The sequence below is a fragment of the Salvelinus sp. IW2-2015 genome, linkage group LG20 (assembly GCF_002910315.2).
Source record: "Salvelinus sp. IW2-2015 linkage group LG20, ASM291031v2, whole genome shotgun sequence".
Classification (NCBI taxonomy): domain Eukaryota; kingdom Metazoa; phylum Chordata; class Actinopteri; order Salmoniformes; family Salmonidae; genus Salvelinus; species Salvelinus sp. IW2-2015.
The window spans coordinates 20,855,464-20,909,630 of NC_036860.1; the positions used below are offsets into that span (position 1 = coordinate 20,855,464).

The 54,167-nt window shown below is 42.1% G+C and overlaps 2 protein-coding genes across 2 annotated transcripts; both read right to left on the bottom strand.

The window, feature by feature from the left end:
* Positions 1-9,544: 9,544 nt before the first annotated feature.
* On the bottom strand, positions 9,545-13,811 carry LOC111981565 (H/ACA ribonucleoprotein complex subunit 2-like protein). Its single transcript, XM_024012891.2, has 4 exons — positions 13,525-13,811; positions 13,189-13,258; positions 12,982-13,087; positions 9,545-10,167 (listed from the first exon to the last, which is right to left on the bottom strand). Exons 1-4 carry the CDS (start codon positions 13,703-13,705, stop codon positions 10,042-10,044), a joined length of 483 nt encoding a protein of 160 aa, XP_023868659.1. The 5' UTR covers positions 13,706-13,811; the 3' UTR covers positions 9,545-10,041.
* Positions 13,812-27,846: 14,035 nt separating this feature from the next.
* Positions 27,847-35,325, bottom strand: LOC111981402 (grpE protein homolog 2, mitochondrial). The gene is made up of 4 exons (XM_024012638.2): positions 35,142-35,325; positions 29,064-29,223; positions 28,833-28,914; positions 27,847-28,471 (listed from the first exon to the last, which is right to left on the bottom strand). Exons 1-4 carry the CDS (start codon positions 35,222-35,224, stop codon positions 28,146-28,148), a joined length of 651 nt encoding a protein of 216 aa, XP_023868406.1. The 5' UTR covers positions 35,225-35,325; the 3' UTR covers positions 27,847-28,145.
* Between the last annotated feature and the right edge of the window lie 18,842 nt (positions 35,326-54,167).

Sequence of the window (54,167 nt, forward strand, 5' to 3'; positions counted from 1 at the left end):
TTAACAGTTTTGAAAACTTTAGAGTGTTTTCTATCCAATAGTACCAAAGCATATCCTAGCTGCTGGGCCTGAGTATCAGGCAGTTTACTTTGGGCACGCTTTTCATCTGGACGTCAAAATACTGCCCCCTACCCTAGAAATGTTAATGCATTTGAGCTAATCGGTTGTGATGTGACAAGGTAGGGTTGGTATACAGAAGATAGCCCTATTTGGTAAAAGACCAAGTCCATATTATAGCAAGAACAGCTCAAATAAGAAAACAAAAACAATTGTCTATCATTACTTTAAGACATGAAGGTCAGTCAATACAGAAAATTTCAAGAACTATTAACGTTTCTTCAAGTGCAGTCACAAAAACCATCAAGTGCTATGATGAAACTGGCTCTCATGAGGTCTGCCACAGGAAAGGAAGACCCAGAGCTCATTAGATTTACCAGCTTCAGAAATTGCAGCCCAAATAAATGGTTCACAGAGTTCAMGTAACAGACACATCTCAACATCAACTGTTCAGAGAAGACTGCGTGAATCAGGCCTTTATGGTCGAATTGCTGCAAAGAAACCACTACTAAAGGACACCAATAAGAGGAAGAGACTTGCTTGGGCCAAGAAACACGAGTAATGGACATTAGACCAGTGGAAATCTGTCCTTTGGTCTGATGAGTCCAAATTTGAGATTTTTGGTTCCAAACGTCGTGTCTTTGTGAGATGCAGAGTAGGTGAACGGATGATCTCCTCATGTGTAGTTCCCACTGTGAAGCATGGAGGAAGTGTGATGGTGTGGGGGTGCTTTGCTGGTGACACTGTCAGTGATTTATTTAGAATTCAAGGCACACTTAACCTTTCTGGCGCAGGCGTTCCACTAGCGACCCATCTCGACAACATCCTGTGAAATTGCAGAGCGCCAAATTCAAAATACAGAAATAGTCATAATAAACATTCATAAAAAATACAAGTGTTATACATTGGCTTAAAGATWATTTTCTTGTTAATTTACAAAAGCATACAAACATTTTACAACCAAGTAARGGAATACACCCCCTGAAATGGACAAAAATTAATGGGAACATATTGGCACTGTACGAAACATATACACGGTGTCCAATACCACTCAAATGGACGGCATTTCATTCAAAGCTTATTGAAAATGTCATATGGCAAATGCCAAGTGTCACACGGCAAAAATCCAATAGATGGCGAGCGCATTCCACAGTAAATTTTCATATTGCAAATGCACATCAAGTCAAGACCCAAGGGTCAAATGTCGAAAATTTGATTTTCTTCCCAAAAACGTATCACCCCCTTAACTTCCCACACTGAAAGGAGGGAAAAGGGCTACCTAAGTATGGTTCCCAATCAGAGACAACGATAGACAGCTGTCCTTGATTGAGAACCATACCCGGCCAAAACATAGAAATACAAAATCATAGAAAAACAAAACATAGAAGGCCCACCCCAAATCACACCCTGACCAAACCAAATAGAGACATAAAAAGGCTCTCTAAGGTCAAGGCGTGACACAAGCTTTATCTTCCTGACTGATGTCTTGAGATGTTGCTTCAATATAACCACATAATGTTCCTCCCTTATGATGCCATCTATTTTGTGAAGTGCACCAGTCCCTCCTGCAGCAAAGCACCCCCAACACATGATGCTGCCACCCCTGTGCTTCACGGTTGGGATGGTGTTCTTCGGGTTGCAAGCCTCCCTTTTTCCTCCAAATATAATGATGGTCATTATGGCCAAACAGTTCTGTTTTTGTTTCATCAGACCAGAGAACATTTCTCCAAAAAGTACGATCTTTGTCCCCATGTGCAGTTACAAACCGTAGTCTGGCTTTTTTATGGTGGTTTTGGAGCAGTGGCTTCTTCCTTGCTGAGCGGCCTTTCAGGTTATGTCAATATAGGACTCGTTTTACTGTGGATATTGTCACGACTTCCGCCGAAGTTGGCTCCCCTGCCTGTTCGGGCGGTGCTCGGCGGTCGTCGTCACCGTCCTACTAGCCGCCACGATCCCTTTTTCGTTTGTCTGTTTGTTTTGTCTTATTAGTTTCACCTGTGTTTCTGTTTGGTTTAATGAGCTTCCCTATTTTTAGTAGGTGGACCCGCCCTTGTTTTGTGCAGGATTGCCTTTATGTTATGTGTGTGCGTTTTAGGTAGAGGTGGATTTATTTTCTTAAACTTGGCACCCTGTGTTTTTTTAGGTTGTCACGTTGTTGTCCGCGCCCTGTATTGTTGAGCTTATCATTTTGTGTGCCGAAGTAAAGAGCACTTTTCTCCAGTGGAACTCTCTGCGTCTGATTCCTTCACCCACCTAGTCCCGCGTGACAGATATAGATACTTTTGCACCTGTTTCCTCCAGCATCTTCACAAGGTCCTTTGCTGTTGTTCTGGGATTGATTTGCACTTTTCGCACAAGGGTACGTTCATCTCTAGGAGACAGAACACGTCTCCTTCCTGAGCGGTCTGACGGCTGCATGGTCCCATGGTGTTTATACTTGCGTATTGTTTGTATAGATGAACGTGGTACCTTCAGGCGTTTGGAAATTGCTCTAAGGATGAACCAGACTTGTGGAGGTCTACAATAAAAAAAATCTGAGGTCTTGGCTGATTTCTTTTGATTTTCCCATGATGTCAAGCAAAGAGRCAGTGAGTTTGAATGTARGCTTTGAAATACATCCACAGGTACACCTCCAATTGACTCAAATGATGTCAATTAGCCTATCAGAAGCTTCTAAAGCCATGACAAAATTTTCTGGATTTTTCCAAGCTGTTTAAAGGCACAGTCAACTTAGTGTATGTAAACTTCTGACCCACTGGAATTGCGATACAGTGAATTATAAGTGATTTTTAAACAATTGTTGAAAAAATTACTTGTGTCATGCAAAAAGTAGATGTCCTAACCTACTTGCCAAAACTATAGTTTGTTAACAAGAACTTTGTGGAGTGGTTGAAAAATTWGTTTTAATGACTCCAACCTAAGTGTATGTAAACTTCCGACTTCAATTGTATGTGGTAGTGGTGGAGTAGGGCCCTGAGGGCACACAGTGTGTTGTGAAATCTGTGAATGTTTAGTAATGTTTTAAAATTGTATAAACTGCCTTAATTCTGCTGGACCCCATCTGCTTTGGCAGCAGCTAATCTGGATCCATAATAAATACAAATATAAAATTCWAAAATTACAGAGTGTGTTTGGGAATAGTACTAAGTGAAGTAAGATATGAAAGTTGTGTGAGTGTGGAAAAGATTTGGATAATAAGCTGATTGAAATTTGGATAATAAGAGTATTGAAATKTAGCTATTAAGTACTGAGTGAATGAGAGCTGTCAGGGGACTAGCTAYGGTGTGAAAGAGGTCTGAATGAATACCTCAACCATTTCTGTGTGAGCTGAGTTTTCCAGTTCTGTATGAGCTGAGTTTTTCGATCTATAACGTTATTTACGGTTCTGTTATCTAGGGGTTCCATCCACCACCGTCCATCGTGGTAACTACTAGCACAAGTGTTATTGAGCAAGGKKKKTTTTATATGTATAGGAAGTAGCGGCAAGAGAACCAATGAAGATACATATGGTGCATAGGATGTAACGATAGAAAAGTATACATGGTCTGAACCACTGATAATAGCATGAGGTGTTATTGTTATTGTAGGCATTTAAGAATTGTTGAAGATGCACATGGGGTGGTGTGGGTGTAAATACCTAAGTCCACCACTGCCCATTGGATCTACAGGTATAGGATAACATGTCTCAGGATCTCAATCGAGGGTAACATGTCTCAGAGGATAACATGTCTCATTAGTAATGAGAATAACATGATAACACGTCTCCTTAGTAATGAGGATAACATGTCTCAGAGGGTAACATGACTCATTAGAGATRACATGACTCATCAGTGGAGTTTGATGTAGAACGTTATTATGTATGTGGAGATATGAAAGGAGAAAGTACTATTTCCGAATATGCTGTTACTAGAGATAAAGTAACATATGAGAAGTATAATGGGTTACGACAGATAAAGTAACATATGAAGAGTATAATGGGTTACTAGAGATTTGATGAAGTAACAATAGAAAAATGTATTATATACAACTTGCACACCCACATGTAGACGTACGTAAGTGGTGTAAAAAGTATAAAGAGAAATTAATAGTATAATGGGTTACTATGTTTTATAAAGTAACAATATAGCAATGTATAATGGGTTACTAGAGTTGAACCTCTCTGGGATATGTGGGACGGTAGCGTCCCACCTGGCCAACATCCAGTGAAAATGCAGAGCGCCAAATTCAAATAAATTACTATAAAAATTAAAGCTCGTAAAAGGTAAGGCATGAATTATATCTTTATTTCTGAGTTTTGTGTCGCACCTGGAGGGTTGAAATAGGATTGTCTGTGTTTGTTTACTGGGGTGATGTCCTGAGATAATAGCATTGTTTGCTTTCGCCGTAAAGCCTTTTGGAAATATGACATGTTGGCTGGATTCACAACAAGTGTAGCTTTAATTTGGTGTATTGCATGTGTGATTTCATGAAAGTCATGAAAGACAAAAAAGTATTGACTTTTTTGTCAAGTTCTTTAAATGTGCTGAGAATGTTCCAAAGCCAAATCTATCCTGCATCATTACCAGAAAGTTGTGGGAAGGTTGAATGCAAAATAACCATAGGACAACTACGCTCTAACCACGCTGTAATAAACATATGGTTCTCAGAACGTTATGTGCTAGCTCGGATGCCTGCCCATCACCCTTCAGTCATATGGGTGCCAGCGGTTGGAGGGCATGCCTGTGTGGTGATACTGATGATTTGTTTACATAGCAGGTTAGAATAATTAACGAGGCAGGTTAGGTGAATTAACATGGCAGGTTAGGAGAACTAATGCAGCAGGTTAGGTGAATTAATGTAACAGGTTAAGAGAATGAGGTTAATGTTAGGAAAAGAGTTAGGGTTAGGCTTAGCTACAATGCTACATTTGTCAACAACTGTTGTCCCTGACGCAATCACTAGATGGAGCTGTAGGCCTACGAGATCTAGCCACGACAATATAAACTTAAACAACCCAGCTGTGGAGACAAATCATCAGTATCATAACACCTGCCTCACGCCCGGGGCTGGGAATTATTGCTCAACAGAATGTGATTAAAATCAATACATCTCCCACTATACCTGCTCCATCACTCAGTGCAGACATCCACACACCTGTCTGATAAACTGACTGTACTGCAGAGAGGGAGGGAGGGAGAGGGAAAGAGAGAGAGAGAGAAAGTGAGAGAGAGAGAAGAGAGGGGAGAGAGAGGGGGGGGGAGGAGGGAGGGAGGGGGAGGGAGGGGAGGGGGGGGGGGGGGGAGAGAGAGAGAGGGGGAAGAGAGGGGGAGAGAGAGAGGGGGAGAGAGAAAGAGAAAGAGAGAGACAGAGAAGAGAGAGGGGGAGAGAGACAGAGAGACAGAGAAGAGAGGGGGAGGAAAACAGGTGTCAGCTTGAGTGGGGTGGTGAACATGTTGGTTGTTGTTGGTGTGCCCAGCAGTGTGACCTGGGGCAGCGTTGTACTCTCAGTAAGTGAGGAGATTAGGGGAAACGGCACGTGTTAGGTTATGGCGCGTGCTACGGTGAATTAGGGAGGAGGAGGCAGGCAGCAGGTGCACTGTTGAAACAATAAACATCCACACGGACAGAGCCAAACTCCAAATAATTCATCCAGCTCGCAGCACAGAGGAGAGGGAGAGGGCCAGGGGGATGACACAGCTGTATGGGTTTCGTAAGTCATGCCACAGGAGGAGGAGGCCTTTGGTGCCGCTGTCTGCCTGCCTGCCTTCTTTCTCTGTTTTTCCATCTCTGCTGCTCATCCATGGATCTCCCTTTGACAGCCCGCTTAGATGTTGAACATGTCAATATAGCACTGTCAGATAGAAGATGACAGAGAGGAACACGGCGAGAAAATAGGATCAGATGAAGCGAGATAAGAAATGACACATCAAGACAGCATCCAAATGACATGGTCACTGTCAAATGCTCTATTAGTCTTTGTCCAGAAGACACGCAGGTCCAATCAAAAACGCATATTTTGAACAATGGGCAAAAATATATTACTTKTGTATATACTCCTCTAGGAAAACCAATGGTCCAAACCTCATGTCTATATCATAATCCATTCCATTCACAATCCATAATCCAGGCTCAACGTTGAACTCTTCATCTTTCTTCTCGAATCCAGAGGACATAAAACAATATAGAGGTAAGATAGACATCAATTTTGAGACATGAGATGTAGTATTTTCATATTTTAGGATAATACGCTTTGATATTAATGAGAAATTCCTGTTCTTTTTTGAAGATTTCTCACAAAAAAAGCATATCTATGTGAAATGTCAACGGAGCACTGAGCATTCCTCAAACTTTCTATTTTCAAAGCCTTATACATGTAATTCAGCTCGTGTCATGCTAATTTAGCTTTTTGYGACCTGTGGAAACAGCTTAACAGATGACTACAACAACATGTAAAATCCTCAAAAGTCACAGAGAAAGCGGCCCCACTCTGTCAACAGAGCTTGTTGCTTATAGAGTACMACAGTATGAGTCATWATACCCATAAAACCTAGTGGTCAAACAAAGTAATGGCTCCAATTGTTTTTCCACCATTCATCTTTCCCAAATGGGATTTTAGAATAACTTAAAATAAGGGCTGTGTTTCGTGTAGGCTTACACTGTCGTGATGTTTTAATAACCATGTAAATCTCTCTCGGACAAGGTGACTTTTATCAATATATTTTCCTGTATTTAACCCTTAAAAATGAATTGCTAATTAGCTGCTAATGTGGCTATCATACAGAACTACAAATGCCATGATGATCTGGATGAGACTGCCGAATCAAGGCAAAGGTAAGAATCTCTGGATTAACGATCTAATGTTAGATAATGTAGTAATTAATACATTGGCTAAATTTCCTTAGATTGACAATTCTGTGAACTGTCTTGGGCAAGTTTTACATTTACACAATTTACACAATTTCTGAGAGTAAATAGAGCCGAATATATTGATAAAAGTCACCTTGTCCGATAGAGATTTACAGTTATCAAAATGTCACACCAGGGCAAGAGGAAGTCTACACAAAACACAGCCCTTACTTTAAGTGTTTCTAAAATTCCCTATGGGAAAAATGAATGGTGGAAAACTATTGGAACCATTTCCCTGCTAGTTTTCTATTATCAGATATATTAGATTACAAAATCCCAAAACTTTTTGGATATAATGTTAATATGTTAGAGAAATACCCCCCTGAAAGATGCAGAACATGAAGAATCCTATTTGTCTTGGTAAAATGTATTTTATAACATAAGGAAGTAACATTTCATCACCAAAGCGTGTTTTCACTCACTCTTGGCAGTTGTAAAGTTGTAAACTCAACTACGGCTGTAACATCTGCCACAGAGGKTCAGCTAGGCTGCACTTAACAGGGAATTGAGGTCTATGAGGAATGTTTGGAGGACAGAAAAAACACTTTATGGATTTCTTAACACACACACATTCTGAAGAAGAGATCAGGTTATGTAAGAGAGCAGACCTCATCCTAAACCTGAAGGCCCAGCTCGATCCACCCACCATGCTGTTTACTAAAACAGAGCTGACCTATGAGGTTTGTTTGGTAAACGGAGAGAGAGCACCACGCAGTTCTGTTCCTGTCACCCTGCTCCTGGACACAGGCCACCCGTCTCCTACTCCTCTGACGCCGAGGTGTTCTGTTGTGCAAACAGGGCCACTAACAGCCAGGGATGTTTCACACAGGAAGGACATCCACACGTCCTTGGTTGGTCATAACCTCCATCTCTCCAACTGCACAAAGTTGTTCTGTTCTCCAACTACTGTRCGTCATCCAATGGCAAATTAAACTATCTAAAGTACTTTTCTAGTCTCTGAAGTCTTGACAACAAATTTTCCTTAAGTTCCTAAATAAACGCTGGGGGAAATAAGTGTATCCGAAAACCAAATGACCCCTCAAAAACAGCATACGTTTCAGGCACTAAAGTGAGAGTACACTTCTCTTTAATGAAACAGCCGAGATAAGGCCCTTACAACCAAATCTGTTAGTATGATAGAAATAAACCCTGACTAGTACTGAGAGCACGTTAAATCTTAACTAAGAATTGTTTTTGTATATTGGCAAAAATATCTAATGAACTCTCTGTCCTTGAAGTTYTTTGTTCAGACACCTCCCAATTTAGGTGGTCTCAAATAAAATATATAAATTCAAAGCTAAATAATATCCATAGATATCCACCAGATTGGGGAAGAGAGCAGACAAAATGGAAAGGATTATCTCCATCTTTGTCATGCCATAATTTCCAAGAAATACATCTGGAAAGTAGTAGATGTTATCTTCAGCTCAAGTTCCTTCTTGGATGTGGTGCCCTGATGGACTGAAATCTCTGCTTTTATACATGTGGAAAATAATTCAACTGTCGAAACAGATAAAACAAGCAACATAAAGCTTGGCCCGGTGGGGACTGAGCAGAGGTGATGTGATCCCTTTCAACAGCCCACACATGCAATGTTTCCTCACCAAATACAGAGCAGCACTACCCTGATTCACCCCATTCAGTTCACACAATGGTTTACTGTGTGAGGGAAAGTGGACATAACATTGTGAAATATTTTGAAGCTCAGAACCCAACGACCATCACATTATGAAAGCCATACTTTAAATGGAAAGTTAACGAATTAATGGATTTTAAACTGAAAGACCGAATAACAGCAGGTGAAACCCGACTAAGCTGACACCTAAAGGAATGTCTACATTGAAACATGACTACTGCCACCTTGTGGTTGTTGTAATTGCATCCTTGACAGTGATGGGAGTATGGTATCACTCAGTATCATAGGATAATTTTGCCCACAACCTACTCCAATACCAAGGGTGATACATGCAAAAATATGTAATTATTGAGCTATATTCAGCTCAATGTTTACAGATAAGAGGGCATTTGTTTAGAAGTTTAAGACAAAAAAACATCTGAAAATGTGATTGGTAGCAGGGAACAGCAGACAAACAAACATGCCCTACTAGCTTAATGTTCCAACCATATTGGTCTTTCAATAATGGCAATCTCAAACGCCCACTTAKGCTTTTGTCAAACATTTACATCATTCATTTTCTCAGTCACCATCATTGGATTCATGATGCAAACGTATTCCCCCTCAAAAGTAAAGCAGACKTTGCATCGAGATTTACAAAAGAAACAAGTATTTATTGCATCAATACAGCATTGCATCACATACCAATTTACCTTCCTCAAAACAGAATCAAAATAACCTTTATGCAAAGGAAAATGTCCATATGCCTGTAAAAAACACATCTAAAACAAACAATGAATCAAACTTTACCTACCAAATTAGGAGTTATGATACAGTAGTTTACAACTGCAATGAGAACGGGATCGCAATAAATGATTTCATGTTTAACTGAGCAGGCATCCTGTAGTCCCATATGGCCACTCAATTAGAACTGGCTGTTCAAGCGAACAAAAAAGTACACACAAGATAATCTCAGCATATTATCTGTAACCTAATCTTGACCATTCAAATACAAAGAGGCCGGTCACGATATAGTATTGTAGAATCAAGCCGGTGCAGACTTTTCATATTTAAATGACAAATGTATGTTTTAAAGCAATGCAAGCCATAGTAGCGGTGACATTTAAATCACACACCAGTAACACACTAGAATATTCAAAATGTCCTTGGCCGTAGACAATGCATGGATCCCACAGAATGAGGAAAATACAGTTATGTCCAGCTACAGTTAAGACAGCACATACTTAACACCCAAATATGGGGGTGTCATCTACCTTATGCCTTGTTGACATTTTATGGGGATCACTGCTAGTGTATGATATTCCCGGTTCAATGTACACAGCGAGATATACTACAACACCCTGTAGCTTGGCACAAGTGTGAAAGTCCATTTCACTCCCTCGTTAATTCTGCCTACAGCCAGACATTCTCAGATACCATAGGGGTTTGCCTGTCCATCTGAGTCCACCAGCCAGTGACATGTATCAGAGGGGTTTAGGCAGGGAAGAAACCTCATCGAAACACTCATCATAKGCCTCCTTATAGTCCTCGTGAGATTTGATCATGATGACGCAGGTGGGCCGCTTTGAGCCAGCAGACGAACCAAGGTCCTGAGGAGACAAATAGCAGGGTTATAAGGCAATCATTCACATCACCATATGTTTAGTTGGACTAGACATGAAACCCCTGAACAAATGGGACGGTATGTGATTTACTGCTGGAAAACTAACAYAGGTCAGCAATTCATAATAAGCTATAGGTATCTGTCAATATAAAGTATATAATATAATGGAAACACTTGAGTAAATGAGGGATACAAAGTATTTAGAAAGCAGGTGCGTCCACACAGGTGTGGTTCCTGAGTTAATGAAGCAACTAACATCCAAATAATACTTAAAGGTAATGTATAAAAATGCCCAGGTGTCCATTGCTTTGGCTACCATGGCTAGAAGAGATCCGACTTTGAAAGAGGGRTCTCAAAGGAGCATAGGGGGTTTAAAGTAGAGGTCGACCGATTAAGATTTTTAACGCCGATACCGATTATTGGAGGACCAGAATAAAGATAGAAGATATATTTGTAATAATGACAATTACAACAATACTGAATGAAAAATGAACACACATTTTAASTTAATATAATACAYAAATAAAATATATTTAGTGTCAAATAAATAATGAAACATGTTCAATTGGTTTAAATAATGCAAAAACAGTGTTGGAGAAGTAAAAGTGCAATATGTGCCATGTAAAAAAGCTAATGTTTAACTTCCTTGCTCAGAACATATGAAAGCTGATGGTTCAATATACCCAGTTCTTCAATATTCCCAGTTAAGAAGTTTTAGGTTGTAGTTATTGTAGGAGTCATGACGCGTCGACTATTTCTCTCTATACCATTTGTATTTCAAATACCTTTGACWWTTGGATGTTCTTATAGGCACTTTAGTATTGCCAGCCTAATCTCAGGAGTTGATAGGCTTGAAGTCATAAACAGCGMTGTGAGTCAAGCATTGCTAAGAGCTGYTGACAAACACAGTAAAGTTTGAATGAATGCTTACGAGCCTGCTGCTGCCTACCACCACCCAATCAAATATCAAATCATAGACTTAATTATAATAAACACAGAAATACGAGCCTTTGGTTATTAATATGGTCAAATCCAGAAACAATCATTTCGAAAACAAAACGTTTATTCTTTCAGTAAAATACGGAACCGTTCCGTATTTTATCGAACGGGTGGCAACCCTAAGTCTAAATATTGCCATTACATTACACAACCATCAATGTTATAATTATGTAAAAATCTTGCAAATTAGTTCGCAACGAGCCAGACGGCMCAAACKGTTGCATATACCCTGACTCTGCGWGCAATGAACGCAAAAGACGTGACACATTTTCCCTATTTAATATTGCCTGCTAACATGATTTTATTTTAACTAAATATGCAGGTATAAAAAATATATACTTCTGTGTATTGATTTTAAGAAAGGCATTGATGTTTATGGTTAGGTACATTCGTGCAACGATGGTGCTTTTTTCCCGCAAATGCGCTTTTGTTAAAACGAAGTAGGCTGTGATTTTGATGATAAATTAACYGGCACCGCAGTGATTATTTGCAACGCAGGACAAGCTAGTTAACCTAGTAATATCATCAACCATGTGTAGTTAACAAGTGATTATCTTAAGATTGATTTTTATAAGATAAGTTTAATGCTAGCTAGCAACTTACCCTGGCTCCTTGCTGCACTCGCGTAACAGGTGGTCAGCCTGCCACGCAGTTTTCTCGTGGAATGCAACGTAATTGGCCATAATCAGCATCCAAAAATGATGATTATCGATTGTTATGAAAACTTGAAATCTGCCCTAATTAACCAGCCATGCAGATTCTGGATCAGCACCTGACAGGGCGTTTTCCACCCCCATCAAGAAAACACCAAATAATGGCGTTGCATCTCCAATAGTTCTAGACACTTGTAGAATCTATGCCAAGATGCAGTTCTGACAGCTTGTGGTGGCCCAACACCCTATTAAGACACTATGCTGGTATTTCCTTTATTTCGGCAATTACCTGTAACGTAAAATCACCCCATTTCGCACAAATGTGCGCCACCGCAACATTCAAACGAGGCTACAAAGAAAACTAATGGGACTCTAGCGACTGTGTTGACTTCAAAATCGRGGGTATGAACTAGGTTTCTATTCAAGCATTGATTGACATGGTACTGGCTCTATAGTATTGGAGAAAAGTTGAAAAAACAGACCCTCCGTTACATGTCATGTCGTAACAYACAGCAACTATTTCTGTCTTACAATCTCTCTCCACCAGGTGTTGCACTTCTTTCATCATTTAAAAACAAGAAATGGACAGTGACGGGGGTAAGGGGGGATACCTAGTCAYTTTTTGCGTCATCATTGCATGCGATCATCATTCTCAAAGCCGCTGTTTACTTCTAAGATCACYTTAGCACCGCCCTAAAAACCCGATTCAAATTCGACACAAACCTTCAAATAGGTATGTAATGACACATTATATAAACTCTTTATAGGTGTTTTATTTACATTTTAGAGGTGATAAGGTGATAAGTTGGACAGATCAAGTGAAAAAAAGCATTTTCCCCACACAACATCTCCTTCTCACTTTCACGCATTAGTTTCGCTTCCCCACCCGCCATTTTTAAAAAGACCTGACGGGGCTCATTGCCTGCTTGAATTATGCAGAAACGGGCAGCATTTAGGTCATGTAATTGATAATGTTGGAAAGGGGAGAAATTGTGCTTTACAATGGTATTGACATTACAGTTTATCTGTTAGTATTRCGTTTTTGGGACGCTAAAATATGGGCAATTGTACGGACSAAGGCGATGTACGAGTTTACATTATATGGTTTACATTTTCCTCCAAGATGTATAGGTAAAATGGTTACTCACCACTTTTGAGGGAATGTAGGCATATGGCAAACTCCTGTCCTCACACATGACTGGTAGATGGCAGTAAACATCGATTGGAAGAGTATCCCCAGCCAACACCACAATGCTGCAAAATAAGTTTGAATATATTAGTTATCTGGCTGATACACCCGAACAGGGGATAATGCACCACGCAGCTAACATTAGCACACTGAGAACAAAGCTTACCCAGTTTCTCCTTTGTTGATAAACTTCTGGACTTCTTTCACTCCTCTGCGAATTTGTTTGAGCTTGGATGCTGAAAAGGGACAGAAGAGCGTTGGAAATAAGAAACCTGCTAGTCTTGTTGGTTGACTGTGTGGCAACAAACATTTCAGTTGCCAAATCGCTAGCTAGGACAGTGCTAACGTAGCATGTTAGATAACTTTCACTATTTACCTATTTACCAAGTTACACCACTTGGCTAGTTAACTTACCTGACTGTATATTGCTAGCAAATCCATGTAATATCTTAGCATGTTTCTGGCAGTAGGTACATGAAGCTAATAAGACTGGTTAAATTACCCTTTTTTACACATTTGTAAAGCTTCTTGCTTAGCTTCTTGGTGGCCAGTGGATTCGCGATTGGGTTGATGTTTGCGATCAACTCTTGATACGATTTCTCTGTCACTCCAGTCTCCGTCCCTCCGGTCTCCGTCGCTCCAGCCTCCTCCTTGATGCCCTTTTCCTTCTTTACCTTTGTCATGTTTTTGATTAAACAAATAATATTTAACAAAACGTGTGCTTGCTGTTTGCAGCGTGCTTTACAAGGGAAAAAAAGCTACACACGTGCTGCCTAAAAGGGTTTCCGGTAGTTGCGACGTGTTTCCGACACGCATGTATTTTTTTGGGCCGACTACACCCACAAAGTTGTATTGCCGCCACCTACTGTGCGGGAGGAAAACAAAAAGATCCCACAAAACGGGAACATTGTGTAGGTGGGGGAAAAAATACTGTATATTCAGACTACCAACAACAATAAAAACATCCTATTTATTTATTTAAAAACAAAAAAGTCAAGTGGGGGATGGGATATCTTCTAATGCCAGTACCCCATGTAGGTTCTCTTTCAAGTATTCGTTTTGSTATTTCACTTATGGGATATGCCCCTAATGTATTAGTCAGAAGCCTTTATTACACTACGCAAGCCATAATTGTCTGGATGTCGAGACGTGTGCGTCGGGGAAGGGTGTCCCTCCAACCCTATAAAAGGTTTGACGCAGCATCTCTGAGTCATTCAAACACGTCTTCTCGCTTTTCATCAGAAAGCTTACCTCAACACAACTGCATTTTACAGAAGTAGCTAAACTGTCCAAAGGCGTGAGCTTACAACTCGCTCGCTGTGGGCTATTCTCAGGACTGTGTGGAGGTGGATATTTTCATTTTCCTTCACCTTTGTTAGAGGAAAATTATTTGAGGGAGGCAAGGTGTACAGCTGTAACACATTCACAACCAAGTTAGCTGTATCCAAACWGTGACTAGTCGTTAGCAAGCTAGCCACCACACTAGCTTGCTTTTGTGAGTTTTACTTCGACAAGAGACGTTTTTACTAGCTACACCAAGCTATCTTTTCTAATCTGTATTTTCGGGAAACGGTATCCGGCCATCAAACAAGTTCCACCGTTGGAGATAACCCACTAATCACTAGCTATGTGACTAGCCAACTAAGATAGTTTTCTTCTGACAGCTAAAAACATAGCATCCCAGCTATGGCGACAAAAGCATTCCCACCCCAAACGAGGAGAACGAATATGCTCCTGTGGAAGCAAGATATCGGCCAAGGACACCCACTTGGTGTGCTCCGCTTGCCTTGGGCTGCAACATGTCCAGGAAGCATTAGCTTCCCCCGGCTCCTGTCCACACTGTGACCTTTTCACTGTAAAGAGCCTCCGTCACAGGCTAGCCTGAGTCAACAGGAACCTAAAAAGGGGCCATGGACTCTGATGACTCATCAGAGTCCATGGATATCCCCACGGGGAATCCTGGAGCGACCAGCTCGGTGCCATTGCCCCGCTGTTGTAGGACTCCAGTAACAACCTCGCAACCTCCCTGCCTGGCTTCCTGACTGGAGACAACGACCCCATAGGATTTTCTGAACGCCACCTTTCAGAATCATCTGATGGAGATGAAGACTCCTTCATCCCCTCAGGCCAGGCCACCAATCCTCCTGCCGAGGATTCTGAAACCGGACACGCAGGTGGTGCGCCACCCCCACCAGCTCTCTGTGTGAACCTGCAGAACGTGTGCAAATGCGCTGCGGATAAACAGGTGATTCCCTGGCCCAATGCAGTAGCATAGACCACCAAGTCCCGCTATGAGGGTAAGAGGCTACCCAAAGCCAAACGGGTGGCCAGGCAATTACTACCAGTCATTCCAGAATGCCTGGAGGTGGTTACCCATACCTGGAGTACACTTTTCTCCTCCAAGAACCCTGTCCAAGGTGGGTCAGTGTTGGACTGCGTTGACATGGAAGGGATTGGGGTTGCCCACATGCCCCCCCCCCCAAATCAAATCACTGGTGGTTTCCCCATCTACACCCCAGCCAGAAGTCCTACATGACCTCGACTGGACCCACCTTACCAACCAAGTACGAGGGCTTACAGTCCTCCGCGACAGAGAAGGTCTACAGGTCGGTCGCCACAGCTGGGAGGGCTCTCAGCACCACCTCCATGGTCTCGGCATACCAAGCTGAGCTACAGGAGGAGATAGCGGTCACACTGGAGCCGGGTTTATGGGACGAGATCTGCATTGCCACAGACCTCAACCYGCGTCTGCTTWAAACCGCCGTCCAGGCGTCAGGAAGAGCGATAGGGTTCATGATATCCCAGGAGAGGGCGCRGTGGCTCAATCTATCCACGGTGTCTGCTAGTGAGAAGCTGAAGATCCTGGATGCTCCAGTAGACCCTAAAGGCCTTTTCGGTCCCACCGCCGAAAAGAAGCCTCCGTTCCCACCCATGGCACTGTGAGAGAAATGTTATGTTTATGTATCAAATCAATGCTACTTTCTAATTACTAATTAGATGGGTTCATGCAGGTGATTGACTGATCGTGTATGGAGGAATCCTCACTATCACTGATCCACAACTTGGCAGTACGCCCAGAATATTGACATGGGAACAATCGAGGTATCTCAGTTTCAAGGTCTCAACTTGGAGAGAGAGAGAGCCTCGTGAGGTATTGGTCAGTCATACATGCGAGCCACCGCTAGTGATGAATTAACTATGCTAAATCATGCAAATATAACTTGTCTGTGTATAGCCGTATATAAGACAAATGCTGGGACAGCTCCAGGAGAGCTCCTGATTGACATGTGTACTATGGTGCATTAAGTTTGTTGGAACCTCTCCAGCTTGCTGAAAGTAAAGAGTGATTCATTTTAAGATTGGCTTAAGGTGTCCCTGGTGTTGAATTTACACCACAGCACAAAGGAGCCGGCCGGCCACTAACCCCACCCAGGGGGTAAGAAGGAAGAAGTGGATGGCCTAGCGGTGTCCCCATCACCAGAGAGTCGAGAACGGCCTCCCCTAAGCGCGGTTCTATCTCCTCCGCCAATCCTGAGCTTGTTCCAGGGTGCAAGTTCCCAGGCACCTCAGTGTTCTTTCCGGCATGCTAGGCCCAAGACGGTGGCAACAGAACACAGCTCAAAGAGGAGAAGAGACAATGTTCAGGTGGATGCACCTACAAGGCCACCCTCTTGTCTCATAAACACTCCACAATGTCAGTTCACATTAAAAATGTTTACACTAGCGCAACCAGGCTTCAGGCCAAGGACACCGTCAGACMGGATGTTTCTCATAAAATCAAAACAAACAGGGTGCCTCCCTATAACGCCACCTGAGGGAGCTATCGCTCCTTCTGTGATGATAGGCCACATAAGAGCTCTCCCGGTGCGGGCCAGCCGAGCATGTGCAGTGCGTCATGGACTGTTGTACACCCTCCCCCCAACGGAGGGTGCTGCTGCTTCGTCTGTGGGGGGAATTCCCATCAGCCCTCTCTCGGAKAGAGAACTGGCGGGCATGCGCAGTTTCAAACTGGGTACAGGGCACGATAGACAAGGGATACAGACTACAATTCGCTGTCACCTCGCCTTGATTCAAGGGAATCACACACACTCAGSCTCAGGGAATCATACACACTCAGGCTCAGGGGGAATCAGCGCGTGTCCTCAAGGAGGAAATCACATCGCTAAATGGGAAAAGGGCAATAAGAATTGTTCCTCCTCAGCAATGGCACAGCGGTTTTTACTCAAGATATTTCCTAGTTCCCAAAAAAGGCGGACGGCATASGCCCGATCCTAGATCTACGTGCTTTGAACAGGCACATGAGAAAGTACACGTTCAGAATGTTGACACACACTGCTCTGCTACATTCTGTGCGCCCAGAAGATTGATGTTCGTGTCCGTCAACCTGAAGGACACTTACTTTCACATCTCAATATATCCTCCTCAGAGGAAATTTCTCAGATTTGCTTTTCTAGGCGTTATCTCAGAATTTCTGGTCCTCCCTTTCGGCCTCTCATTGTCACCTCTGGTTTTTACGAAGTGTACCGAGGCAGCCATAGCCCCACTCAGAGAAAGGGGCATTCAGCTGATGACATACATAGAAGGTTGGATGCTGTGCGCTCAATCGAGACAAGATGTCTTAGAACACAGTCAGCTCCTCTTGGAACACCTGACATTTTGAGGTTTCAGAATAAACACAGTAAAGAGCGTTCTGATTCCCACGCAGACAATCTCTTTCCTAGGCTTAAACCCTAGAKTCGGTATCATTCAAAGTTCGCCTTTCAGTGAAAGAATTGCCTAGCACTATTTCGCAGAGGGAACCTGGTCTCTTTCAAAACATGCCTGAGGCTGYTAGGTTTGATGGCAGCGGCTTTAGTAGTCATCCCAGGTTAGTAGTCATCCCCTCTTCTCTAGGTCTGAGCCCATTACGTCACAAACATCACGTGTACAGGTCTCCATAGACTACACAGTAGCACTGCACTCCTGGRGAAACCAGACGTTTCTGTCACAGGGTGCCCAGATAGGCACTGTTTTATCCAGAAAAGTAGTCACGACGGACGCATCTCTCTAGGGTTAGGGTGCGACTCACGAGGGAAGATTGGTCAACAAAGTGTGGGGGCCCCATCTCCGTTCTACTCACATAAACTACCTGGAACTCCTTGCTGTGTCTCTGGCATTAAAATCGTTTTTCCMATTTCTGGAGGGTTGTGTACTGGGAGTACTAAATCTGGGGGCAGATTTACTCTCCAGGGGGAACCCCCTATATGGGGAGTGGAAGCTCTACCCAGAGGGAGCCAATTCAGGTTGGCGATGCACTTCGGCATTCCAGCAGGGATCTTTTGCATCAAGGGAGAAACCCAGTCTCCCGTGTTCTTTTCTGAGGATTGGGATGCCCCGATGGGAGTGGACACGTTGGCGCACGAGTGGACACGCGTCTTTCTGTATGCTTTCCCCACACTGTCCCTGATTTCTCCCACCCTATCCAGGGTGCTGGAGAAGGGTATATCTCTCATACTAAGAGCACCACATTGGCCAGAGAACACTGACTAGCGGGGAGATCACGCAACTACTTTGCAGTCAACTGTGGCCCTCCCTCTGTGCGGGGACATACTGTGCAGGGAGATTTTCCATCTCACCAAACGGTTGGCACTCTGGGCCTGGCCCGTGAACGGTTAAATTTGAACACTGCCGGGCTTCCAAAATGTAATTTTGACTATTCAGAGTGCTAGAGCCTCATCCATCAGGTCACTTTAAGATTGTAAATGGCGTGTTTGAGAATGGTGCACTAAATCACAGATAGTGCATTAACTGTGCTCTGTCATTTCTACAGGCATTATTATACAAAGGAAAGCCTTTTTCTACTATTAAGGTATATCTGGCAGCTATTTTGGCTTGTCATGTGGGATTTAGGAGCACGACAGTGGGGCAACACCCGCTTGTCGCCCGTTTTATGAAGGTTGCACGTCATTTGCGGTCAGTGTCCAAACAGCTTGCCCCGTCGCAGGACTTATCAGTTGTTTTGGATGCACTATGCCAACAGCCTTTTGAGCCCCTGGATCAGGTGGATCTGAAGATGCTTTCATTTAAGACAGCGCTATTACTAGAACTGGAACATCAACGGTGGCATGTGTTGTGCCCAGTAAGCGCTCTRCGCATCTACATGGACAGGACTAAAGGGTTTACAAAATGTGATCAGCTGTTTGTTTCCTCTGCAAAACCTTACATGGGTAAAGCGCTCACTAGTGGGAGAGTAAAGGTCTTCCGTCTCCTGCTGGCTACAGGCTCATTCTACTAGAGGAATGGCTACGTCCTGGGMTTTATTTAAGGACATATCTAWCCAAGATATTTGTTCAGCAGCGAGTTGGGCTTCACCTCATACATTTGCAAAGTTTTATAGACTCGATGTCACTGCACCAACTCTGGCACATACTGTTTTACGTGTAGGATCTTCTGAGGGGAAAGGCCCATTTGTGTGATATATCGCACAGGGCAGTCGGTCGTCAGGATGAGCTTGTCTGGCAATACGGGAGTCAATATATCCCATGAGGGAAATACCGAAACGAATACTTGAAAAATAACTTTAGGTTACGACCGTAACCCCGGTTCTCTGATAGTATGACTGAGGTATTTCACCAGACCACCCTCCTTGAGCGAAGAAGAGGTGTTKCTTATTTTTGAATGACTCAGACACACTGCGTCTGACCTTTTATAGGGTAGGAGGGACACCCTTCCCCAATGCACACGTCTCGATGTCCAGCCAATAATGGCTGGCGTAGTGTAATAAAGGCTTCTGACGAATACGCTAGGGGCGTATCCCATAAGTGAAATACCCCACTCATACTATCAGAGAACCGGGGTTACGATTGCAACCTAAAGTCTTCCTGCTGCAGGCCCAGAAATGTTTTTGCTGGTGCCACAAATATGCCCAGTTTCTTTGATTTCTTCGTCACTTGTACTGTACAGTTATTAACTGTGGCAATGAACGCCACAAAATCCAACTGGCAACAAACATTCTCAATGGATTGTGGAGCCTCCACTACCATTTCTTCTACTATAGTGCATTCAGGAAAGTATTCCGAACTCTTGACTTTTTCCACATTTTATTACACTACAGCCTTATTCTAAAATGTATGAACGATTTTCCCCCCTTCATCAATCTACACACAATACCCCATAATGACAAAGCGTTAACAGTTTAAAAAAATATTTTAGCAAATTTATTACTAATAAAAACAGAAATACCTTATTTACATAAGTATTCATACCCTTTGCTATGAGACTCGTAATTGAGCTCAGGTGTATCCTGTTTCCATTGATCATCCTTGAGATGTTTCTACAACTTGATTGGAGTCCACCTGTGGTGAATTCAATTGATTGGACATGATTTGGAAAGGCACGCACCTGTCTATATAAGATCCCACAGTTGACAGTACATGTCAGAGCAAAAAAAACAAGCCATGAGGTCGAAGGAATTGTCCATAGAGCTCCGAGACAGGATTGTGTCGAGGCACAGATCCGGGGAAGATGTCTGCAGCATTGAAGGTCCCCAAGACAATAGTGGCCTCCATCATTCTTAAAAGGAAGAAGATTGGAACCACCAAGACTCTTCCTAGAGCTGGCTGCCTGGCCAAACTGAGTAATCRGGGGAGAAGGGCCTTGGTCAGGGAGGTGACCAAGAACCCGATTGTCACGCCCTGGCCATAGAGAGGCTTTTATTCTCTATTTTGGGTAGGCCAGGGTGTGACTAGGGTGGGCATTCTAGTTTMGTTATTTCTATGTTTTCTGTTTCTATGTTTTGTCCGGGTATGGTTCTCAATCAGGGACAGCTGTCTATCGTTGTCTCTGATTGGCAATCATACTTAGGCAGCCTTTTTCCCACCTGTGTTTTGTGGGTAGTTGTTTTCTGTATAGTTTATGCACCTTACAGAACTGTTTCGGTTTCTTCACGTTGTTATTTTGTTCAAGTGTTTTGGTTAATAAATAATCATGAACACTTACCACGCTGCGCTTTGGTCCGATCATCATTACGACGAGAGCCGTGACACCGATGGTCACTCTGACAGAGCTCAAGAGTTCCTCTGTGGAGATAGGATTTTCTAGAAGGACAACCATCTCTGCAGCACTCCACCAATCAGGCCTTTATGGTAGATTGGCCAGAAGGAAGCCATTCCTCAGTAAAAGGCACATGACAGCCCGCTTGGAGTTTTCCAAAAGGMACCTAAAGGACTCCCACACCATGAGAAACAAGATTCTCTGGTCTGATGAAACCAAGATTGAACTCTTTGACCTGAATGCCGAGCGGCACATCTGGAGGAAACCTGGCACCATCCCTACGGTGAAGCATGGTGGTGGCAGCATCATGCTGTGGGGATGTTTTTCAGCGGCAGGGACTGAGGGAAAGATGAACGGAGCAAAGTACAGAGAGATCCTTGATGAAAACCTGCTCCAGAGCACTCAGGATCTCAGACTGGGGTGAAGATTCACCTTTCAACAGGACAACGACCCTAAGCACACAGCCAAGACAACGCAGGAGTGGCTTCAGGACAAGTCTCTGAATGTCCTTGAATGAACATCTCTGGAGAGACCTTAAAATAGCTGTGCAGCGACGCTCCCCATCCAACCTGACAGAGCTTGAGAGGATCTGCAGAGAAGAATGGGAGAAACTCCCCAAATGCAGGTGTGCCAAGCTTGTAGCGTCATACTTAAGAAGACTTGAGGCTGTAATCGCTACCAAAGGTGCTTCAAAAAAATACTGAGTAAAGGGTCTGAATACTTATGTAAATGTGATATTTCAGTTCTTTATTTTTTAAACATTTGCTAATATTTCTGAAAACCTGTTTTTGCTTTGTCATTATGGGATATTGTGTGTAGATTAATAACAAAAAAATTAAATGTAATACATTTTTAGAATAAGGCTGTTAAAATGWGGAACTAGTCAAAGGGTCTGAATACTTTCCGAATGCACTGTACATCATCACATCTTTCAACTCGATGAATCGCCTCCGCATAGGTATTCCCGATGTACCGTCATGACTTTTGCCAATTCCATCTCCTTTACCCTTACAGGGCACTCCATGAATTCAGGATCATGATCCCCACCACAGTTACAACACCCTATATGCCGATCTTCAGTGTACTCCATCCTTCTACAAACATTTGCAACATGGCCAAAACCTTTGGAGTTGTTGCCCTGTAGTGGTTTGGAGACAAAAGATCTTACCTTACATAGCCTAGATCAACAAGGACAATAACCACCCGAGCCACTGCCTGTTCACCCCACTTCCATCCAGAAGGTGAGGTCAGTACAGGTGCATCAAAGCTGGGACAGAGCGATTTGAAAAACAGCTTCTATCTCAAGGCCATCAGATTGTTAAACAGCCATCACAAGCACAGAGAGACGGCTGCCTACCTACGGACTTGATATCATTGGCCACTAATAAATGTAACACTAGTCACTTTAATAATGCCACTTTAAGAATGTTTACATATCTCGCATTACTTATCTCATATGTATATACTGTATACGGTATCCTACACTATCTATTGCATCTTAGCTGCTCTGTCACTGCTCATCCATATATTTTATATTTATATATTCTCATCCCATTCCTTGACTAGATTGTGTGTATTAGGTTTTGTTGTGGAATTTGTTAGATATTAGGTTTTGTTGTGGAATTGTTAGACATTACCTGTTAGATACTGCTGCACTGTCGGATCTAGAAGCATAATCACTTCACTACACTCTCAATAACATCTGCYAACCATGTGTATATGACCAACAAAATGTGATTTAATTTGTGTAGGGAGGTGCTCTTTATCAAAAAACAATTGAACCAAAAGATTTTCTCATTTTTTTCCCCGCCGATCACCATTCGGGTCAGGCGACGGGCACCAACCACACTTTGGATTCTTGAGGTATTCAACTTCTACTTCCATAGACACCCCGGAGATGGCTACTTTAACAGGGGCACCATTGCGAAGTTCAACTGATGTTACTTCGGAATTCGCGATTCTTGCAATTCCCTTATTTTAATCAGAAATACAATTAATCAGAACAAAGCCCACTTCTGGTCACTCTGATTCACTCCACTTTTCACAGTGCATGCTACACCTTCTTTGAGACCTCAAAACAGATCTTGAATATCATTGCTTATTCAAAAAACAAAGTCATCMTTATTCGACATAGGCCTACTATCATCATCCAGTCCAATTTTATACAGATTTATTCTTGCGCCATTCTTTGATACTACTGTTTTCCATTCATAATCAACTTTATTAGACACGCTTCTTGATTCATACTTGACATCCACTTCGTCATGATTCTCCGTCAAGCAAGTGTGGCTTCTTCGTGTGGCTTTCCGGCAGACTAGATGCTATGTTGCGTATTGTTGCCTTTCACAGTTTGGAAAGTGCATAGCACATTTGTTCACAAGAAAATGGGGAAAAAAGGAAATTGCACCTCCGTGTAAAGAGTTGGTCCCATGTTTCATGAGCTGAAATAAAATATCCAAGCAATTTTCCATACGCACAAAGCTTATTTCTCTCAAATGTTGTGCACAAATGTGTTTACATCCCTGTTAGAGAGCATTTCTCCTTTGCCAAGATAATCCATCTATCTGACAGGTGTTGCATATCAATAAGCTGATTAAACAACATGATCGTTACACAGGTGCACCTTGTGCTGGGGACAATAAAAGGCCACTTTAAAATGTGCAGTTTTGTCACACAATACAATAACACAGATGTCTCAAGTTTTGAGGGAGTGTGCGATTGGCATGCTGACTGCAGGAATGTCAACCATAAGCTGCCTCCGTAGTTTTAGATAATTTGGCAGTACGTCCTACCGGCCTTACAACCGCAGAGTATGTGTAACCACACCAGCCCAGGACCTCCACATCCTGCTTCTTCACCTGCGGGATMTTCTGAGACCAGCCACCTGGACAGCTGATGAAACTGTGGGTTTGCACAACYGAAGAATTTCTGCACAAACTGTCAGAAACTGTCTCAGGGAAGCTCATCTGCATGCTTGTCGTCCTCACAGGGGTCTTGACCTGACTACAGTCCGGTGTAAATGCTCACCTTTGATGGCCACTGGCACACTGGAGAAGAGTGCTCCTCACAGATGAATCCCGGTTTCAACAGTACAGGGCAGATAGGGAAGATGTTAGACAAYGTGTATGGAGTTGTGTGGGCGAGCGCTTTGTTGATCAACTTTGTGAACAGAGTGCCCCATGAAGGCGGTGGGCAGGCATAAGCTACGGTCAATGAACACAATTGCATTTTATCCATTGCAATTTGAATGCACAGAGATACCGTGATCAGATCCTGAGGCCCATTGTCACGCCAAYCATCCACCGCCATCACCTCATGTTTCAGCATAATGTCACAAGGATCGGTACACAATGCCTGGAAGCTGAAAATGTCCCAGTTCTTCCATAGCCTGCATACTCACCAGACATGTCACCCRTTAAACATGTTWGGGATGCTCTGGATCGAMATGTACGACAGTGTGTTCCAGCTCCCCACAATATCCAGCATCTTCACATATCCATTGAAGAGGAGTGGGACAACATTTCACAGGCCACAATCAACAGCCTGATCAACTGTATGCGAAGATGTGTCATGCTGCATGAGGCAAATGGTGGTCACGCCAGACACTGACTGGTTTTCTGATCTACGCSCCTACCTTTTTCTAAGGTATCTGTGACCAACAGATGCATATATGTATTCCCAGTCATGTGAAATCCATAGATTAGKGCCTAATGAATATATTTCAATTGACTGATTTCCTTTTATGAACTGTAACTCAGTCAAATCTTTGAAATTGTTGCATGTTGTGTTTATATTTTTTTGTTCAGTGTATATACCAGTATCACCAACACACCTCACCACCCCTTCCCACTACCTTGGTCCCAACAGAACTTACTCCAGCCCATCGGCCTGGGAGGCTGGTACCCCTTCTCTCAAAACCCCTGTAGTTCTCATGCACTAAAATCTCTGATATACAAAAATGTCTCTGCTGCTGCTACCATCAATTCAGTCTTCTGGGATTTCCTTTCCATCTGTGTGGTACAATTAATAACCATACCAATATCGCCAAGAAGCCACCTTTACTAAAGCACAAACTGTTCRGGTCACTCTGTACTGGCCTAATACTCACAGGGATCAYCTCCCTCACCCTTTGCCCACCATCGTCTACTTTCCTCAYTGCCTCAGCATGACACTTTCTGMACTGCTCTCACCCTGGAAATGTCAATCCGTCTCACTCGCACAGGACATTTCTGATCCCCAGATGTCTCCCAATTCCGTGGTATCCAATTGGTAATTACAGTTGAAACACKCCACCTTTTCCACCGAAACTACACTCGTTCGTCCCATGCCCTCCTGCACACAGCGAAATAATTTATATTTGTCAAATGGCAGTCAAGCATTGATTATCATGTCACCAGAATAAGACCCTCAATATTTATTGGAAAGGTACATTAAACTCATCACTGTGCACTTTAGCTACCCTGTGAAGTTCATCATAACTTATGTAAACATCAGCCTAATAGTACCACATACCATATTATCATGTCACTTCAAGTTTACTTCGATATGATGGTTATTATATAAATATTTGCACACAAAGGTGTTTCCACCGACATTTCTCACATAATTAGACAGACAAAAAGATCCCACCATGTCAAACAAACAMCATCTGTCGGCCTTTATAAAATTGTACCATAACTTTGTTTCCATCACAGCTGTCATTTAAAAAAAATATATACGGTATGACTTTACTTGCATAAAAACTGTGGATGGTTAATGACAAAGTCCACTTCACAAATAATGTTAGATACTCAGGCTGCGGAGTAGGACTACCGATCTTCACTACCACCGGCCCTTCAGAAAAACTCAATCTTTCTACCCTTTTCGACGAGCAAGTAACTTCATGTTCCTGGTGTTCTATTCTTCCAACTTTAGGACTAGCTTCAAACTTTCTTTTTCCAAATCTAAAAACTGATCACCTTGCAGAACCCACCTCCACATTTCAAATTATTAAACTGAAGTGACAAACAATTTTCCGATACATTTATTAAGGCAATAATGTGGTAATAATAATAATACTGTGGTAGTCTGAAAGCAAAATAGTTTGTTAGAGAACACCATAACTTCTCAACCACACGTGTGGTGCTTCATTTATAGGCAAAATGACTTGATAGAAAATGTTATCCATACAATCTATATGTTTTAAAAGGCTCTAAGATCCTTCTTAAAAGTGCCTTTAACTGAACCCATTTCCTAGMTGCATCACACACCATACTTTTTGGGTAATGCTAAACAAACATTTGTCTATATAAATACATAAATCCCAACATTTTCAATGTAAAAGGTGCCACCTTCATCATAAGGGACAATTACAGGTAACAGCACATTCTACGTAACCATCCCATCCTGTAATATCACAGATTCTCTCAAACGTCAAGAACTTTTAATTCTTACTTTTTTTTTAACGAAGTGCAGTGTGAATAATGCGACCTCCAGAAATGTACACAGTTCACATAATAATGTGGGAGAAATGTATGTGGACCTGAAACCAGAGACGTTCACAGTAACACAAAGGGTCCTTAAAAGAAACCTATCTTCCATTCACATTAGTAAACAAAAGGTTTTCATCAACCAGGTCTTATGCAAATATGCAGTATAACAATATCCTCAAGTACCTTTACATATCTTTAAATGTTAGTAAAAGAGCTAACGCCAGTGTTTTCCGTAAGTACGTGGAGTAGCCAGCCAAATAGAAAAAACAGCCAGATCCGGGCTGGAGGGGTCAAGGTGGGCATGCCCCCTGAGATTATTTATTTTTTATTTTTAACAAGCTCTATTTTGGTGGCCTCTGGTACATTCTAATGCCCTGATTCAATCCGAAATACACAGCTAAATGATTGAATACTTTGACTTTACCTCCCAGGGCCCGGTTTCCCAATGGAACTTAGGCTTACGTGTGTTTTAACTATGCATCTTTCCYACAACAACCAAAGATGTAACGTTTCCCAAAACACCACGCAGAAAGAACATTCGCCAAGTGCATCGTTCGAGCATGTGTCAATACTGATAGGCTCAAAAGAAAGGCAGCGATTTGTTTCCGTTCACCAAACAGATCCRTTCAAAAAAGAGCCATTCGTACGCGAACAACCCATCACTAGGCTACACTGGCAAGTCTTGACATGGGCTACGAATCCTAGGAAAATAGAAAACAAGATATTTTGTTTCCTTGTCCCGATGCGAAACAATGGACATATAACTACGTTGTATTATTTATGAATAGCAACGGGATATAGGAGATTGACTATATTCAGTCAGTTCGACACCTTTTATAAACTAGTAAACACTTGCAGTTCGGTCGTCAATCAAAGCATAGTAAATAGCCTATTCGCCTGTATTGGCCTATGAAACACGCACAAGAAAAATGTATGTGCCATAAAACAATAAGTGGATTTCAACTCATTGTTACCACTTTATATGGGACGTGTTAATTCACTCACAGGAGACGAAAAATAAGCATCATGCTCTCCCTCATCCGYGAAAAKAAATTAGAYTGCAGCCAACCAATGTACAAAAATAATAGGTACTGAGAGCTRGGAMAGACAGCAGACTGACAAACCATCAGTTTCCCTGTCATTGCTCACTTTTTGACTGACCGGTACCTGTCCTATCAATAAGTCACTAGAAGATGCATGTTGTTCATTCAAGTGGGAGAAGGCTATACAGACTTTCTGACTAGCGAATTGAAACTTTTAAATGAAAAGCCTAGTTAAGTTTATGAAGTAGCCGGCTTACATTGAGTCTTATCGGTTATTTAGCCGACGACCGGCACTTATGGAAAACACCAACACATTCACATGATTAGGCACAATCTAAAAATTATTATATTCTAGAAGAATGTGAACAAGCCCATTATTTTCAGATTGTAAAATACAGAAAAAGGGTCAAATAAATTGTTATATATACACATRACTGTACATAATGAGAAAGTAACCAAATGGGAACAACCCACTAAAACATTAAAATCATTCAAAAACTGAAAGTATTGCTGCAAAACTAGAACTGTAAGGTGCAGATAGTAAAGTACTACAGCGAGGGCAGAGACTAGCACAAGCCCTAGTTCTGCTCCTGCTTCATCACAGCGATGCCCACCTGGGCATGACGAATGGTGCGTCCGTGRAGCTTGTACCCATCCTGTTTCACTACAGTAACGGTGCTGGGCTCYCCTCCCTCAGCAGGAGTGTGGCACACTATCTCATGCTGGTAAGGGTCRTATTTATCCCCAACAGGGCTCATCTTATTCAGGCCGTGCTTTGTGAAGATCCCCTGCAGCCTGTCCTGGACCTGAGCCAGCCTCTGGCCCTCCTCTTCCTGCAGGTTGTCTGTAGTCTTCTCTAGCAGGTCAGCCACCTCAACCAGTTCACGGCAGAAACTCTGGATCCCTGTTTGAGTGGTGGTGAGGGAGAGGAATTAGAACTGCACAAAGTAGAGCAGTGGGGTATTTTTTGGGGGGGGGAACAATATACAAAAGTTGAACGATCATTGGAAAAATAAAATTTTATTGAGTAAATGTATTTTGTAGTAAATGTAGTTTATTTTCATTTTATKAATTGAAGGATATTTATTGATGTAMAAATAGGATTTTACAGACTTTAAGGTTGTGWCATTAGATTTGGGGAGGAATCGSCAGAAATTCTGGTGGGAAAAAATTGGGGTCCCCAGAAATTCAAGCGAAAATGAATACCACTGAAGTAGAGGGACCATACTAGGTATGATGTCAGGGTAGGAGAAAAAACAACTCACCAAAAAGCTTGGCGTCTTGGACAAACTTCTGAGTTCTTTTTCGAACGTTGTCAGAGTCAGCCATGGCCCTTTTGTATCTTTCCTGAAATACAATACMGTATAGTACATCATACGTGATTTAATTATTTGTATTTCCAGGGAAAAATCTAAACAAATCTATGCCGGCTGTAGGTAGCACCAGTCAAGACAAAGAATCTTCCTCCTTACTCTCACCGCCATCGAGGCTCTTACCGTGAGCTCCCTGACCTGCTCCTCCAGCTTGCTGGCCCTCATCTCCAGCAGTCTYACATTGGTCATMGCATGGCTGGAGTCATCTGTGGTGTCATCACCATTGCAATTATCACCTGTTCCCCAATGCTTTGCCGCTGTGCTGTACAGGCCAATCAAAGCCCTGGAAAGCAAAACACTATTCAATTGTGCACCTAGCAAGAGACCATTTGGCTAGCGGTGTTTCTGTAGTGTAGGCTACAATGTAGGCCTACAAGTAATGGCAGAGTTTGGAAAATTAATGTCCTCCTGATTAATACAAATCATCATGAAATCCTTCTGCCAGGAAGGCCTACTTTGCAGTCAACATTTAGTYGAAGGTTTTTTGGGAAAGGCTTTAGAAATTAATTCAAACAGCACATGACTGAATTGCGCGTCTCGAAGATTTAACCAATACTTCGGACCAATTTTTTTGTAATATTTTTAGTATTTTATCCCCCTTTTATCCTAATTCCAATTACAATCTTGTCTCATCGTTGCAACTCCCCAACGGGCTCGGGAGGCGMAGGTCGAGTCATGCGTCCTCCGAAACATGAACCGCCAAACTGCGCTTCTTAACACCAACCCGCTTAACCCGGAAGCCAGCCTCAATGTGTTGGAAGAAACACCGTTCAATCGACGACCGAGGTCAGCCTGCAGCCGCCCGGCCCGCCACAAGGAGTCTCTAGAGCGCGATGAACCAAGTAAAGCCCCTCTGGTCAAACCCTCCCCTAACCCGGACGACGCTGGGCCAATTGTGTGCTGCCCTATGGGACTCCCAGTCACGGCCGGTTGTCGTTCAATTCTGTGAGCTGCTCTATGCAACAACCAGTTGAAAGCTGTGCGCTCTTGCTGCCAATGCAGCCTGATATTCCGCTGAAACTAGCTATGTGTGTGGCACGCATGTTAATATATTTCACGTGCTTTGCGATTGTGTAGGCTACTTTGTGCATAATTTCTCTATTGCACTACATAATTGATACGGCATACACCTGCACTACACTGCTTTGATACACATGAGTGGGGATTAAGAAGTGAGTATATGCAAAAATGTGGGTATACGGCAACATATACCCTCCACTACACCACTGGAGCGAGGGATAAATACCCAAGACGTGGAGATGATGGGGAACAGTGTGTATATCACTGTCTTTGCCAAAACTTTGCAATATTTAGATACATTTTTAGATGAACTTCTCKGAGTATTGTTCCGTTACCTTTTTTYAGTATGTTGTCAAAAACRCTTTYTGAACTATTGGGATTTTCGTAGATGATATGTAGCAAAGCCTGGAGTAGATCCACAGATGATGCAATCTCTATTGTACTCAACACTGCCCTTTCCCACCTGGACAAAAGGAACACCTACGTGAGAATGCTGTTCATTGACTACAGCTCAGCGTTAAACACCCTAGCGCATCACTAAGCTAAGGACCTTGGGACTAAATGCCTCCCTCTGCAACTGGATCTTGGACTTCCTGACGGCCCCCCCCCAGGTGATAAGGGTAGGCAACAACATCTGCCATGCTGATCCTCAACACGGAGGCCCCTCAGGGGTGTGTGCTCAGTCCCCTCCTGTTCTCCCGGTTCACCCATGACTGCGTGGCCAAGCACGCCTCCAACACCATAATAAAGTTTTTTGCTGATGACACAACGGTGGTAGGCCTGATTACCGACAACGATGAGACAGCCTATAGGGATGTGGTGCCAGGACAACAACCTCTCCCTCAACGTGATCAAGACAAAGGAGATGATCGTGGACTACGGGAAAAGGAGGGCCGAGCACACCGCCATTTTAAATCCACAGGGCTGTAGTGTAGCAGGTTGAGAGCTTCAAGATCCTTGGTGTCCACATCACCAACAAACTATCATGGTCCAAACACACCAAGACAGTCGTGAAGAGGGCACAACAACACCTATTTCCCCCCAAGAGACTAAAAAGATTTGGCATGGGTACTCAGATCCTCAAAAACTCCTACAGCTGCACCATCGAGAGCAGCCTGACTGGTTGCATCCCCACCTGGCATAGCAACTGCTCGGCCTCCGACCGAGCAGCTCAGCCTCCGGCGCTACAGAGGGTAGTGCGTACAGCCCAGTACATCATTGGGGCCAAGCTTCCTGCCATCCAGAACCTCTATACCAGGCGGTGTCAGCGGAAGGCCCTAAAAATGGCCAAAGACTCTAGCCACCTTTGTAATAGACTGTTCTCTCTGCTACCACATGGCAAGCGGTACCAGAGCGCCAAGTCTAGGTCCAAAAGGCTTCTTAACAGCTTCTACCCCTAATCAAATGGCTACCCGGACTATTTGTTGTGGGGTTTTTTTTTAACACTGCTGCTACTCACTGTTTATTATCTATGCAGTCACTTTACCCCTACCTACATATTACCTTAATTGCCTCGACTAACCTGTACCCCCCACACATTGAATCAGTATCAGCCTCGTTATTGTTACTCTTTAATTTTTTACTTTTGTTAATTTAGTAAATATTTTTCTTAAAAATGGCATTGTTTGTTACGGGCTTATAAGAAAGCATTTCACGGTACAGTCTACACCTGTCGTATTTGACGCATGTGACAAATACAATTTGATTTGAAGAGGGGGATCCCAGCTTTCTATCCCTACTTTTTTTCTGAAATTCTAAATATGCGCTATTATTATTTTTAGTATTTTTTTTTGTTGTATTTTAAACAAATACTTTTTAGCAGCATGGTTAAGCATTTTACCCCTTGGCAATTCACAGTGAGTGTATAGAGGAGTGGGGCAAAATGTAACACTGGTCAATTGTAGAGTAACTTTGGATAACACGCAACCCTAACTCAACATTTTTTGGGCGTGACTTAAACTGTGATGAGACAGATTACATATTTAGAGWGCAAGAGTAGTGGCAACCAGGGAAAGTGTTGGGTGAAAAGATTGTGACATGAAGTGATTTCTATGTGAAGTACAGGCAGGGGGCTTGTTACCCCGGGTGGCGGTTTACCCCAAGTTACCCTAACAGGTAGGCCTACATTATATTCACTGTGTTTATGCAAGTTTTGGGGAAATCTTTGCCTGTGTGTGTGTAGGTTTCGCGCCCCTCTGAAGCATGATTCCGGAATTAGGGAGATTTTTAATTAGAGAAGAAATAACTAGCATTGAAAAAGTTAATTGAGGATACTATAGTTATCACGTTTCACATTGCATTTATTAACTTTAAAAAAGGTAAGAAGTATTTTTAATTATAGTGCTGATCTGCACCCAGAAGCTCGTTAGCTAGCTAGCTAACATTAGATCTGGTCACACGTTAAGCCAACTTAGTTCAAAGCATACACATTAAAACCAGTAGATAGTGCTGACGTCATCCACTTATTCCYATGGAAAACTCTCAATGGCACATGAAGCCGGAAGTATGAATTTGAAGCGTGCCATTTTGCTGAATGGCACAAAAAAAGTTGCCATAACTAGCAAAGGATCATGGTCGATGTAGTCGTTTTCATCCTGCCTGAGAGAGTCAACCCAAAGCTGCTAGACGTCAGCATCAATACGGGTAACATTTGKCTCRGAAAACGTACCTCAATCCAGGGATGAGAAATGCATTGACCTCCAAATTGTTCCACTATCCCAACTGTTACACAGAAGATTGAAGGACTGCTAACTTAAAAACTAGCAGTCGTTTAAATCTTCTCTGTGTAACAGTTGGGATAAAGGGCAATTCGGAGTACAACGCATTTCTCATCCCTGGATTGAGGTATGTTCTCCAAGCCATATCTCGCACCGGCTMCACAATGTCTTAATATAGATAGAAATGCTGTCCGACCCTAGTGCAGGCYGTAAGCAAGCTGGTCAGATCGGCTGGCTAGACCTGCCATAGGATATCAACAGTGAGCACAGTTACATGCATACAATAATGCGTTATTGTGAATAGTCAGATTAATATAACAATTTGTTTAAAACGTTTACATCCTTTGCAAGAATAACGATTTCCCTAATAATCCTGTTTACATGGACACCTCTGAAATCAGTCTAGCTGATGGGACTTTGATAAATGCAGAAAACCGCCAATCAAAACAAACTTTCTACCACATTGACCATGTTATTTTTGTGAATAATTTTTTATTTGTATGTGAAAACTATTTCTAAGATGCATACTTTCAGTTTTTCCAAACACACTTCACTCACACATAAGAGGGAGACTTGTGCTACCGGTGCTGCACATGTGCAGATCAAATTTGCCACTGCAACGCCCAATTACATGTTCTAATAGTTTGAAAGATTGCTCAGAAAACCAGGTGTTTTAATTGGTGTRTGCTTACTTCGRTTTTGACCTTARGCCAAACAAGATAAGCAGAGTATGGTGTTTACAAGACTACTCCCATAACTGCCATAATCAGTTTAATATTGAATTATTAGTGTGTATGTAAACATAATCTGTGACAACTGTTGGCTGCTATTTAACTGAGAGTTTGTCTGTCAAATCTRTGTATTGGCCGGCAACTTTCATAGARAAACACCCCTGAATTATTTGTGCCATTTGACAAAGAAAATGACAGCTGCGTTGTAAGTCCTGCGACCCCCAGCACATATGACAAAATCAACAGTACAAAACAAAAGATATTGATCTGTTTTAARCAAATGATCTTGTTGAACAAAAACCTTTATACTAACATCCCCCATTTTTGGTCAAAAGGGATGTGTAATTCCCACTGAGGTATATAGAAAGGTAATTCCCCCCAATTTGATGTGGTCAAAACGTCTGTTTATGTAATGTAATAACATACTGCCCACATCATGGAAAAGAGCGTAAATATAAATTATTTACATATTCAATTATTTTGCTATATCTTAATTTAAGATGATAGTAAATGAAGCAAACTGAAGATTTTTCTTCTATAATCACATTTCTCACTAGTTTAACCATTTAGCTAATGATTTTAAAAATGCACAATTTAACTGGGCGCTCTAGTCTAGAAATAGCTCCCATATTGAATGTGCAGCAGCTCCTGGTTCTAATRTCAGTAACCAGGTTTCCATACAACCTTTTTARAGTAAAGTACATGTAGGATAAACAATGTAATCACAGACTTGGTGGAACTACAGATGTCGTAAACTTTCCAAATGTCAACAAAACAAAATTTGCTAGACAATGTGGGATCTTTATGTGTCGGTAAAATTAATTATGTGAGAAATGGCGGTGGAAACGCTTTTATGCGCACATATTGATATAATAACCATCATATCGAAGTAAATTTAGAGTCACGTGATGACATGTGCGGTCCTCCCACTACGACTCGGTAAAGTATGCAGTTTATTATACTACAGATCAAATAAGTTATTAACTTCACAGGGTGGTGAACGTGCAAGGTGATGGGCTTGATGCCCCTTTTCATAAATATCGAGGGGCTTTATTCAGACGATCGATGCTTGGCTGCTGTTTGACAAATACAAATAATTTCGCTCTTTTGTCCATACTAATCTCATCATATAGGCTATACCCTACACCCGCACTGTATATGCAAGATGTTGGCTAGAGTGCATTTGCCAACATCAGTGAGCACATTCGCTATATAACGCACATTTTCTTTGTGACAAAATCGCCAGTAGTTAAATGCGATAGAAACCCATTTAACTTGTATTTGTTATTCGGTACATAGTAATTTAACTCCATGTTAAATTACTATGTTTATGTTTAAATCATCACGCAAAGACGAGTCAATTTGATGGAAACATTTATGGTGGGAAAATGCACATTATTTTTATGCGGATTTTWGAATATTCGCATGAAAATCTGTCGCCAATTGGGATGGAACGCTATTTTATGGCAGCAGCCCATTCCTTCGAYTTCCCTACAAATAGCTAGTTAACTCGTTATGAAGCATAAATTAGCTAGCTAGCGACCACTGACTTAATCTAAAACTGTCAAAAGTGAGCTAACCGTTAACGCTATTAAACGAACTAATTTAGTTAAAAGCAACGTTAGCTAGCTAGCTTTTGCACAGCAAGCTTGTTCCCGCAGCGTTGAAAGTTGTGTCTTTACTTTACACTSCATTTTTTTGAATAGCTAGAGGGATATGTTGACAAACCTCACCTGTGATCATTCGACAAAAATAGTTGTAATCTGCCGACGCAGTTGAGACATTTCCCAGCCAAGAAAATACCGTGCATGGCCATATTATTCAGACTGTTTGCTAGTTACATTAAATTACAGCAGAACAAAGCCAGACCTGCGGAGAGAAAACCCTTGCGGGGGCACACGGAACGGGTCGGCTGTGGGCGGGKTCGTTCCCCACCACCACAAGTTTTCATTTGCGGAGGCTTTCCAGACAGACAAGCGATGGGCAAAGCTGGGTTCGTTCGCTCAGTGGGTTCTTATTCGATGAGGTTTAACGGTGGTTGGCATCCAATAAATGTTGCATTACCGCTACCTACTAGACTGGAGTATAACTCCCTTTACTATTGTATTTTTAAATCAACAAAAAGAAAATACAACAAATACACTACCATCTAACACTACACTCACAAATAATAATAATAATAATAACCATACTCCCCTATTTAACCCTCCTGCTGTGATCCGGTCGAATTGGACCAATTTACTATTTTTATTTAATCTGATTGTCATAAGGTTCCATGACTTTGTCCACAAAGGGCATCTGAACACACAAAATAAATGTTGATGATTTTGGGTGTTTTATTTAACTTTTGTACACCTGTGGTGTTCCCGGTCAAAAATGACCAGTCAATAGAAATGAATGTGTGAGATTACAATTAGTGTATAAAATTGAGTTCAGGCACATGCTAATTCATCAGATGAACACACTTCCTCTCCCAGACCCCCACACGCGGTGGCGGCTCAGGTGCGGGACGCAGACCCCGCTCCACCACTGTCTCACCCCACTTTGGAGGCACCTCTGGTGCGTGGACCCTCGTCGCCGACCCCGGACTGGAGACCGTCGCTGGAGGCTCCGGACTGGGGACCCTCGTTGCGGGCCCCGGACTGGGGACCGTCGCTGGGGGCTCCGGACTGGGGACCGTCGGCCTGGGGGTCTCCGGACTGGGGGACCGGTTGCTGCGGGGCTCCGGACTGGGGACCGTCGCTGGGGGCTCCCCCCCACCCCCCTCCACCGGACTGGGGACCGTCGCATGGGAGCCTCCGGACTGGGGACCGTCGCTGGAGACTCTGGACTGTAGGGCGCGTCATGGGAGGCTGGGCGTGCCGTGACTCCTCACTGGAGGCCTTCGGTGCCATGGGATCATTCACTGAGAGGGCTTCGTGCCATGGATGCATCACTGGAGGCTTCTTGCCATGATCATCACTGGAGCTTCGTGCCATGGATCATCACTGAGAGTTCTCTTGCCATGGATCATCACTGGAGGCTTCTTGCCATGATCATCAATGGAGGCTTCGATGCCTGGATCATCACGGAGTGAGGAACGGTATTGGCATCGGGTACGTGTAGCTGCCCAGGATTCACCAGGCTTGGGAGACATACAGGAGCCTGGTGCTGGCAGCAGGCACAGACTCACCGGGCTGGGAGACATACAGAGGCTTAGTTCTGGGCGCAGGCACAAGGACTCACCAGGCTGGAGAGACATACAGGAGGCTTTGTCCTTGGCAGAGGCACCGGATACACTGGGCCGTGGAGGCGCACTGGAGGTCTTGTAGGAGTAAATGAGATATATAGGACAGCACATAGATGTATAAAATGGCTGAACATTAAAAATAGATCACAGTAATGAAAGGGAGACACATGGTCTGCTGACCTGACACTAATGAAAGGGAGAGACACATGGTCTGCTGACCTGACACTAATGATAAAGAGATTCATAGTCAGCTGCTTCTAAAATGAAGGCTATAGGTAGAGTCTGCTGATTCATAAAGGCAAACAAAACAAAGAGTACATTGACACATTATGCTGCACACTAAAGATAGAGGGACCCATTGGTCAGCTGCTTCTAAAAACATATAGGACAGAATCTGCTGATTCCAATAAAGGCAAGCTGAACAGGGAGTACATTGACACATTAATGAAGGGAAGTGAGACATTATGCTGACAAACTAAAAAGATAGAGGGTCCAGCCACCATTATAATCTAACTGAAAACAGATATGGGTGTTATAGGGCATGAACCAGTAGGAAGCTTGAACTAAAAGATAATGATGGTGAAAGACTTAAGAAATGAAAGGTCATTTACATAAGGGATGGACATAGTGCTATGTGTGTATAAATATAGGAGCTAAGGCTCTGGGAAAGGAGGTGTGTTCCGCGGGGTGTGTTCCGCGGGGACATGCCAGTGGGCTGTACAGTTGTAATAAAAAGCATGTTTGATTTTAAAAGTTCTTGAAAGCGTTGTATTTGAAATGATTTTCCACGACAGTCTCGAGTTTAGAGCTGACACAACCCGTTCTGGCTGGATGCTCACCCTAGCCCGGCAGATGCGGGGAGCTGGGATGTAGCGCACCGGGCTGTGAACGCGCACTGGAGACATTGTGCGCTCCACCGCATAACACGGTGCCTGACCAGTACAACGCTCCCCACGGTAAGCACGGGGAGTTGGCTCAGGTCTCCAACCTGACTCAGCCAAACTCCCTGTGTGCCCCCCAATTTATTTTTTTTTGGGGGGGGGGCTGCCTCTCGGGCTTCCTCGCTAACCGTGTACGTCTCGCCGACTCCATTCTCCGGTATCCCTCCTCGCACTGCTCAATTGAATCCCAGGCGGGCTCTGGCACTCTCCCTGGGTTGACCGACCACCTCTCTACTTCCTCCCAGGTTGTTTCATACTCCTGGCCACGCTGCTTGGTCCTTTTGTGGTGGGAAGTTCTGTCACGGCCGTCGAATGAAGTAGACCAAAGCGCAGCATGGTGAGCGTACATATTCCTTTATTAAGAATGAAGCCGACAAAAAACAATAAACAATACAAAACGACCGTGAAGCTTAAGAGGGCTATAGTACCCCAAACAAAGACAACTTCCCACACTGAAAGGAGGGAAAAGGGCTACCTAAATATGGTTCCCAATCAGAGACAACTATAGACAACTGTCCCTGATTGAGAACCATGCCCGGCCAAAACATAGAAATACAAAATCATAGAAAACAAAAACATAGAATGCCCACCCCAGATCAGTCCTTGTTAAACTTTGACACAAAGTAGTCTGTGATAAATAGCACAAGATGTTTCATCTGAGTATTTGTTATAGTCAAAATAATCTATACATTATGCTTTTTTTAAACTCAAAAACAAGTTGTATGAGCTCAGGTCAATGAGGCCAACAGGCCATAAATAGAAAATAGAAGTTCAAAACTTGTAATGTTCACAAGAACTTAAGTTGATAAAAAGATCTAACACAACATTAGGTGATAATAGATGTATTATTATGGATTTATAATCAGCTATAATGAGGTGGCCATTTTGGACTGGGAACACAGAATTAATTTACATGAAATGAACACAACAGGAGGGTTAACTCTATTTAGTCATACTTCAGGCCAACAGCATGAAAGGATGGGACACCACCACTTAACTGCCCTTCTGCTCACCTAGGAACCTCCCTCCTTTACACTGCTGCCACATGCCCATTTTTATTTTACCAGGTAAGTTGACTGAGAACACATTCTCATTTACAGCAACAACCTGAGGAATAGTTACAGGGGACAGGAGGGGGATGAATGAGCCAATTTTAAGCTGGGGATGATTAGGTGACAGTATGAGGGACAGCTTGGGAATTTAGCCAGGACACCCCTACTCTTACGATAAGTGCCATGGGATCTTTAATGACCACAGAGAGTCAGGACACCCATTTAACGTCCCATCCGAAAGACACCACCCTACACAGGGCAGTTTCACTGTTTCACTGCCCTGGAGCAATGGGATCTTTTTTTTTTTCACCTGAGGAAAGAATGCCTCCTACTGGCCCTCCAACACCACTTCCAGCAGCATCTGGTCTCCCATCTAGGGACCAACCAGGACCAACCCTGCTTGACTTCAGAAGCAAGCCAGCAGTGGGATGCAGGGTGGTATGCTGCTGTCTCGTAAGCTTAACACCTGTAGCAACGTAACACAGTCAACATAAAAGCTTGTATAGGATAACTTATTTACATTTACATTTAAGTCATTTAGCAGACGCTCTTATCCAGAGCGACTTACAAATTGGAAAGTTCATACATATTCATCCTGGGCCCCCCGTGGGGAATGAACCCACAACCCTGGCGTTGAACCCATGCTCTACCAACTGAGCCAACTTATATATCCTAACATCACTTTGTCGGGAAAAGACTCAACATCAAAATTCAAAAGAACAAACAATGACTCTTTTGTTTCTCTGTTTCTGTTTCTGTCTGCGTCGCACCAAACGACGAGCATCACAAACACGGGGAATCTTCCCCTTCAGTTGGTCAGCTTTCACATTTACCGCTACCAAAGTAATCACTCCTTTCAATGGCGCCCTTTTCTTGAGAGCAAAACAATTCACATCTCTTGTCCCCATTCGTTTAACACGGAGCGCCTGCTCCCTCTGACCAGCAGAAACACATACAATTATCACAAGACAACCTCTGGTTACCCTCACTGATTCCACAGCACCCAACTCTGTTTTCATCCGTGCTGAAATCTCAAATGAATCAGCCAAAATGCAAGGGTCCACTTTTTCCAAAAACTTCACTCCTACCATCACAGACTCATCTTTATCCTGACCCTCTGAGCAAGCCTCGGTTTCCGAGAACTTCGCCACACCTAACAAGTCTTCTTGAACTGCACTGTTGGTTAAGGGCTTGTAAGTAAGCACTTCTACACTAGCTGTACTCGGCGCATGTGATAAATAAAGTTTTATTTGATTTGATTTTGTTCTTGCCTTGTCAAGGGACGCCATTTAACCGGCTGTCACAATCTCCGTACAATCAGCATGAACCCCTCTTTCAGTGGGTTCGCCTGTGCATGTCAGTACAAAAACATTTTGCAACGTTGCAGTTAGAAATGCTATGCATAGAACTGACATGATTCCTTAGAATCAGAGAGGCATGTTTGCAGTGGTGGAAAACGTACCAAATTGTCATACTTGAGTAAAAGTAAAGGTACCTTCATAGAAAATGACTCAAGTAAAAGTCACCTAGTAATATGTTACTTGAGTAATAGTCTAAAAGTAGTTCGTTTTAAATATACTTAAGTATCGAAAGTAAATGTAATTGCTAAAATATACTTTAGTATCAAAAGTAAAAGTATAAATCATTTAAAATTCTTTATATTATGTAAACCAGAAGGCACAATTTTCTTGTTTCTATTTTATTTATGGATAGCCAGGGTCACACACCAACACTCAGACATAATTTACAAACGAAGCATGTGTGTTTAGTGAGTCCGCCAGATCAGAGGCAGTAGGGATGGATGTTCGGTTGATAGTGCATGAATTTGACAATTTTCCTGTCCTGCTAAGCATTCAAAATGTAACGAGTACTTTGGGGTGTCAAGGAAAATGTATGGAGTAAAAAGTACATTATTTTCTTAAGAAATTTAGTGAAGTAAAAGTAGTTAAAAATATTATTAGTAAAGTAAAGTACAGATACCCCAAAAAAACTACTTAAGTAGTACTTAAAAGTATTTTTTACTTAAGTACTTTAGATCACTGCATGTTTGTTCAACATAATACATTTCTATTTGAACGTTGGACAACGTTGTGYCCGTCCTCCTGCTGAACGCGGCCCTGGCCTTCTCCCTACCTATGTGAAACTAGCAACAATAACGAATTTGAGGTTCCCCTTCAAAATAAATGTCCTTCGTTTGAAAGTGATGCAAACAGATACAAATTTGAAAGATACAAATAGTGGAATCATTCCATATTTGTACTAGATATAGCCCTTGATCATGACTCTAAGTTCCATTACATTACACATACGAGTCATTGGACGAAGGCGTCTTCTGTAGGTGGGAGTTTTGTTTACAGCCACAACGCTCGGTCTGAACATTAACACGCATCGCTTGCAGTACGGTTTTGAAAGCAGAAATAATAATAATTTTTAATTATACCCACCCTTACGGTTCTTGCATGGCCATATTTCCTTGTTACAGCACTTGTTAACGGAAAACAGACGGAAGACAGAGTGGATTACCTGTGCTAATTAGCTATCTGCATCTTCGAACACCTGTGTGTAAACGGAAGACGGGCGCCACAAACGTGTTGTCACTGAAAAATATGGTYGGCTGCAACTGTTAAAACCGGTTATGTAAGTGTGTATTTTGTACAGTAAGTGATTATTTTGCATTTATGAAATTATTTTGATGTGATATTAAAGTACAGGGATTTATGTTTCTAGAACCGTATTGCAATTGAGAATCGACTCACTGTTTTGGCTTCCAGAGCCAATTTTCCCTTTATACAGAACAAGTAAGGTCCTTGTACTAAGGAGTAACGTTAGGCTCCTTTCGTCCAATATTGGGCTAGACTAGATAATGCTAGAGAATGTTACATAATTTAAGATTAAATACAATAATGAATGAGTTTGACAATAAACAGAAAAACACTGTTTAAATTACACTGTACTGCACTATACAGCCWTAGCTATGAATTGTGCACCCTGAAACAAGGAATCAGCTTACAYAGKGACACCCACAGAAAACAATTCTCAGGACTTTACACAAATATTAGCATTTTAGCTCTTATTGCAGGACTTTGACTGTGGGAAATCACCTCATCTCTTTCAGGTAAATTACCCACTCTTTGTTTGTTGACAGGATGGGTGCACAACACATAGGTAAAGCTGTACMGTGCATATACTGTAAGTATGCCCATACCCGATTCCACAAGGCTTAGCCCTCTCAGTTGAAAYTTGTGTCCCTTCAGTTTTAGTTTAATAGTGCCTTCAGAAAGTATTAACACCCCTTGAGTTTTTCCACTTTTTGTTGTGTTACAGCCTGAATTTAAAATTGATTAGATTGAGATTTTGTTTCGCTGGCCTACAGACAATACCCCACCCATAATGTAAAAGTGGAATTTTTACATTTTTAACAATTAATTAAAAATAGAAATCTTAAATGTCTTGAGTCAATAAGTATTCAACCCCAGCGTGTGGAGTTGCCTCGATGCTGACTAGTCTCCCAGTCCCTGCTGCTGAAAAACATTCCCACAGCATGATGCTGCCACTACCATGCTTCACCRTAGGGATGGTGCCAGGTTTCCTCCAGACGTGACGTTTGGCATTCAGGCCAAAGGGTTCAATCTTGGTTTCATCAGAACAGAGAATCTGTTTCTCATGGTCTGAGTCCTTTAGGTGCCCTTTGGCAAACTCCAAGCAGGCTGTCATGTGCCTTTTTAATGAGGAGTGACTGCTTTATATAAAAGTACCATGTATGTCAAATGTATATGAAAAATGCATGTACACTACCGGTCAAAAGTTTAGAACACCTACTCATTCAAGGGTTTTTCTTAATTTTTACTATTTTCTACTTTGTAGATTAATAATGAAGACATCAAAACTATGAAAAAACGAATAAAATAATAAGTGTTAAACAAATCAAAATATATTTGAGATTTGAGATTCTTCARATAGCCACCCTTTGCCTTGATGACAGCTTTGCGCACTCTTGGCATTCTCTCAACCAGCTTCAACTGGAATGCTTTTCCAACGGTCTTGAAGGAGTTCCCACATATKCTGAGCACTTGTTAGCTGCTTTTCCTTAACTCTGCGCTCCGACTCATCCCAAACCATCTCAATTTGGGTGAGACCGTGGGATTGTGGAGGCCAGGTCATCTGATGCAGCACTCCATCACACTCCTTCTTGGTAAAATAGCCCTTACACACCATAACACCTTSTCCTCCATGCTTTACAGTGGGAAATACACAYGTGGAGATCATCCGTTCACCCACACCACRTCTCACAAAGACACAGCGGTTGGAACCAAAAATCTCMAATTTGGACTMCAGACCAAAGGACAGATTTACACYGGTCGAATGTCCACTGCTTGTGTTCCTTGGCCCAAACAAGTCTCTTCTTMTTATTGGTGTCCTTTAGTAGTCGTTTCTTTGCAGCAATTCAACCATGAAGGCCTGATTCACACAGTCTCCTTTGAACAGTTGATGTTGAGATGTGTCTGTTATTTGAACTCTGTGAAGCATTAATTTTGGCTGCAATTTCTGAGGCTGGTAAATCTAATGAATTTATCCTCTTCAGCAGAGTTAACTCTGGGTCTTCCATTCCTGTAGCGGTCCTCATGAGAGCCAGTTTCATCATAGCGCTTGATAGTTTTTGCGACTGCACTTGAAGAAACTTTCGAAGTTCTAGAAATTTTCCGTATTGACTGATCTTCATGTCTTAAAATAGTGATGGACTGTTGTTTCTCTTTGCTTATTTGAGCTGTTCCTGCCATAATATGGACTTGGTATTTTACAAAATAGGGCTATCTTCTGTATACCCCCCCCCTACTTTGTCACAACACAACTGAATGGCTCAAACACATTAAGAAGGAAATAAATTCCACAATTGTTTTTATATATTTTTTTATTTAACCTTTATTTAACCAGATAGGCAAGTTGAGAACAAGTTTTCATYTACAACTGCGGCCTGGCCAAGATAAAGCAAAGCAGTGTAACACAAACAACACGGAGTTACACATGGGATAAACAAATGTACAGTCAATAACACAATAGAAAAATCTATATACAGTGTGTGCAAATGAAGTAAGATTAGGGAGGTAAGGCAATAAATAGGCCATAGTGGCAAAATAATTACAATTTAGCATTAACACGAGTGATAGATGAGCAGAAGATGAATGTGCAAGTAGAGATACTGGGGTGCAAAGGAGAAGAAAAAAAAAATAACAATATGGGGATGAGGTAGTTGGATGGGCTATTTACAGATGGGCTGTATACAGGTGCAATGATCGGTAAGCTGCTCTGACAGCTGATGCTTAAAGTTAGCGAGGGAAATATAAGACTCCATCTTCAGCGACTTTTGCAATTCGTTCCAGTCACTGGCAGCAGAGAACTRGAAGGAAAGGCGGCCAAAGGAGGAGTTGGCTTTGGGGATGACCAGTGAAATATACCTGCTGGAGCGTGTGCTACTGGTGGGCGCTGCTACGGTGACCAGTGAGCTGAGATCAGGCGGGGCTTTACCTAGCAAAGACTTATAGATGACCTGGAGCCGGTGGGTTTGGCGATGAATATGAAGCGAGGGCCAGCCAACGAGAGCATACAGGTCACAGTGGTGGGTAGTATATGGGACTTTGGTGACAAAACGGATGGCATTGTGATAGACTACATCCAGATTTGCTGAGTAGAGTGTTGGAGGATATTTTGTAAATGACATCGCCGAAGTCAAGGATCGGTTGGATAGTCCGTTTTACGAGGGTATGTTTGCAGCAGAGTGAAGGATGCTTTGTTGTAAATACGAAGCCAATTTAATTTTGGATTGGAGATGCTTAATGTGAGTCTGGAAGGAGAGTTCACAGTCTAACCAGACACCTAGTATTTGTAGTTGTCCACATATTCTAAGTCAGAACCGTCTTGAGTAGTGATGCTAGACGGGCGAGCGGGTGCGGGCAGCGATCGGTTGAAGAGCATGCATTAGTTTTACTGCATTTAAGAGCAGTTGGAGGCCACAGAAGGAGTGTTGTATGGCATTGAAGCTCGTCTGGAGGTTTGTTAACACAGTGTCCAAAGAAAGCCAGAAGTATACAGAATGGTGTCGTCTGCGTAGAGGTGGATCAGAGAATCACCAGCAGCAAGAACGACATCATTGATTTATACAGAGAAAAGAGTCAGCCCGAGAATTGAACCCTGTGGCACCCCCATAGAGACTGCCAGAGGTCCGGACAACAGCACCTCCGATTTGACACACTGAACTCTATCTGAGAAGTAGTTGGTGAACCAGGCGAGACAGTAATTTGAGAAGCCAATGCTGTTGAGTCTGCCGATAACAATGGGGTGATTGACAGAGTCGTACTCCACGCATATAATTATCTGTAAGGTCCCTCAGTCGAGCAAATTAACTTTTAAGAAGGCACACTGTTAATTGAAATGCATTCCAGGTGACTACCTCATGAAGAAAATGCCAATAGTGTGCAAAGCTGTCATCCAGGCAAAGGGTGGCTATTGAATCTCAAATATATAATTTATTTTGATTTTTTAACACATTTTTGGTTACTAAATGATCCATATGTGTTATTCATAGTTTTGATGTCTTCACTATTATTCTACAATGATTTAATTAGTAAAAATAAAGAAAAAGTAGGTTGAGTGGGATTTCTAAAACATTTGACCGGTAGTGTATGTAGAAGAAAAGTTGTACAATAACAAAAAATTTGTCCTCCGAAGAGGGGTTAATAGAATTATCTGTAAGGTCCCTCAGTCGATCAGTGAATTCAACACACAGATTCAACCAGAAAGACAGGGAGGTTTTCCAACTCGCACAAGAAGGGCACCTGTTGGTAGATGGTAAAAATAAAAAAGCAGACATTGAGGTATAATTTACACTTTCGATGGTGTATCAATACACCCAGTCACTACAAAGAACAGTTTGTCCTTCGTAACTCTGTTGCCGGAGAGGAAGGAAACGCTCAGGGATTTCACCATAGAGGCAATGGTTACTTTAAAACAGTTACAGAGTTAATGGCTGTGATAGAAAACTGAGGATGTATCAACAACATTGTAGTTACTCCACAATACTAACCTAAATGATAGAGTGGAAAGAAGGAAGCTTGTACATAATACAAATATTGTAAAACATGCATCCTATTTGCAATAAGGCTATAAAGTGAAACTGCAGAAAAAATTGGGCAAAGAAAAACTTGTCCTGATGGTTGGGCAAATCCAACAAAACACATCACTGAGCACCACTCTTCTTATTTTCAAGCATGGGGTGGTGGCTGCATCATGTTATGGTTTGCTTGTTAATGACAAGAACTAGGAGAGCTCTTAGGATAAAAAGAAATGGAATAGAGCCTTAAGCACAGGCAAAATCGTAGAGGAAACCTGGTTCAGTCTGCTTTCCAACAGACACTAGGACACAAATTCTCCTTTCAGCAGGACAATAACCTAAACACCAAGGCCAAATATACACTGGAGTTGCTTACCAAGACGTCATTGAATGTTCCTGACTGGCCTAGTTACAGTTTTGATTTAAATCAGCTTGAAAATCTATGGCAAGACTGAAAATGGCTGTCTAACAATGATCAACAACCAACCAATATTGTACAATCCAGGTGTGCAAAGCTCTTAGAAACTTACGCACATGATTCTAACATGTATTGACTCAGGTGTGTGAATACTTATGTAAATGCGATATTTCTGAATTTCATTTTCAAAAAATCTGCAAACATTTCCTAAAACATGTTGTCACTTTGACGTTATGGGGTATTGTGTGTAGATTGGTGAGATAAAAAAAAGTAATCCATTTTGAATTCAGACTSTAACACAACAAAATGTGGAATAGGTCAAGGGGCATGAATACTTTCTGATGTCCCTATATAAAAATAGCAAAAAAAGTAAAAAACGATTGAGTGACAGGTTGGCGCAAAATCTGTCTCTGCTGCCCTGTATCAACATAATGGACAGAGTGTGACGTGGTATGTGTAGGGGGGCTATGGAAAGCCACTGGAGCAGTTAGCTATGACTCCTTTGGTTTTCCATAAAAAGCGGGGAAAAACGCTTCTTATCTGTGGTAGGCTAAGTGAATAACATGATATGCCTCCGGCTGTAATATTTGATTTCGATATATAATGGCGGGGTCAAGTTTACCGTTGAAGCTGCTTCGCTCAACTCTGCCTCACACCCCACACCACTACAGAGTTTAGTTAGTTTAGTTAGCTAGCTGTAAAAAGTGTTAGTGTTTTTAGCATTAGCCATATTTAGCTAGCTCGAACCAGCTAATCTGCCACTGCCATGCTGGATATCAGAAATTGGCTTAGCCAAAGTACCCAAACAAAGCCAAAGGAGAGCGATGAGCAGCAGCAACGTCAAACCAGTGAGGCCTTCACCAAGCCCAGCAGCAATGATGCTGCCGAGCACCAGATAGCTCAGCCTGCAGAGCCTTCCCCCTCTTCCACAAGCGCTGCCAGGATAATGGCTCCACAGCTCCCTCCTCCTCTCGACYGTTCCTGACGATTTTGGAACAGAGGAGCCATCCCAGGTTAGCTTAGAATCCTACCGTAGCTGCAGGTTTTMTGTCCAAAAATKTTCATTTAATAGCAACTGGATCATAGGAAGAGAGTGGCTGGAATACTCGGTGACTGTAGATGCTGCCTTTTGTTTCCCATGTCGAATGTTCTGTGTTGGGTCCAATGTTAACGTAGACAAGGCCTTCACCCTGTATATAGCCTCGCTATTGTTATTTTACTGCTCGTTTTTAAGTATTTGTTACTTTTATTTCTTTTTTTTGTGGTATTTTTCTTAACTGCATTGTTGAAGACCTTACAGTGAAATGCTATAAGCATTCGACGCATGTGACAAATACAAATTGATTTGACACCAGAGGAAAGTTCAACTAATTCAAATGGCAWTTGAGGGGGATCTTACAAGAATATTTCGGGGAGAATGGAATGATTGCTTATTCAGGATGTTCGATAGAGTATCAAGTAGGCTGCAACTGTTCTGAAAAGGTAAACAATCTAGCGCTGTCCATGGTGCTGATGGAGCGCAGCTGTTTGTAATAGGGTAATTCACCTATCTATCTTGTAGCCTATATTCATTACCAAAACGGCATTGCTTTATTGTGGAAGGCGCTGTCCATTGTGCTGATACAGTGMAGCGGAGATAGGATACAGATTTCGCACCAACCTGTCACTTCAAAAGCACTGAATGAGCTCGGAATTTGAACTTAGTTTGTTGTGGGATAGCGTAATATAAGCAGAATCGAATATAATTTCAATGCAAGAACCTGCCACGTTGGTATAAAGGGATCGGGAGACAGGCGCAGGAATGYGTAATAGGGGGTTTTATTTACCCAAATTACAGCGTGCCATGTAAACGGGGACGAAGACGGGGACGAAGACCAAACAAACACGTATACAAAACACAGGGTTGAGACCCAAACAAAAGAGTGAGGAGTACCTCGAATAAATACACNCAGCGTGCCATGTAAACGGGGACGAAGACGGGGACGAAGACCAAACAAACACGTATACAAAACACAGGGTTGAGACCCAAACAAAAGAGTGAGGAGTACCTCGAATAAATACACMAACGCATAATGATACCACACGGGACGAGACCCGTAATCATCTGTGCAATACACGCGGCACGAAAGCCAAAACAACACAGCACAGGTACTCACACGACCAACRGACATTGGAACAATAATCGACAGCCCAATGGCAAACAAAGGGCACATTTAAACAATTACAATCAGTGGTAATGGGGACCAGGTGTGCGTAATGACAGTTCCGGAGGGATGCGTGACAGAACCCACCACAATTGTGTCAATTCTGTCCCCTTGCCGATTTCACTTTATCCTGGTGTCGGGTCTGAGTATGCCCCTAAGGCAATTTATAAAAACGAATACATCCACAGTGGGATTTCAAATTGTAATGATTTTTTTTTCTCAAACGAATTAATTGTTGTATTTTATTTTAAATTAWATAACATTCCAACCTTGTTTAGCATTATCTAGTCCAATGGCGCTCTGTAGAGTTGGTATTTTCTTAAGTTTTCTCATGTCAATTAACTCGTGACATTCCTGGATTACTCCTCATATTAATAGTCTGATTTAATTAACACCGCCATAGTCAGTTTAAAAAAAGGTTTAAGCAGGGTTTCCCAATCTAGGGGGATTTGAAAATGKGGTTGCGAGAGAAAATTTGTGCCTGGTTCATTGAACCGCGGATACATCAGACACCTCCGGTAGCAACTAGGTGTGTTTGTAATCAACAGAGGAGGTTTCTGTTTTCTTCCAACAAATGCTATATCTTTTGAATGGTTTAAGCAACAAAATATTGTGAACCCCATCACTGGAAGATCAGACTCTCAGGAACACGTATGTAAATCAGACTGGAAGAAAAAGATCATCATCAATAATGATGTTCTATTCACACAGAAGAGCATACAACATYATTGGCTGATGATCTTCTGAACTTCGCAGTACCTTTCTGATGCATTTCAGTCACTTCACACCATACTGTCTTCAGACTTAAATACTGTAAAAAATACTGATTTGTAATAGGCTGTCATAGCCCAAATTTAAAACTAAACATTGGCCATTGATTATAAAAAAAATTACGTGGTGGGGTCACAAAAAATGGTTGATATCAAAATGGGGTCTTGGGCCAAAAAAGTTTGGGAAACCCTGGGTTGAAGGGTAGRAAGCATGAGTTTTTACACACCAATATAACACAGTGTGGTCAAAGACTTAGTAACATCGTTGTAGCCATGATCTGGTTACCTATACAGTGCATTTGGAAAGTATACAGACCCCTTGAGTTTTTCCACATTTTGTTATGTTACAGCGTTATTCTAAAATGTATTAAATAGTTTCCCCCCCCTCATCGATCTACACACAATACCCCATAATGACAAAACAAAAGCAGGTTTTTAAAAGTTGTTGCAAATGTATAATTTCTTTAAAAAACTAAAGTATTCAGACCCTTTACTCAGTACTTTATTGAAGCACCTTTGGGAGCGATTACAACTTCGAGTCTTCTTGGGTATGAAGCTACAAGAATGGCACACTTCTATTTGGGGAGTTTCTCCCATTCTTATCTGCAGATCCTCTCAAACTCTGTCAGGTTGGATGGGGAGCGTCGCTGACAGTTATTTTCAGGTCTYTCCAGAGATGTTAGATCRGGTTCAATTTCGGGCACTGGCTGAGCCACTCRGGGACATTCAGAGACTTGTCATGAAACCACTCCTGYGTTGTCTTGGCTGTGTGTTTAGGGTCGTTGTCCAGTTGGAAGGTGAACCTTCACCCCAGTCTGAGGTCCTCATTGCTCTGGAGCAGGTTTTCATCAAGAATCTCTCTGTATTTTGCTCCGTTCATCTTTCCCTCGATGCTGACTAGTCCACCAGTCCCTGCCACTGAAAACTGTGGGACCTTATACAGACAGATGTGTGCCTTTYCAAATCATGTCCAATCAATTGAATTCACCACATGTGTACTCCAATCAAGTTGTAGAAACATCTGAAGGATGATCAAMGGAAACAGGATGCACCTGAGCTCAATTTCGAGTCTCATAGCAAAGCATCTGAATATTTATCTAAATAAGGTATTTCTATTTTTTTTTWATTGCAAAAATTCAAGAGCCTCAGGCCACMCCTKTTTGACMTCGMTGTGATACTGTACTTTTTACTCCATCCATTTTCCCTGACACCCAAAAGTACTTATTACATTTTGAATTCTTAGCAGGACAGGAAAATGGTCTAATTCACACACTTATCAAGAGAACATCCCTGGTCATCCCTACTGCCCCTGATCTGGCGGATTCACTAAACACATGCTTCGTTTGTTAATGATGTCTGCGTGTTGGAGCGTGCCCCTGGCTATCCGTAAATTAAAGTAAATAAGAAAATGGTGACATCTGGTTTGCTTATAAGGAATTTGAAATGATTTATACTTTTACTTTTGATACTTTACAGTGCATTCGGAAAGTATTCAGACCCCTTGACCTTTTCCACAATTTGTTATGTTACAGCCTTATTCTAAAATTGATTAAAACACATTTTTCCCTTATCAATCTACACACAATACCCCATAATGACGAAAAAAATGTTTTTGCTTTGTCATTATGGGTAATCTAATCAATCCATTTTAGAATTAGGCTGTAACGTAACAAAATGTGGAACAAGTCAAGGGGTCTGAATACTTCCGAATGCACTGTAAGTATATTTCAGCAATTACATTTAATTTTGATATTAAGTATATTTAAAAACAAATACTTTTACTCAAGTATGATTTTACTGGTTGACGTTCAGTTTTACTTTTCATTTTGCATTAAGATATCTTTACTTTTACTCAAGTATGACAATTGGGTACTTTTTCCACCACTGTATTTCAGTCTTCTGTGATGTATATAAAGTGTAATATTGGGATGCAAACTCAAMATTGAATATATTTCAACTCTACATCTGACATGGTACTGGGTGTCTWTGTTTTTTAAGCCCATAACCATGTGTGTGCAGTGKWTACTTTTGTTTCTAAGTAGATTTTTTTAATACTACAAGAATCACTCTGTGTGACCCTGAGTCAGCCCACTGCAGTAAAAAGATAATCCATTGGATAATTTGTCAAATTTCACTTATTTTTTAGCTAGTCTAACAATATATAAATATTGAAATTGCGTGTTATGATTGCATTGTAGAACCCCGCTCCCCCAGTCGCACTAAGATGAATGGTTTAGACCACTAATGTTTTAGGCAAATTCGCTTTGCATGGCCCGTTGCCCCGGGTGTGCAGGGTCTGCTCAATTCCGTTGATCCTAAAAATAAATCTCCACCCGGGGCACTGGGCCATGTAAAACTAATTTATAGCTATCTGAAAATGTACGTGTGCATGTCCAAATATAAATGATGTCTGGAATCCGACACAGTTTCACTGGAATTGTCAAACAGCTAGAGTCAGACAAATGTCAACAGCTCGTATTGGCACCGTTTAGCTGAGACTCCTATCTTGACAGGTAGGTAGGCTGGAAGTGTTTTTCTGAAATAATTATTTTCACCTGTCTTAATTGAAATGGTGCTCACATGACTTTCATTAGCTAGCTAAGGGTAGCATGCTAGCTAGTTACAATGACAAGCTGTCAGTCAGTGCCTTATTTGTTATTTCTCTGCTACATGTGGAAACGACCACAATGTTTCCACCCCCAATTTCTGAATATGTATTAGATTTTTTATAACTAACCCAAGATAGACCAGAGCCTGTTGTTTCCAATGGGAGCAAATGTATTGTAGTGGGCAGAACACGCAAGGAGGAGGGCAAAGCCAAGATCCTATTGGCGGTGTTCTAGCATTTATTTGCATATTTCCGTTAGAGAACATCTACTCTGAAGTATGTGTGTGCAATAACTCCATTCGCCCTTGCTCTCCTTCTAAACAACTTTTTTTTTTTTTTTTGGTAAAGTGTAAAGTCTACGAAACGCTGTTCACTCTGTTTGCTACATATTCTAGTTTTGGAAACAGAAAACTGTATGGAGTTCAAATGTTTCATCGATGAGAAAATTAGCACAATGTCTGCCAAAATCCATCTCTCTCAATCTTCTCCCACTGCCGGCTTCTGGGTTTCCTCTCATCACCATATTTGGTAGTGAGTGGAAACGCAAACCGGATGCTTCACATTTACACATCCAGTGAAATATCTGGCTCATTGTTCTATCTGTGTTAGCAGCCTGCATCATTCTTCGAGGTGAATCCTAAACGAGAATTTCCGCTCTAGGACAGGTCGGACTTTAATGAGAGCGAATCCTTATACAATCCCGAAATCAGCTATAACTGTCAATAGTAAAACAAAGCTTAAAACAATGTTTGAGTGAAAATGAATGGTGAAGTCGCACCCGGACAGAGTAGACTCCKCTGCACCACCACACCACTGAGATGTAAAGATGTTCCTTTTTTTCTTCCCTTTTTTCCTTCTGTTGGCTGGACTAGGATCCATCATCCATCAGCTCTGCTCCATGTCATGGCTGCTGTGTGTCTGTGTATAGCGCGGTCTGTTGTGGCTTTCATTTTAGTCTTTATGATTTTATAAATGTTTTGTTCACGCAAGTTTCAACTGGGGGTAACTTTGCATGTGTTCTCTGCAGTTTGTTTTAACAGTGCCCCGTTGCATAATTGCTTTCCTAGTCATAACTAGGAAACTCTGAAATGTCCGACTTGCTGATTCKTTGAACACAGCACGTATATAACTACAACCAGTTAGCAAGTCAGACATTTCCAAGTTTCCTAGTTCCAAGTAGTACGTGAACGTGGCATAAGAACCACCACACACGGAAGACGACAGCCATCTGTGACCATAGCAACGGAGTAAACTAACACTTTCGATGTGTGGAAAAGTGAATCGCTATAACACCGTAAGCCTGCATGAAAAGTATTTACAGACTACAGAAATTATGAACCCAAAAATCGATTAGAAAACAATGATTTGTATTGTTAGATGTGACTCTGCAAACCTATAATGTTAACCAGCTAAAGTAAACTCACCCCATTCCGTACAAATGTGCGTAACCGCGACATTCAAACGAGGCTACAAAGAAAACTAATGGGACTGTAAGCTGTGTTGACTGTGTTGACTTCTGTGTTGACTGTGTTGACTTCAAAATCAGGGGTGTGAACTAGGTTTCTATTCAAACGTTGATCGACATGGTAATGGCTCTATAGTATTGGAGAAAAGTTGAATAAACTGACCCTCCGTTACATCTTGACGTGTCATGTCGTAACGTACAGCAAGCATAAAGCAACTATTTCTGTCTTACAATCTCTCTCCACCAGGTGTAGCACTTCTTTCATTGTTTAAAAACAAGAAATGGACAGTGACGKGGGTAAGGGGGGATACCTAGTCATTTTTTTCGTCATCATTGCATGCGATCATCATTCTCAAAGCCGCTGTTTACTTCTAAGATCACTTTAGCACCGCCCTAAAAACCCGATTCAAATTCGACACAAACCTTCAAATAGGTATGTAATGACACATTATATAAACTCTTTATAGTGTTTTATTTACATTTTAGAGGCGATAAGGTGATAAGTTGGACAGATCGAGTGAAAAAAATCAATTTTCCCATACGACATCTGTCCTTCTCACTATAACGCATTAGTTTCGCTTCCCCACCTGCCATTTTTAAAAAGACCCGAAGGAGCTCATTGCCTGCTTGAATTATGCAGAAACGGGTAGCGTGAAGGTCTCGGCATGAATTCTGTTGGAAAGTGGAGAAATTGTGCTTTACAATGGTATTGAAATTACAGTTGATCTGGAAGTATTWCGTTTTTGGGGCGCTAAAATAAGGTCAATTGTACGGACCAAGGCGATGTACGAGTTTACGTTAACTAGCTAGCTAGAGTRGCTAGCTAGCTGATCTGTTACATGTACGTGCTGACGTATATCACCACGCAGGCTACGTTGTGTCGAGCGTGCTTTAATGAGCCTCAACCAATGAAAATGTATGGTGGGCGAGACCGGCCTAGGCCAACCCCACCCAGTTCCATGTGCCG